The sequence below is a fragment of the Ambystoma mexicanum genome, chromosome 2q (genome assembly GCF_040938575.1).
Source record: "Ambystoma mexicanum isolate Mex_15411 chromosome 2q, UKY_AmexF1_1, whole genome shotgun sequence".
NCBI classification, from domain to species: domain Eukaryota; kingdom Metazoa; phylum Chordata; class Amphibia; order Caudata; family Ambystomatidae; genus Ambystoma; species Ambystoma mexicanum.
In genome coordinates, this window is record NC_090924.1 from 735,476,324 (window position 1) to 735,548,412 (window position 72,089).

The window sequence follows — 72,089 nt, forward strand, 5'->3', positions numbered from 1 at the left end:
AAAGAAGCCTCTCACAAGCGCCTTGCCTAGCTTACCCTGTCAGAAACAAGGAGTTCTTCCTGGAGACGGGGTTCTCTAATACGTGCTTGACGGCAGTATTATATCAAAAGCATGACAAGGTCAATAAAGTAATCTCCTATGCGAGCAAAACTTTATCCTCTGTGGAGGAAAAATTCAACGATTGTGAGAAGGCACTCCTGGCAACGGTGTGGGCATTGAAGAATTACCGCCCGTTTATCCAGGGGGAACACATCATAGTGGAGACTCCACACCAGCCTCTGCAATATCTCCAAAGTGACAGAATCCGGGCCGGAAATGTGAGTAATTCCCGAATTACTTCCTGGATTCTGTCAATGCAAGGCTTTCCTGTGGAGGTCAGATATGGCCAAAACAAGAAGAGTCCCCTCGCGCAAGGTCTGGCTGACTTGCATGATTGTGCCAGAGAAAACTGTCTCGAGGACGAAAGTCTAAAAATAAAGGACAACATGGAGGCATACCTTAATTCCCCGCACAAAGTCTTTGAAGAAGACAAGTGTGAGGGAATGCCCACTGTGTATGTGGATGGATGCTCTTACCATGTTGACAACGACGGGGAGAAAGAACTGGTGGCCGGCGTAGGGAATGCATGGGTGAATGAGTCCCCAGAACCCTCCGCTGGATACAAAATTGGTCCCCGAAGTAGTCAGGTGGCAGAATTGATGGCTGTGCATCAGGCCATCCTCACTGCTGTCCAGCATCAACTCCACGAACTGGTCATAATCACAGATTCGGATTATGTACGGAACGGGTTCGTGGAGCACCTGGTTAATTGGAAAACCAGAGGCATGTTATGTGCTAACAACAAACCCTTGAAACATGGGAAGTTGATCCAAAACATTGATGATCTGGTCACCTCGAATGGGATGACCATCTATTGGAAGAAGATCAAGGGTCATTCCAAAGTAGAGGGACCAGACAAAACTGGAAATGACTTAGCTGATCAGCTGGCCAAAACCGGGGCCATCCAAGGGGATCTAATTGAGATTGAGTCCCTGTTGGGGGAAATCCAGGTCACTGCTATCACTAGGTCCCAGACAAATGCTCACAACGACCTTTCAATTGCACAATGGAGTAAGGAGACCCCTGATGCTGATTTGATTACCGCTCAGAAGGGGGATCCAATTATTGGTAAATTTTACCAGCACCTTGAGGACCCTGAGAACTTTCCCCTGACGGATACCGATTACACTGGGAAAGAGGACCTAAGAGTGTTGATGAAATGTCCAAAAATGTTCAGAATCCAAGACGGTTTGCTGGTAAGGAAATCCAAAGCTGGCCACGATCAGTGGGTGGTTCCTACCTCATTCCGAAGCCTGATGTTAAGTCACGCCCATGATGCGGCCACGGCCGGTCACAGGGGGTTTCACACAACATTGGAAATCTTAAGAGAGGTTGCATACTGGCCACACATGGGGCAGGACCTCGACCAATACTTGAAGGGGTGTCTTGTGTGTGCACAATTTCAGCCATCATCCCTCACGCACCGGGCGCCTTTACAAAAGAGGGGAATGACACTGCCATGGTCAGATTTACAAATCGACTTTGTAGGCCCTGTGATTCGCTCGGCTAGGGGGAATAAGTACATGTTGACCGTCACATGCTTGTTTACCAAGTGGGTGGAATGTCTCCCAGCCCCAAATTGCAAGGCAGAAACTGCAGCTGCCTTGATGATTAACCACATCTTTTCCCGTTTTGGTCTACCTCAAAGGATTGAGTCAGACAGAGGTAGCCACTTCACCAGTGAAGTAATGACAAAGATGTGGGAGCTACTGGGGGTCAAGAGAAAGCTGCATATTGCTTATAGACCAGCTTCTTCTGGGGCAGTAGAGAGATATAACCGGACAATTGTGAGCATATTAAAGAAGTTTGTGGCAGATTCTGGGCCAAGTTGGGATATCCGATTACCTCTGGTCCTAATGGCTATCAGATCTACCCCTTCATCTGCAACCAAAATGTCACCATTTGAGTTGATGACTGGGCGCAAGATGGTGCTTCCGCAGCATTTGCTCTACAGGACCCAAGAGCAGACACTGATAAATGCCTCCACTACTCATGAGTATGTAGAGAATTTAAGGAAACACCTCCAACATGCTTTTGCTTATGCTCAGCGGAATCTAGAAAGATCGGCTGATAGCATGAAGACCCATTATGACCTGAAAACTTCCAGGAAGGAATATCAGGTGGGAGACCGGGTCTATTTATACAACTTCCAAAGGAACCAGGCCAAGCAGCGCAAATTTTTGCCTACATGGAAGGGACCCTTTGAGATCGTCGATAAGATCTCCCCTGTGGCCTACAAAATCCACATCCCCAGAGGCGGTTCGGCAGAGGGGGAAGACAAGTGGGTCCACATAAACCAGTTGAAATGTTGCCATCCCAGGCACACTCTGCAACAACTGGAGGAATCCTCTGGAATCCTAGCGGGTACTGTATCAGACTAATTCAGTTCCAATCATAAAACATACCACATCTAGTCTCTAAAATATTGTGATTTACATGAAACTGTCTCTAGTGATACTGTTTTTTTTTCAAAATAAGAATGTAATGTTTTGTTATGATGAAATGCATATGCTGCCCCACTATCTCAACAGTGGTGGAAAAAAATCGTCTATGAGTAGATATTGCCGCTTTTGCTTTATCATCCTAGGAGAGATGAAACCATGAAGGATGACCAAGGAGGACGATCCGGAGACCGGGAGCAGAGACGCAACGGGCTCGGGGTACCGCCCAATCTTCCCATCAGGACCGGCGAGGAGAACCCATCGATCAGTACCGGATGGAGAAGAAGATGCTGAACTGTGCCATCTACCGAAGAGGAAGAAGATTATGCGGACAGACCGGTGCATGGGTCAAAACCCTTGTGCACGCGACTCCCCATCGTCTCAAATTCAAGTACAGTCGCGTGGGGGGGACTTGTTGGGGGTCCCGACCCACGTTTAAGCTATCCTGCTACAACATTTGGTGCTGTGGGCTTAGGAAATTCAAGATGGCGGAAAACCCACATGTGCGCCGAAGTCCAGGAAAGCTGCGCAGTTTGCGCGCACATTAAAATGGTTGCCTCACTTGCCACCCACCAGTGCGAGAATGAAAGGCCGGGTTGCCATGAGGGAAATGGGTTGCCAAAGGAAAAACAGTAGCGCCGGTTAGCTTCAAAGCACTTTAAAACCACCATTGGACTACCCGCACAGTAGTCTGAAACCATTGGGAATGGCAATGCTGATTGCCAAATGCAACCTAGAAGTGTGGGGAATTCATTTCTTAAATCCCAAAAATGGGTGCAGTACCAGTACTCACCACTATCCAAAAGCCGGCGTTTTAAAACCACTCTGTGTGTTTCTGAAGGCAAGCCAAAATGCCTATTTCAAACCTTGCAACATGTGCAAAATATTCACTGAACACCAGCAGACATTTGGCAGAATGGAGTTTTGTGTGCCTACAAAATCTGGGAAATGAAGAGCCCAAAAACAATGCTTATAACAAAAATGCTATGGAGTCAGCAGCTTAAGCCTAACTGCAACTGGATTTAAAACCACCAAAATCGAAAATGTTAAATTGAATGAGTGACCTATGTTTGGTGTCACATGCCTTTGTAACTGTTGAAATGTCATAGTTTTGCACTTAGAATCAGCATTCTAGCTGCATGTGTAAAATTACAAGTTATTTTAAAAGCAACAAAAAGTTAGCTGAAGGTCTGGCTTAAGGAACTTGATTTTGCCTAGCAACGGATCCCATCAGGAGTGAAACTTGAGTCACAACTATGTTCCCAGGCCAATGTTCCTTTTGCTGCCCACAATAAGGATATGCCATCTATCTGATAATTGAATTTCCTGTGCTCTGCCAGAGAGGGAACAAAGCCCTCTCCACTCAGGCAAAGGTTTTTATTACAGACGTCGTAAAAAGTGGCTTCCTCCTGGAGAAGCTGGGAGGGGCACTGCCTGTGAGAAGCAAGCTGGCTTGGCAGAAACTGGAAAGACTGGTTTCTGTACCATGTGACCTGAAAAGACACACCCCTGCAGCAAGGATATGGTTTTATAAAAAGGGGGATAATTCATAGTGCGGACATGTGAAAATTTTATAAATGATACCATAATTCTTGTGATTTTTCTGCCCACAGTTTAAGACGTGGTAGGAACCGGTGGTATGTTCAGGGGGGTTTTAGCGGAAAAGTGGATATTACTCTAAATGTGTGCATGTTAAAAATCTGAAACTTCATCAGTTAATGTCCCTACCCCCTGCACACATGTATGTAAAGTTGGGTCCATGTCGGAAATTGAAAAAGCAGTTAAAAAGTCAATTATGTACACCCTTTGAATGCAAGCTCCGAGAATGAGCAGATTTGGACATAGACATGGCTAAATTCAGCCACACCATGTATATGTAATTTCAAACAACTGTGTAACTCTGAAGTATGGATTTTGATCATATATATATTTGGGTGCACAGATGATAAGGGAGGTTGTTTCAAGAGATCATAAAATGACATCAATCTGACTCACAGTTCAGTTTGCCAATCAAGCGGAGGAATGGAAGCCTGACCAATGACGAATGAGAGGGGCAAGTCTAGTGATGCAACACACACACCCATTCTCAAGAAACAGATAAAAGCAGAGAGTCAGGACACATAGAGACATTCAATTTCATCTGCCGCTGGAAGCCCTGCCGGAAAAATCCATACTTACCTCCATCAAACTCCAGAAAGCCAAACTAGAGACTTCAATCTATCCAGAGCAGAGACCAGACCAGAGAGAAAGCAGTGCTGTGCCTAGCAGAGACCAGACCAGAGAGAAAGCAGTGCTGTGCCTAGCAGAGACCAGACCAGAGAGAAAGCAGTGCTGTGCCTAGCAGAGACCAGACCAGAGAGAAAGCAGTGCTGTGCCTAGCCGAGACCAGACCAGGCGCTGTGAGCAGAATCCGGAAAGACCTGACCAGACTGAAGATCGTGACCAAGTCGCTTTCCTGTTCAAAATCTCTTGTGAGTACTTAGCAAAACTCAGAACACATCTCTTAGTTTAAATTCATCTAATTCAATCTATTTAACCTAAGTAGAACTGCCTCCTATCTGTCACCTGTCATTTCTAGTAAAATTTGTCATTTTGAAAAAGTGTGCGTTTAAAATTTACAAAACCAAAAACGACCTTTACTAAATTACTCATATCTCCGCAACCGTTTGGGCTAGAGACTTGCAATAACTTTCATTTGGAAGCTGAGATCCCAGGCTTTCCTAGGACCCCAAAACGGTAGAGATAGTCCTTGCGGTTCCTTTGTAATAGCGCTCGGCGCATCCGCGAATTTTGCCGCGATTTGCAATTTCTTCACATGTAAAAAAACTGCTGCTGCCTGATTTCATTTGCCAGAAATTCGTTTAACCTGCTAACTATCCCTGCATCATTGCTAGTGTGAGCCTGGACTAATATTAACTAGATACCACTCATCCTGAACCTCTAAAAGGGAATTAAGAGCGTTTCCAGCATATTTCTCATTCATTGCTAGCACCTATCAAAGCATTTGCCTGTGTTTTCAAACTTCTGTTTAAGCTTGCTGGATTGAACTGAATTACAGTTGATTGCATTTCTGAGAACTGTGTGTTTTCCTTCCATTTCCTTGCCTTGCATCAAGGGGGGGAGGGGAGTAGCCAGAGAAAAGTGATTACATTGTTTGGTTGAAATCATATTGCGTATTTTCTGTACTGCATTCATTGAATATTGCATCCACCTGAGCCTACATAAAGCATCCTCTACCACATTATACTTTTGTTCCTATTTACCAGTGTGCTACCTTATCCATTTCATGTCAACTCATTAGTGATTAAAGAAGTGTGCTAGTGCCAGATTCTCCGTGGTTAATATTTACCATATCAGATTAAGTGTGATATTCAATTATTAATTTATTAAAAAGTGTGATATATATTTTAATTTATCAAATAAACCTTTTAAACTTGCAAAACAGAATTACTTCTTGGCTCAGTGGGGTCAGGGGGATTCCAAGAGAGGGGTGTTATACAAGGGTAGTCATCCAGAACGCATGAACTGGACCTAAAGATATATCAATAAGGGTTTTCATTCAGTATTCTAGACTAGGCGTTAACTTGGCTGTCGTGCTGAATTGAATCCTCTTACAAACCATTATCACCTCCCCAGGGGACAGTGCCTACCCTCTGAGCACCTACTAGGGGTGTCACGGTATTCGTTTTATGACGGTACGATAACCTTCTTGCCAAATGACGGTATATCATGGTTATCGCGGTATAGCAGGTGGAGTTAACTGATCTTAACAAATATTTTCTAAAAGGTCATAAATTGACAGATTTATCATCACAAACAAAACCAGGCACCCAGGGCCAGAATTGGGCTTTTCAACATACTTTCCACTGAAATGCCTTGCTTCCATTAAACACAAACACACGTGTGGAGAGGAGGGGGTGGGGTGGAGGCCTGCTGCAACTGGCAAAGCAAACTGAAAAGCTTTTCTTAAGTGGTCATTTAGGCTTTTTGCTTCCCCACTGGCTACTGGTGAAGATGAAACTGTTGCCATCTTGATAACCTGCATGCCACAGATCAATGGAGGCTGATGGTAGTATACGCTTGTGCACATACACACACACACACACGCACTTTCTTTTTACGTTACAGCCTTTAGTTTACTTGCGGGCCAAAAGGTGTTCAGTAATCACTGACATGTTACCCTTTGGTATGGCAGCAGGGAATACCCACAGAGATGAGTGAATTTCGCAGTGTGACTTATTATATGTAAATTCAATGATAGAACCAGGGAAATCCCCCATTGGCATATGTTTAGAGAACATTATCCATTATAAATATATAAACCCCAAAGCCGCCACCCCAAAGTAAACCCTTTTCCTTCTTGGCACTGTATCTATTCTTCCTATTGCTAACATATTGATTTTGTGTAAGGCACATGTGGTTTATGGAATGGCATTAAAACTGCTCCAACTGAAACTATTTGGCAGACGGCACATCCAACAGTGCAAAACCAAGACTGTGCAGCAATTGCTTACTGCAGCCTTTCCAAATCAGATTGAAAAGCACACTTAACGGTATGCACGGTATAACGGTATAAACAATGTGACAGTTATTATTGTTCAATTAAGTGGTTCACGGTATCTTTAACGGTATACCGTTATACCGTTACATCCCTAGCACCTACATGATGACGCCAATACGGAACCCCACCACACCACCCCAGATAAGATACAACGCAGCCCATATTGCAACCCGGGGCATAGTGGAGCGCACATTCAGAGTGCTGAAGTCAGGTTTCCGCTCCCTTGACCGCTCTGGTGGCCAGCTGCTATCTGCACCCCCAGTAGTGTGCAGGATCATAGTGGCAGCATGTGTCCTGCACAATGTTGCAACCCGACGGGGCGTGCCGGTGGACGTGGTGGTGCCTCCACATCCCCAACCGCATGCACGGCCGCTGCACATGGGAGGGGAAAAGGCACGTGGTGAGGCAGCCCGTACCCAGCTTGTGGCAACTTTTTTCACCTAAAATCCCACCCCTCTGGGGTGCACACAGGCCTGGCACATACCAGCTGACAATTGATGATGACAAAAGGGACAGTCAACTGTCACAACCATACCACCCTGAGATTGATTTACAGGAAGTGCTACATTGTGTGCATCCCTAGCTAAACAAACCCAATGCTTTATCAGTAAAAGGCACACATTCATGCTGTATGAAGGACTAGCCCCTTGCAAAACAGAACACCCAAATAGTGGTATGTCACCCAACCCCTTCCAAACCCATCTCTGCCGCCCAAGACACCATGGCATGGCATGCAATGTCAAAGCAACCAAATGAATGCACAACACATCACACAAGTGTCACACAATGCAATTTCACAACTGGAAACAGGCCACAGACAATTCCCTCTCACCTATGAAAAAGAAACAGCACACAGGAACAAATACTTACCAGGAAGACAATACATTAATACAGGACCCAACAGTGCCAACGTATGACAGTAACCAATCACAATAGTGCAAGTGTCACAACCCGACAAAGGCAGCACATCGACCCCTTCCATCTCAAGTGTGTTGCTGGTAGGTAAATGTGGCAGGGTACTGCATACAACATGAACTGCATCTGCAATGGAGACAGGCAAGTTAAGACATGAAGAAGCTACATGCAAATATGCATAATGGCCTGTATGGAATACAATATACCAATTAAACATCCAGTGGAGAAATCATCACCAATCCCCACTAGGGGTGCATACACAGTTTGGACTACAGACTGGCCACACAACTGATGGAAGCCCAATGCCTCTGTGTAAGTTACTGTCACACGGTGACACCCTTGCAAGCCCATGGAAAGGGGAAGCAGGAGTGGCATATGTGCCCAGACCCCAACCTTGAAACACAAACACAGGACAAGCCTGCATGGACCTAGCTGGAACACACAGTGGATGCCTACCGGTGCCACACAAAGCAACACTCTGTACCATGAATGTACAATACCCAAAAAAAACATGTATCAACAAAAAAGGAAAAGAAGAAAAAAGAAATGAAAATTCTAATAAAATTAAAATGAAAAAATTAAATTAAAAAATCAAAAAAATTTAAATTAAAATAAAAAATTCAAATGGAAATTTTAAATTTAAAATTCAAATGAAAAATGAGAAGTAAATGAAAATGAAAAAATTAACTTAAAAATTCAAATGAAAAAATGAAAATGAAAAATTCAAATCCAAATTAAAAATGAAAATGGAAAATAAAATTACAAATTAAAAATAAAAATTAAAAATGCTCCCTGTTGTGCTGCAATAGCATAAATGGAGTTCTCCCACACAGTATTGCCCGGTGGCGAACAAACACCGCGTTGCTGGGCACGACACCTGTTTTCCCCAAGGTGATGTGCACCTTGCTGTGCTGGCACTGCCTGAGGCTGCAGGACTGCATTCCTCCTTTGATCTGCTGCCCCAGGAACAGGAACACATATTGGGGAGTGTGACCTTGCATCCGTAACCACCATTGGGCAGACATTCCAACACTGAATGGGCCATTGAGGGGTCTACCCCCAGTGCAGGTGCGTTGGACAGAACAGCATCCCTGCCAGGAACATTCACCTGCGATGGGACATTTGTCTCAATGTCAGATTCAGCACCTGAGCCATAGAGGTCTTCAGAGGTGTACCCAGAGACACCCGTGGACAGAATTGTCTGTAGGACTAATGGATTTTGGTGCACTACCACCCCACATCCTCCACTGGTGCCTGGTTGAGGCTCTGAGTACTCCTGAACCATCTCCTCCTCCTCCATAGCATCTAGTGCCTCATCACCTGCACAAAAAGAAAAGTAATAAAGACACGCATGAACAGCATAGCACACACACATAGGCATCACAATCTGCACATCCAATACATTAATGAGACATGTCACACATGACACAAACTCTGGCATGCATGCAGTGGCAATGAAGTGGAAGGGGACCCTGTAAGCAAACACTGAGGACTCCAAAATGGAAAATCAACACATGTGCTGCATGGTGCATAGCACCTGAATCACACATTAGCCTGTGAGTGGCATGGACAATCCACAAACATGGCATATGCCAGCACACAGATGGCACGTAGAATAGCCATGGCAGAACTGACAGGGACACCCAGATGGTAGTAAATCAGTACTGTCCCCCATCCATGTGAGACACACATCATCAAATAGAACATGCAAAAGAGTGTGACAGAAAACACATGTGTCACACGCTGCAACAACGCCAGTGTGTTCAAATACAGTCATGGGAGGCACATGGATACAGCAATGGTAGGTCACTTGGACATGGCACAAGTCAATTGGCATGTTGATCATGCAAACAGGGCTCAGAAGAAATCGGGTGCAGTGCATGTGTAGGTGCACAGCAGTCAATCAGCCTGATTGATGAAATCATTTGCATAAAAAGTAAACAAATGTGGGGCTTTGTGGGGGGAAATCCCTGTCTGAAGTATGGTGATTTTGGGCCCGAACAGCACACAAATGTGCATTTATCAAGCAAATGATTCCATCAATCAGGCAGAATGAAGAGAAAAACTGTATAAAGAATGTTGTGGCATGATGCCAGTTGAAGGGCAAGTGCAGTCATAATGTGCAAAGTGTTTTCAGCAGTCAGTAGGGATACTGTGAAACCCAAACCCAAGGGCGGGCAATGGCTTGGAGGCACCACATGGGTCACATATAGCAGTCATGACTACACAGCCTGACCTGGCACTCTATCAGAACACATCATCCAAGCAACATACACATGGTCTGGACACACATGCATGGGAACTCACCGGACATTGTCTCAAGATCTGGTAGGTCTTCCACGCCTTGAATCTGATCCTCTGCGGTGCCTCATGTTCAGTGAGTTCATCCCGGTGGAGACCCACTGCCAATCACCAGAGTAGAGGCATAATTCAAAGCAAGCTTGTTTTTTGCTCGGCGTTTGAGGTCATTCCAACGCTTTGAGCAATCATCAGCTGTGCGCTTCACAAATCCAAGGGAACTAATCTGGTCCGCGATGCACTGCCAGTGGGCCCTACACTGAGCAGTCGTAGTCTTGCACCCTGCAGTCACCAGCATGTCGCGGCCATGTGCTGACACGTAGCCCACAACTGCGTCTAGTTCCACATCATTGAAACTCTGCTTCCTTGACGTGCCGGAGGGGCGAGCCGTGTCTGGGGTCCCAGCCTGTTCCGCAAGAGCACGCTTCTTCCTCTTGAGAGGTGGTGTGGAACCTGAGTGGCTTACGTCACTCTGGTCTGTAGGGAGTGAAGCGCAGGTGGACTGGCCACTGGAAGCAGGCAATGGCACGATGACCAAAGGTCTCACTGCAGGCATTGGCTGCTGGGTGCTGTTGCCAGGACCAAGCGGCACAACTGCCTTGGTGTGATGGTCTGGGACCAACACTGTCCCGGCTGGGTGATTCAGAGCCGGGGTGGCTTGAGCTGCAGCTGCCCCTGCAGCCTCCTCACCCTGGCTACTCGGGGCAGCAGATGACATTGCTGCCCCAGATCCACGTGGCCTGGTGACAGCAAGTTTCACCGCCACACGTGGCTTTGACTTCGTTACACGGAAGTCAGCCTGTGAGTCATCCCGTGCCAGTTCCGTGACCAATCCGGGACGGGCCCTGAGCTGGGATGGTGTCAGCTGCATCTCCCTGACTCACTGGAGGGGGGGCATAGGTGTCCCTGAATGGTCCTGGACACACTGCCCTCTTGGGCCACCCTGCCCACATTGGCCACCACTGCCACCTTGGCCACCCTGGCCACATCCCCTACCATGGACACCTCTTGGAGATCAGCCAACTTTGCCTCCCTTAGCACTTGGTCGCCTCCCAACCATGGCACTGATGTTCTTGTGCGAATGGGAGGTGCAGTAAACAATTGTCCTGGGCAATTGGGGTAAAGGGCAGGGTACTAGATGGAATACGTACCCCTGTGCTCTAGCAAGGCTGCCTGTGACCCCTGGGGGAAGATAGCGGATCACGCAACGCTCACGCACCCCAACATTTTTTTAACGTGCATGCGACCCCTCAGTAGCCCATCTGCGTGGAATTAAGAACCCGCAGTACGCTGTGGCAGCCAGAAACACAAAAAAAGCATACGCGTGGTAAACACAGGTTACAATGATCTCTGAATGGATACGCGACACACAGGGGCAACCACAGTGGAAAAATACGTGTGCGACTCAACGTCTGACTGGAAAAAGAACGTGAAAAAGACACACATGGGTGCGTTGGCAACACCCCGCCAAAAGAAGAATTGAATGCTGTCTCAGTAAACAACGAGTACGCATTGCACCATTGTGAAGTAATCGCATGTGAACCGACAAGAAGTACAAGAATCACCTGCTCGCTCTCCACAAAAAGCACATACAAGAAAATGGCGTCCTACGCGGACCTTTAACCCCTGCCCACAGACGCCCATGCGTGCTACGTCCCTTATTTGCTAACACGCTAAGGGCCTTTCCTTGAATTACACGCAGTGAAACGCGGACATGCTGTTTTTTCACGTGCTGATTCACTATGCATCCGTGCCGAGGGAAACACCCACGCGCATTACGTCACTTACACGCTTACGTGCTAAGGGCCTTTCCTCAAATTACATGCTGACGTGCTGTTTTTTCACGTGACAAATCCCTCTGCATCAAGCTGGCCACGTGACAACACACGGAAGACCACGCTCCTGCCCAGAAGGCCATTTTCCTGCCCCCAGAGCCCCGATCCACCTCCCACAAGCCATCTGCTGCTGCCTGCCTGCTGGCCACATGCCCAGCTATTTGGTGCCTGCACATCAGCCATCTGCAGGGGTCCAGTTGCTGTGACAGAAGACTCCTGACTGCAGTTCCATCGCTCCACAGCCCAGCACCAGGGCCCAGTTTCCCACCCACACCTGCCTCGGGGGTTGCCATGTCTGGCCAAAATCCATTTGGGACCAGTGGCGACCCCCCGGCAGAGAGGCAGAGGGCTGCCAGCTTCACTGCAGGAGAAGTTGGCATCCTGGTGGAGCAAGTCCTTGTGTATTATGATGCCCTCTTTGGATGAACACGCACCGACAAGGATGGACAGAAGAGGCCTGGATGGACATTGTGGTTGCCATCATCTCGGAGGGTGTGGCAACCCGTGACCTACCACACGTCCATAAGCGCTGGGAGGACTTCAGGTCCAGGACCCTCAGGAAGGCCTGGCACCTCTTGGACGCAGCGGATGCAGTGGGGTGCCGGGAACGCCTAACCACCTACCAGATGAGGGTCCTGGAATGCATTCACCCAGCGCTTCACCTCCAGGTCCTTGAGAGGCAGACCCATCCGGAGTCCAGCTGTAAGTGTCCATGCGTACTCATTGGACGCAGTGCATCTTGAGGTGTGCCAGGAGTGTACAGCTTGGACATATGTCTGGAAAGGCCCATGTATGGATGTGTATGTGCAGGGACATGACCTTGCTGCATGTAAGTCCAGTCATGTGTGATGCACATCCATGGTGTATGTCTTCCAAAGCATGATGCACAACTGCATGTGGCGACATACACGTGTTAAAATTTCTGTGTATGCACTATGCCATGTTTGGTGTGTGACACATGGATGCTGGTTTCACCTTGATGTACGTGCATGGTGTACATGTGCGTGTGTGTGTGTTTGACATGTCTGCCACTGTGATACATCATGGATGCATGTGACACTGACATGTAGACACCCGATTGGCAGATGTGACATAGTTGCCGATGGTTGCACTGTGACAGGTGGTGGAGATGTACAGATGCATGTCTGTCTGGTGGCATCTGTTCATGTGTTCGGCACTCCCCATGATGCTTGTGATGTCATGCCAACCTTCGGATGTTCATGCTGTTGTGTGTGTATGTATGCTGCTGCCTGCTGCACAATTCCTGTTAATTTGTGCATGTGTGTGGGTTCAAATGATATGAGTGTTGGAGAATGTGATGTCATCTGTGAAGTTTGACACTGCCACTCATGTGCAACTGTAATGTGTATATCCGACCATTGTACAGTGCCCTGATGCCTGTGTTCTGTCTCTCCCTGTCTGCAGTGTCAACTGATGAAGAGGGCGGTGACGGTGCTGTACAGCACAGCGGCAGGGATCCCACCGCCAGCCGGAGATGCAAGGCCCAGCTCCCCTCCCAGGTAGTGATCTCTTCCTGGAGTGAGGAGTCTTGTACCGCGTCCATGGCCGCAGCTGCCGAGGGAAGGTGCAAGAGATGGAGTTTGGAGGTTGACTCCTCGGCAGCAGTAGAGGCAGCTGAGCCCCCACTCGGGCCTATGGAGGAAGATGGCACAGAGTCATCCAGGTTGGTGGGGGGTTTGTTTGAGGAGGATGCCATGGAAGCCCCACACACAGGGCCTGGAAGGGGGGATTCCACTGGTGCTAGTGGGGCAGTCCAGGGGCAGGGACAGGGACATGAGGCAGCACAGGCTGCCGCAGAGGTGCCTGTGTGTAATCCTGCCCCGGATCCTGTGACTGCATCATCCAGCACCAGCAGGGATGCCTCCGTCCAGACCCGTTTTCAGAGCGGGGATGCGCAAACAACAACTGGCCTTACTCTCCCTGTGGACGTTGCAATCCGTGACCGGATTGAGCCTGTCCTAGCTGGGGTGGTGTTGCGTCAATGTGGTATTCGGGATGACGTTAACGGTTCTCGTCTGGACACTGCACGTCATTTTGAATACCTCTTTGGCCGTGTCGACCTACTAGGACAGGTCATCTGCACTGGGTTCATCCGTGTGGTGGATCTTCTTGCGACCCCCTCCTCAACTAAACCCCCTATGCCCCAGTCGTCCACCGTGCCATCTTCCCACCCAAGTATCACCTGGGCCCCCTGTGGAGCTGCCCCTGAGCCAGCGGCCAGGCTGGTAGAGGACACATCCCTGCCACAGAAGGGAGTCAGAGGTCCAGCAGGGGGGGCCACCCCACCAACTGGACCCCAGCAAAAGGAAGATGTGCAGGCATCAGCAGGCAGGGCACGTGCACGGCAGCAGCAGGCTCAGCATTGGAGCGATCATGGCTCGGGACCATCAACATCCCAGGAGCAGGCATCGGCCGGCGGGCAGGAGGACCCAGGATTGGGAGTGTCTTCAATGTGGCAGCGGTTGGCCCAGCAAAGAGATACAGAGCGGCGGTGGGCGTAGAGGGCACGGCTCACAATGGTCAGGGCGGTGAACTCCATGCACCAGGCGTTGAGGTGGGCTAAGTGCCTCGAGGCAACTCACAGGGAGTTGGAGGAGGCCATGGCTGCATCCCTGCGAGATCTCGAGGCCAGTGAAGAGGCCCGCCTCTGGGACATTGAAGTGGAGTTCGATGATGCCCTGGTCCAGGACATCAATGAGTGAGCCGTCAGATTAGCCCGCTGCCTTTGTATATAGTTATTTAGGTTTAGGTTTCATTTGGTTTTTATTGTGATTTGGAGTCCACAGACTTTGCTCCACTTTTTGTATATAGTTGTATTTTCGATAGTGTTGTAGGTAGGTATCCTTTTGTTTTGGGATCATGGACCCTTCAGACTTTCATTGTAAATAGTTCCGGACATGTAAATACTTTCTTTTTTTTGTCATCCAATGGAGTAATGGTTTTTTATGCTTTTAATTTTTGGATTTATTTCTATGGACTTTGGCAATGGACCACTTTTCATTTTTCATATCTTGGATTTTATTTTTCCTTAGATTTTACTTTCTTTTTCAGATTGCATTCATTATTTCTTCATTTGTATGTGTGTTTTAAATTTTGTCATTTTGTTTTATTTTTAATACATTTCATTATTCTACATTATTGGTGTGGTGTCATATGATTTCTTTTGTGCATGTCTCCATGTGAATTAGCTCAGTCATGTGTTGCCACTGTGTGGCTCTGTAGGACATTTGTTGATGGGCATGATGGTTCTTTTCAGACTATCATGGAATAGGTAATTTACTAGGGAGTGGGTTCAGTGGATCATTGGGTGTTTGCACTGGGGGGTGGGATTTGGGTTGGCATTAGGGCCATGGGTCTGTATTGTTATGATGTGGTGTTTGGGGGGACATGAATCAGGGCCTGCTGGCAAGTGCCTGTTAATTGGGGCGTGGTGGGGGGTACATGTGTAGGGGCCTGCTGGCAGGTTGCCCTCACTGGGAGTGGGGTGGGGGGACATGTGTCGGGGCCTGCTGGCAGGTTGCCCTCACTGAGGGTGGGGTGGGGGCGACATGTGTCAGGGCCTGCTGGCTGGTTGCCCTCACGGGGGTTAGGTGGGGGGACATGAGTCAGGGCCTGCTGACAGGTGCCTGTTAATTGGGATGGGGTGGGGGGGACATGTGTCGGGGCCTGCTGGCAGGTTGCCCTCACTGGGGGTGTGGTGGGGGGCACATGTGTTGGGGCTACCAAGTGCATGGTGCCTTGTGGCCTGCCGGCGGTGCATGGTCTGGGGGGATGGGCTACCTGCAGGACATGGGGAGGGGTTGTAGGTGTGTCCCCTGCAGTGTGGGCTGCCTGCGGGGCATGGGGAGGGGGAGAGGGGCACTCCCGGGAGGGCCCACAGTGCCAAATCGCGTGTCAAATTCCCAGTGCACGCCCTGGAATACGCGTACCCGCACATGTACCCCACTTGCGCCAGGCCGATCACGTGTAAAACTCCCCGTGCACCACCGGAATACGCGTACCCTGCTCGCACCAGGCTGATCGCATGTAGAACTCCCCGCGCATCCCCGGAATACATGTACTCTGCTCGTGTCAGACTGATCGCGTGTAGAACTCCATGCACACCCCTGGAATATGCATACCTCACTCGCGCCAGGACGATCGCGTGTAAAACCCCCCACGCAGACCCCCAGAATATGCGTACCCCACTCGCGCCAGACCGATCATGTGTAAAACTCACCGCGCAGCCCCGGAATCCGTGTCCCCGCTCGCGCCAGGCCGATCGCGTGTAGAACTCCCTGCGCACCCCCGGAATATGCATACACCCCTTGCGCCAGGCGGATCAAGTGTGAAACTCCCCGCACACCCTTGGAATGTGCGTACACCGCTCGTGCCAGGCCAATCGCGTGTAGAATTCCCCACGCTTCCCCAGAATACATGCTAGCAGCCCATCAACCCTCCTCATGCCCCGCAGGCAGCCCATTACCCCAGACCATGCCCCGCAGGCAGCCCATCACACCTGGCCATGCCCCGCAGGAAGCCCATCACCCCAGACCATGCTCCGCAGGCAGCCCATGACCCCTGGCCATGCCCTGCAGGCAGCACATCACCCCAGACCATGCCCCGCAGGCAGTCCATCACCCCTGGTCATGCCCCGCAGGCAGTCCGTCACCCCAGACCATGACCCGCAGGCAGCCCATAACTCCTGGCCATGCCCCGCAGGCAGCCCATCACCCCAGACCATAAACCACAGGCAGCACATGACCCCTGGCCATGCCCCGCAGGCAGACCATGACCCACAGGCAGCCCATCACGCCAGACCATGACCCGCAGGCAGCCCATCACCCCAGACCATGGCCCTCATTACAACCCAGGCGTTAAGGGGTTATCGGCGCTGTAAAAGGTGGCGGCGCCGTTAAACACTTAACGCCTGATTACGAGGTCACTTTGCGGGTGGCACTTTAATGCCTGCTTTTAGCAGGCATTAAAAAACCAACCCGCAAAGGGACCTCGGTGCTAAGTATGGTGCCACAATTTGCGGCACCGTACTTAGCGCCTTCCCCATTCCCATTGAGCCCTATGGGGCAAAAATGGGAATGGGGAAGGGTCATGGCGTCATGGGGAATTAACGCCCCGCCAACCTCGGAATTGGGTGGTGATTCCCCATTCCACCATGGCGGAGTTGGTAAATTACCGACATGGACCATGGTGCTTTTAGCACCATGGTCCAACGCCTGGGTCGTAATGAGGGCCCATGACCCACAGGCAGCCCATCATGCCAGACCATGACCTGCAGGCAGCCCATCACCCCAGACCATGACCCGCAGGCAGCCCATGACCCCTGGCCATGATCCACAGCTAGCCCATCACCCCTGACCATGACCCACAGGCAGCCCACACCACAGTGGGGACACTTTCCACGCAAATTGGCGCAGGCAGAGTACACATATAGAAGGGGGTGCGCGAGTTGATTTCCACACATTTTGGCTGCCACGAGCACGGTACGCGCATTCAAGGGGATGCGCGAGCACATTTTCACGCATTTTGGCTGCTGCAAGAGGGTAAGCGTATCCAAGGGGGTGCGCAAGTACATTTTCATACGTTTTTGTCTGCCGCTAGCGGGGTACACATACTTTTTCACGCGATTACAGTATAGCGGCCCTGTGAGCTGGTCCGGGATTAGCACAGCCCTTTGCGCCGTAATGGGGATTTCGATGATTTTTCCTTGCGCAAGGGGCGTTCTTGGGGGCGTAACTGGCGCTGCGGGATGTGCGCTGCGCCACGGCTCCAAATGGCTTGGGAAATCCATGAATCAGCTGTGCGCCAGAATGAAGTTTAGTGCACACGGCTGGCGCACGCTGGCGCATGCTCCCTCTCTGCGCTGTCTGTGTGCGCTGCTTCTGCGCTGAATTCTCTGAATTACCCCCCTTGTCTTTGAGATGTTAATAACTTTGGTGTCTTACGCAAAACATATGCATCCAACATATGTTTGTTAGGTTGCAAAACGATTGCATTCAAATTCCCAACAGCAATTTTCCCATCTGGAATTTTCACTGTCACCTACAGCAGAAATTGTTGGATGGATTTACATGAAACTTCCAGGAGAGGTTGGCATCTTGACCCATTTACATGCCTTGCATAGTTTGGGGGAAAGAATCAGTCAAAAACTCCATTCCAAGTAAGCAGTGCAGGGGGGATCATCAGCGTGTTCAGCTTTGCATAGCAACAAACTTATCTCACAGTTTTCAACCAGTAGGATGCCCACACATTGATATTAGTTGTCCCCGTGGAGCAGGGCTCACCACCTGAAAAATGCAGTACCACAGGCTGGAACTAGAACTTCTTTTGACCAGAGGGCAGTGGTATGTTTTAAAGAATATATATTTCAAACAGGAGAGAGTGACTTGTGTTGAAAAAAACAAACCTCTCCTATCCAAACAGTAGAAACATGGTTGTAAGTGTTATTTCTACTATGCCCACAGCACATTTATAGAAGAAAAAAGGCGGGTCTTTCCTTCATGTAATCATAACATAAAAAGACTACCTTTTAATAATGACATGCTATAATTCAATACATATATTAGTCAGTAGTCCTTCGACTGTGTTCATTATGGAAGTTAAAGCTTGCACTATGAACAGCACATCAAGTCTGATGTGTGATATTATCAAGGGCACAAGTCTTTGAACAATAGTTTCACGATACAGGAGCCTAAAGCATTCAATCTTTCACTTGCATGACCCAAAATAGTCTCCATGCTGAAGAAATGTATGTTCCAACTGCTCATTTTTAGCAATTGATCACGTGTAAACCCCATCTTATGTTATATTTGTTCAAACAGAATTGCTTTCTTTTGACCTTTTGAAAGGGATGTCTAGCTTCCATGTGCGTAAGATGGCCTTGATTGAAGAAAGATTTAAATATTGCAACCTGAGAGATGAGGAGGTTCTTGGAATCCTCCTTTCATACCAATCCAAACTCAGATCCCGCCTTTCAGTTTATTAGATATGTTCACTCTTCAAAACTGAACACCTGGTTCAGGCCTTTGCCCGAGATATTTCATAGAAGGCCAGACTACCTGGGTGTTATTGGGACCAATCCATTGAAGAAACAAGCTATCAATATAGTTTTGATGTCCAGTTCATAAAGATGTGCAAGTCCCAGCGCTAGTTCCTGAGCAGCATACTGCATGTCCCTCCCTATGACTTTGTCCACATGTGCCATCAGAAGCAGGATTGCAGTAAATCCTTGATGTCTTTCAATAAATGAGAAGAAGTTCCATAGATAAATGGGACATGCGTGGATTATTTGAGAAACCTGCCTCTCCTATAATTGACTCTGAATATCACAATGCCACTCTGCTTCTGAGTTCTCTGTTAAATTTAATAATCTTGCTTCTCAGAACCCGTGCTCCTCTGAGTTATCTGATGCTTGAACAATTTACCTTCTTATGATAGCTGTTTGTTCTGAAGAAACACTGATACTATTGTGAAGCTTCTTTTTTCAGACCCCATATTTCATGGTTTGTGCTAGCCCTGCAATTGGATCACTGAGCTGGCAGACCCTGCATTTCACAGCATGCCCCTCTCAATCCTTGTTGGGGTATTTTGCACCTTCTTCATCTGAGTGTTACATTAATCGCCCACTAATCCATATCGTTCCTGCAAAATGTCACTCTTTAATTCAAAACCATCAATTGCCAATTCCTTCATTGTTTCCCCATTAGCATTTTATCAGACCTACCCTTTGCAGCTGAAAGATGGCCTTGATTGCAAATGCCTTCTATGATTTTAGAAATGTGCATACACATGAAAGTTCTGTCTTCTGTGCTTCGATCACTACTCCTGTCCATTTCCCCGTTTCCTCTTGCCATACTATTGAGGTAATCCTGACTTTCCCTTATTGTGCGATAGGTCATGATAAGAAAAGTCTACAAGTCTACACTGATGTCCTCTTGACCAAGCAAGCTTCTTTGTTGAACGTAATGCCTGTCATCCCATTTGGGCAGTCAAAACAAAGGTGCCAGGGCAGCATACCTAAAGTATATCCATAGACACACAACCCGAAACAGGAAAGCTATCTTTGTGTGCTGAACAAGAAGATCTAGGACAAGGGTGTACTGCTTTGGAGACTGAAAGGTAACACACAAAAAGAAACGCCATGACTTATAAATAAGATATATAGATGTTGCAATAGTTGTGAGCACCTGTATCAGATGCCTAGAGACTGTGAACAATTGAGCGTTAACATGCCAGAAGATGTTGCACATAGCGCCTCTGTAGTCATGTCAACATCAGTCATTCATAGATCAGACAGAATAAATGTAACAAATTGAAAAAAAACTGACAATTCTTGAAAACAATGCTATTTGAACATTGGCCAGGATAACCTAAATAACTAACATGTATGTGTTCTGCATCAAATACATCACTGTGGACTTGGATACAGCACAGAAGAAACAAGTAGGAGCAGGTAGATCTTATGAATTATTTGGGCTGGGAATTATTGGATTGCTCAGGGGTAACTTGCTCACCTTGGAAGCAAGACCACACAGAGCAACACAGGTTCAATCCAGGGACCTGCTCTTAGAACCCCTGTGTTTTAAGCACTTTATAAATTACCAATTATAATAATTTAGGATATGCTCAGAAGGTAGGTTACATTAAATTGCACTCAAAAGTCTCTATCCTGTTGGCAGACAGTGCCTGTTTTTACTTTGAAGGGGATGTGATATTCTACCACCTTCCTGTCTGCCAATTAAGTATAAAACAAATAAATGCTGTGGATAGAGAATGGGCGGAAACCTGTACGGATTCTGTAGGTTCTCATTAACAGTAGCCTATGTTTTATATATGAGCCTAGTGAATAAAGATAGAATGACGGATGAAGGGGGATGCTAGGGGGAGATTGCATGGCGCCTGGCAGAGATGGCAGCAATGAGAGTTGAAAGGACGGGAACAGTACTTGTTCTTAGGAAAGAAGAGGGTGGCATGGAAAGAAAATGCCGTATATGTAACTGAATCAGAGTCCTTCAGAAGGGATGGCGTTTCAGCTTGCATCCTTTATGTATGCATGGAGGAAAAGGGAAAAATAAGTTGATCTTTTGGGCAAACAATATGCACATTTTTGGAACTTTTCAAAAACAGCATGGCAAGTTCTCTTGAGATGTAGGGAGTGTTGAATTCCCGTACTTGGGAGCTGCACAAACATGTCTTATTTCAGGATATCCTTCATTAATATCCAGAAGATACAGTTGCATACATTTGGACCTCCTGCATGAAACATTATCTCAAAAAACTGATTAGGGATACCATGGAAACTCAATATGTTTCCATTCCTCAAAACATGGCTTTTGATGACCAAGAAATAAAATGCATTTGCGGTATAAGCAGAAGGATGAAAATAATAAAAATCCTCGTACAATGAACTTACTGGGGGCAAATGCCAGCAGATGAGCTGATGACATGCTTTCATTGTTACTCTAATCTCGCCAGTGTCAGATGAATTGAAAGTCTCTGATTCTTTTTAACATATTTGCCCTGTTATCAACCTTTCCTTCACCCTCTCCCTCCCTTATCCACAACCTCTCTACTCATCCTGAGCCCACTGCTAATATCCTGTATGAGTCTACTGCTAATATTCTGTAGGAGCCATGTCTACCTGAACCTACTGCTGATATTCTGTATGAGCCCTGTCTACCTGAGCCTGCTGCTAATATCCTGTATGAGCCTACTGCTGATATTCTGTAGGATCCGTGTCTACCTGTGCCTACTGCTGATATTCTGTAGGAGCCCTGTCTACCTGAGCCCACTGCTAATATTCTGCCTGAGCATACTACCAATATCCTGTATGAGCCAACTGCTGATATTCTGTATGAGCCCTGTCTGCCTGAGCTTACTGCTGATATTCTGTAGGAGCCCTGTCTACCTGAACCTACTGCTGATATTCTTTATGAGCCCTGTCTACCTGAGCTTGCTGCTAATATCCTGTATACACCTACTGCTGATATTATGTATGAGCCCTGTCTACCTGAGCCTACTGCTAATATCCTGTATGAGCCTACTGCTGATATTCTGTATGAGCCCTGTCTACATGAGCCTGCTGCTAATATCCTGTATGAGCCTACTGCTGATATTCTGTAGGAGCACTGTCTACCTGAGCCTACTGCTAATATTCTGAACGAGCCCTGTCTACCTGAGCCCACTGCTAATATTCTGCCTGAGCATACTACTAATATTCTGTATGAGCCAACTGCTGATATTCTGTATGAGCCCTGTCTGCCTGAGCCTATGCTGATATTCTGTATGAGCCCTGTCTACCTGAGCCCACTGCTAATATTCTTCCTGGGCATACTACTAATACCATGTATGAGCCAACTGCTGATATTCTGTATGAGCCCTGTCTATCTCAGCCTACTGCTGATATTCTGTTCAGACGTGTCTACTTGAGCCTATTGCTGATATGCTGTATGAGCCTAATGCTAATATTCTGTGTGAGCCCTATCTAATTGAGCCTACTGCTGATACCCTTTATGAGCCATGTCCACCTGAGCCTATTGCTGATATGCTGTGTGAGACTATTGCTGTTATGCTGCATGAGCCATGCCTACATGAGCCTGCCACCATTACTCATATTACCTTTGTACCACAGACCTTGCCACTACTACAATTGCCCCTATATCGAAGCCTGATGTCACAAGCTCTCTATAGCTAGATCCCTCCACCGAGCCTAACCCCCTAGCCTCAGCCCACAACTGATTCTCCCTTGGGCCTATGAACTGAACAACCACCACCGCAACCAATAATTGCCCCATATCAGCAAACATCCAAGGAGCACTTATCAACGCTAGATCCCTTCGAGCTCATGCCCTCGACATCTTGGATCTCATCACCACTAACAAATTGGACCTACTAGCTATCATAGAAACATGGCTGCACGTAGCCGCTGGCCCGTCTCTCTCCCTAGCCATCCCTGATGGCTATACCATCGTCAGAAAAGAGAGACCTCTCGCCAAAGGAGAAGGTTTGGCCCTTATCGCCAAAGTGCACCTGACCGTAAGAAAATTGCCCAGCCAAACATTCCACTCAGGAGAACTGCTCTCAATCAAACTCCGATACTGCCTCATTAACCATCCACATCATCTACAGACCACCAGGCCCATTACTAGCCTTTGATGAAGACATTGCCCTTCTCCTCGCTAACAATGGCAAACCCTCTTCCAGAATTATCCTTATGGGAGACATCGATCTAGGCCTCAATGATCCCACAGATGCTAACGCCCTGACCATAACCAACACGACTGAATCACTAGGATTCACGCAAAGATCGCACATTAGACTGGTTGGAAAATATGAACAACAGGACCAACATCATCTACAACAATCCTTGCTCCTGGTCTGATCACATTGTCATCACCTTTTCTATCCCAAAATATACTACATCCAAAGCTCTATCGCAACTGGCCCCAGCCTCGCGGTCAAGAAATACCTTGCAATATCAATCCAGAGAAATTTGCACCCGCTGCTACACCCTATCACAGAGCATCAACACTCAGCCTGGGATCCCAACCATATGGTAAAACTTTACAATCAAACTCTCCTTCTAGCCACATACAAAGTGGCTCCACAGAGCACACGTAAACCTAAACCAATAGCTCACCTGAATTCCTGGTACACACCCAACCTCAAAACTCTATTGTCCACCAAGTGAGCTGCAGAGGCCACCTTGAAAATGATGCCCAAAGGCTAATAAAGACCAAGTCATCACAGCAGCAAAAACCTATAAACAAGCCATTTTCCAAGTGAAGAGTCTTACCTACAATGAACGAATAACTGAAGCTAAAACGGGCGCAAAAGTGCTATTTGCCATCACACAGGAATTTGAATCCCCAGTCACTCCCCCAGATAGCTGCATCAAGGACACCACATGGTGCACGAATAGCCAACTCCAAAAGAAAATTGTCTCCTAAAGAAATTAACTGCTCTTATCAGATACTCCGGCTGCCATTAACCTACCGCCCAAACCTAAGAAACTATTAGAATTCAGACCATTCTCGATACTAGAAGTCACTAAAGTCATCAAAGGCCGTATGCCATTGATATGCCAAGGAGACATCTGCCCCACCCCCTTATTAAAGACTGTGTGGTAGAACTCAACCCCTTCATCACATCGCTCATTAACAACTCCTTTACACAAGGTATCATCCCTAACAATCTGAAAGATGCCTGGGTCCTCCCACTCCTAAAAAACCCACAATAGGCCCTAATATCCCCACCAATTACCGTCCCACCAGCACCTTCCCCCTCTCCTAAAAATCATAGACAGAGCAAAAACATCTCAAATCCAGCAACCTCCTCGGCCTATGCCAATACGGTTTCCGCCAAGGCCACGGTGCTGAGTCAGCACTCCTGGATTTAAAAATCCAAATGGACATGATCATAGATAATGGGAACCTTGCCATCCTACTCCTGCTTGACCTCAGTGCTGCGTTCAATCTAGTGAACCACAAAATCCTATGCCAACATCTCTCTTTCGCAGCTCACTTCTCCACCTGGATTGAGTCCTTCCTATCTGTCCGCACGATGAGGGTCTTCTCCAAATTAGAAGCTGCCACTCCAGCCCCAGTCCTTTGTGGCGTGAATCAAGGCTCATGCGAATCACAGACACTTCATAACATTTTTACAAATCACCTGTTCAACCTCTTGGACTAACAAGGCGTCACCTACACCAATTATGCAGACAATACGCAGATCGTCTTGCCTAACTCGGGGAACTGTAACAAGGTTACCAATATCCTCAACAAAATATATCAAATCATCCAAGCATGGATGGCGCAACACAAACTCTGCCTAAACGACGATAAAACAGAACTCCTCTTATTAGGGACCCAATCTCGGAATAATAAACTGGATGGCGACTACAAATGTTTCACCATAGATGGGAACCCCATCACCGCCTTGAAGGAAGTAAAAACCATAGGGGTCTATCTGGACTCCTTCCTCTCGCTAACCAGACAAGTTAATGCAACGGCCTCTGCAGCAGCCTATACAGCTAAACTCATTAATACCTGCAGACCTTTCTTAATGCCAGAAAGTTGCATAACACTAGCTAGAGCCCTTATACTGTCCAGACTAGATTACTGCAACGCCCTCTTGCAAGCTCCTCCACAGGCAATATCAAAAAACGACAAGTCATCCAAAATATTGCCCTAAGAGCAGCATTCAACATCCCAACAAAAGAGCACATTTCGCCAGCCAGAGGTAATGCCCACTGTTGCCTGTCCAAGACAGCATCCGGTTAAAACCTCTCTCCATCACTCACAAGTGCTTAGCAAACACTGCCCCGAAATATCTCTACAACGAATTTGCCAAACCTCATTCCAACAGACCCACCCAGGCCACGACCTCGCACCTCCTCATCACTCTCAAATTCAAACGAGCAAAGGCAGGGGGCCGCAGCTTCCCAGTCGTGGCTGGCAAACAGTGGAATATGCTCCCCCTGTCCCTTAGATCAGACCCCTCCCTCTGGTCCTTCTGCAAAAGACTCAAAATTTGGCTCTTCACGCAACACTTATAAATCACACTGCCCTGCATTATGCCTAGCCTTGCCACATTTGCTAACTCTCCCACTAGTGAATTCTCTACTTCATGTATGTAGTGTAACCACATTTGCTAACTATGCCACTAGTGTATTCTCTACTTCATGTATGTACTGCAACCAGCTCCCAGATGTCCTCGGGTTCGGCGCGCTCTACAAATGCCAATTAAATAAATAAATCTATATAACGGTATCAAAATAGTTTGCCCTGATATCACTCTCTCCCCTCACAAATAATACGTTCTAACTCGTCCTGTACAAGCATGTAGTTCCCGTTTCCTGAATTTTGAGGACACAAGAGATATTCTTTTTAATTTTTACTCAAAACATTTTCCAAGTAACTTTTATTGTGGTTCTGAATTGTGGGAACATTACGAGGAAACAGAGAAGTGGGATTCGGTTAGTATGTCTCCACAAACCACCTCAAAGTGGCAAAGAAGAAAAATGTCAGATCTAGAAAGTTACAAAAAAGTACTACTTTCCCACAAAAGAGTGGGGAGATTTAAAAGCGGTAAATATAACATATTTCATGATTAATGTTAAAGGGACTGGTTACCAGGGTAACCCTAATTTAGCACCCCTCCAAAAACGATTGTATAGTTTTTGACTGGTACATGGTTCCAGGGCATATGGGGAATTGAAAAAAGATGCGTGAGCATGCGCTTTATTTTCCCCATGACAAATCACTTATCTCATCTGGACTAGTCTTCCTACCCCTTCAGTGAGATAATTGGTTGGCAAGAGATTGCTGGACAGTTCAGTAAGTGGCTAGATCTGTTTGCGGAGAAGCCTGTTTTGGTGATTCTGTGACTATTTCATATTGAAACACATTTATATTACATGTCAAGCCTATTACCTCACAGATACTGTCCTGTGACTGTCCGTATCTATTTATTTCATAGAAGGATTTGTTTCCTTAAAATAAGTCTGCACGCATTAAAATAGCAATGGACAAATATTAAATCTGGAAAGGACTTTTCTTTTGAAGACTGAGGGCCGATTGGCCACAGAGAACCTGCAAAGCCCATGCAGCGAGAACGACACTGCGCGAGCCTGCTTGCAGAGGTTTTTCTGCATGCTGCGTGTATTCATGGAACTGTTCGCGCAAATAAAGCATATACTCAAGTTGCGGCCGGAACGCACCGGACACGCCACCCACGCAAAGCAAAAACAGCCAGAAATGGCTACCTTTGCATGCTCCATGGGTGAGAATACATGCACCCTTAAAACAGTGTGTTGGGTCCCCCGTAAGCAGGCCTGCACCTAGAGAACCCTGCGCGGGGTCCCCCACAACTGTTACCGGCACCCCGACAACATGCGCACAATTTTCTGTAACTCAGGTAAAACTCAGTAAACCTGAATATGAACCCCCGTAACCCGTTCCTGCAACCCACTACACTATGTACACACACCTGTAACTCAGATCGGAAGCCCGGCTGCATGCCCGGCTAAATCCAACACCTGATCATAGCCTTCAGGTGGCAGATCAAATGAGGGCTTTGCATGGCCATTTCCCTGCCGAGAGGTTGCGCGATTGATCTATGAATACGCGTCATTCCATCCCTCGTAATGCACACATTTTCCCTTGTTCTTCCTCATTTTTCGAGTTCTGTCCCCTTTCTTGCTCTCTGCACAAGCCACGCCCCCACTCTGCGTGGTGACTCGTGGAAGGTACTCGGCCGCTCGCAGAGATGTGCTAAGCCCGCTCGAAGTCCCCGCAACATACTCAAAAGTGCTGCGCAGTCGATTCCATAAATAGACAAACAGGATTTTGCATGCAGTTTGGCGCGCATAGTCCCTATTTACCCACAAATAATTCCATGAATTAGACCTTGAATTTATTTTTGTTTGCTGTTAGACCAATTGGTTTGTCCCAAAAGAAAATAAACATTGCAGCCCAATCATTCACGTCCAGCACATCTGTTTTTCAGACTTTTATTAAAAGTTTGTGACATAATCAGAATGAAATTGATCCTTTTTTGGGTATGAAATATCTTTCATTCCCAATAAATTGGAGTAAAAACCTTTAACCATGTATTAAAGACAAAGCCAATCGTTTTGGTTTTCGAAGAGGCACTATATAAGTATTTTTTAGGTTTTATCATCTAATGCTCAGCTATTCACACCTCTCGGCAGATATTGCCCGCATACGTCCAAGCACTTCCATCATCACCAGGCAAATGTAAGTATGTGTGTAGTGTGTTCAGCAAATATGTGTGTGGGTAACATGTGTGGGAGAACGGTGTGGATGGGGAATGTAGTGGGGCAGTTGTTATGTGTGGGAGTGCAATGTGTGCTGGGGGATAATAGTGTTTTTGTGTGGGAATGCATCTGTGAGGGGACAGTGTGCCTCATGTTTGGAGGGCATGTGTGTGTGTGTGTGCAGGAGGCACTCATTGTAAGTGGGCAGTGTGTTCTGGAGCATTGTGTGTGTATGTAGTGTGTTAAAAGTAGTTGTGGGCAGTGTGGGAGAATGTGTGGGTACTGGGTGTGAGGGGAGAGTGGCTATGAGGACAGTGTCTGTGTGTGTGTGGACACGGTGCACCTGGATGGGAGGCAGTGTGTTTGTGTATGTGTGAATGTGTGAGAATACATGTATATGTCAGGCTAGTGTGCATGTGGGGACAGTATGCATGTGAGGGGCAGTGTGTGTTTGGAGAAAGTGTGTTGGGGAAATGGGCATGTGAGGGCAGTGTGTGCATTTCGGGCAGTGTGTGCAGTTGTGAAGAGGCACTGCATGTGGGGAGGCATTGTTAGTTTGTAGTGGCAATCTGGGTGGGGGCAATGTCAATGTGTGTGGGGGCAGTGTGTTTGGGCATTGTTTGTGTGTATGTGTGTAGTGCTGCCCAATGTACATGGGGGAAATGTGTGTTGGGCAGTGTGTGTGGTGAGGCAGTGTCAGGGCTGTGTGTAGAGGGCTCTTTGTGGGGGCACGTGTAGTGTGTGTGGGCAGTGAATGTACAAAGAGGGTGTTTGGGGCAGAGGTATTGTGAAAGGTGTGTGGGGCAGCGTGTGGGGTTTGTGGGTGTGTGTGTGTGTGTGAGTGAGGGGAGTGAGAGCACAGATGTGAGGTCAGTGTGTGGGAGTGTCAGTGTGTATGTGTGGGTGGCTGTGTGTGGTGGGGAAAGGCATTTGTGGTTGAAGTGTGTGAGGGTAATAGAAGCATGTGTGGGAGAGTGGCAGTGTTTGTGGTGAAGGGGCAGTGTGTGTGGGGGAGAGGAGAGTGTGTACAGGGGACAGATAGTGTGTGTGGGTGTGGATGTATGTGTGTGGAGGCACTGTGTGCGTTAGTGAAAATGTGTGAAGAGCAGTGTGATGGGGCACTGTGTGTGGGTGTGTCTGTATGTTTGGGGGTTGTATGTGCAGAGGCATTGTGTGTGTATGTGTAAATCTTTTTTGGGGCAGTATGTGCTTGGGGTAGTTTGCAGATGGCATGTGTGGGCAATGTGTGTGTGGCAGTGTGAAGCAGTCTGTTTCTGTGGGCGGCAGTGTGAGTGTGGTCATGGTGTCTGATGCAATTGTGTGTAGGAGGCATTGTGGGTAGGCAGTGTGTAGCGGCTGTTCCTCTGTGGCACAACATTGGATGGGACAGTGTGTGGGAGTATGGAGCAGTGGGTGGGGCAATGTGTGCTTGTGTGCAAAGGGTCAGTATTTGGAGGGCAGTGCATGTGTTGTGGGTGTGTTGGTGAGGATCACTGTGCATGTGGGTGTCAGTTTGTGTGTGAGTGGGCACTCTGGGGTAATGTCAGTGTGGGTGGGCATTGTGTGTGTTAAAAGCATGTGTGGGGATTGAGGGCAGCATGTGCGTGGGGTGGTCAGTGCGTGTGTGGGGGCTTTGTGTGGGTGTGGTGGGGCAGTGCATGTGTGGGAGCTGTGTGTAAATAGTGTCAGTGTGTGGGGAGCAGTGTATATGTGGGTATTGTTAATTCTGGAAATGTGTGCTAGTGTTTGGGGGCCGTGTGTCCGGGGGGCCGTGTGTGTGTGTGTATGAGTAGTGTTGGGGCAGTCAGTGTGTGAGGAGGCAATACGTGTGGGGGCAGTATATGTGTGGAGGAGCTGTGTGTGTGGGAGAAGTGTGTGTATGCATGTGATAGAAGTCCAATCAGCATCACAGTTCCCTGTATCTCCTTGATCTTCCACGCAGTCCCCAGACATAATAAACCTGAACGATCAGGGATTCACCTACCAGTGCAGGCTTTCAGGGATGGCTGGTAATCTGCACGAATCTCACAGAGGGTGGTCAATGATGGACCCCACTGTGTGGCCATGCATCAGTTTCCTGTTACCACTGATGCAATATACTGCACATCACAGACTTGCTGATGCGCCTGTGAGACATACAGCTGATTGGCAACTTAGCAAAATAGTCTGAAATGCGTGTGCTTTGGGCAGAAAGGGACAGGGATATGAAGGGGAGTCACATAGGCTTTATCATGACCATAGGCATGTTTACGCGGAAGACAAATTACCAAACAACATCTGTGGGCTGTGTGTCTTTCCTCACATGCTATCATCCCTATAACGTCTATACTCATGTCAATAGTGCTGGCATTATAGGTAGCTAGCACTATCTAATAGCCAATGCCTAAAAATAGAGAATGGAGGGTGGAGTCACATGTGAATGATTGTGCAGGTTGTTACTACGGATTTACCTAACTCCATTTGGAATAATTGTAACCCAGCTAGCTTTTCCAATGTGTTTGTTGGTAATGGAGTAAAAACCTTTGATTAAAAAAAAAAGAAAATAGAATGGAAAGTTGTCACATGCGAATGATTGTCACGTAGGTCTGCATCTCCTCTTTTGATTCAGGCCAAACCTTTCCAGCTAAAGGTAAATTGCATACCTCTTAAACGTGTTCTTGGGCTGATCAGGCAAGCACTGCTGCAGTAAACACACGCTGAGAATTGAGCACCTTTTTTCAAAAAAGTATTTTTTCCAGAGTTAAACCAACAGCGAAGCACAGTTCATAAAGAGGGGGGTTCAGCCTCTCTATATGAAATCAATGATTGGCTTGTTGGATCCTGCTGCAGCTTGATCCCCAAGACACTAACAGGCCGATTCATGGAATTAATGTGCGCTGAAAATTTCCGCGCAAGCGTGCAAAAGCGTGCGAATCGCAGCGCAAGTGCTACGATGAATATACCGTTCCTCACAGCAGTAGTCGTGGGATACCGCAGGAGGAGGATAGTGAGGGCCAGAATTTTTACACCTACAACCAGCCTTTTTGGGATGCCTGATGACCAGGTGTATGGGAGGTACAGGTTTCCACCTGTAATACTCGACCTGGTGAGTGAGTGGGATGATGACCTCACATCACCCACCCTGTGCTCCCAAGCACTGAGCCCCTTGCAAAAGATGCTCAATGTACTGCACTTCTTGGCTGCTGGTTAATTTCAGCGGACAAGTGCCATAGTGGGGGGGGTGTCACAGGCCACGCAGTCACGCTGTCTACACCAGGTCTTGGCCATCATGACTGCACGGCCATCAGTCCGCAGGCACATATACCTGCCCAGAACACCTGCAGAAAGGCAGGCTGTTGTCCAGGATTTTTACGGGGTGGCACACTTCCCCAAAGTGCTAGGTGCCATTGATTGCACCCATGTGGCTCTACGTCCTCCCAGGGCATCAAAGCACAGCTATAGAAACCGCAAGCACTGGCATTCCATCAACATACAGGTAGTATGTGATGCCGAGGGAATCGTCACTACAGTATATGCCAACTATCCAGGGTCCACCCATGACAGTTTCATATACAGAATGTCAACCCTAAACCGGGACCTAGAAGCTGGGCGGCATGGCGATACATGGCTGCTTGGTGAGTATAAATGCCACGGCACATGCATGCATGTCAGCTACTGAGTAATGTCACAACCCCACTAATGATACCCATCATCACCTCCCCATGGGACAGTTCCTACCCTCTGAGCACCCACATGATGATGCCAATTCGGAACCCCACATAGTGGAGCGCACATTCGGAGTGCTCAACTCACGCTTTCGCTCCCTTGACCGTTCTGGTGGGCAGCTGCTATACGCTCCCCCAGTAGTGTGCAGGATCAAAGTGGCAGCATGTGTCCTGCACAATGTTGCAACACGCCGGGGCCTGCGGGTGGACATGGTGGTGCCCCCACATCCCCAACCACATGCACAGCCGCTGCGCATGGGAGGGGAAAGGGCACGTGGTGAGGCAGCCCGTACGCAGCTGGTGGCTAATTACTTCACCTAAAATCATACCCCTGTGGAGTGCACACAGCCCTGGCACATACCAGCTGACAATCAATGATGATGACATAAGGGACAGTCAACTATCACAACCATACCAGCCTGAGATTGGTCACCTGGAAGTGTTACATTGTGTGCATCTCTACCTACCGAAAGACAACCAATGCTGTGTCATTAAAAGACATACATTCATGCTGCATGAATGACTACCCACTTGCAAAATACAACATGAAAATAGCACCATGTCACCCAACCCCTCCCCATCTCTGCCACCCAACACACCATGGCATGTCATGCAATGTGAAAGCAAACAAAGCAATGCACAAGACCTGACACAAGTGTCACAAAGTGCACTGTCCCAAATGGAAACAGCCCACAGACAATATGCTCCCAGTAATCAATAACAAACAGCACACATGACCAAATACTTACCACCAACACAATACAGCAACACAGTATGAAACATTGCAAAAACATGACAGTACAAAGTTAAAGTAGTGGTAGTCTTACAACCTGAATAAGCCAGCACATCGACCCCTTCCAACTGCAGAGTGTTGCTGCCACGCAAATATGTCAGTGTACTGCATACAACATGAACTCCATCTGCAAAGGAGATGGCCTTGTGAAGACATGAAGAAGGTACCTGCGAATTTTGAGGAAGACATGGATGCACAAGCACATATCACTACACCATGTAGTGTTCAATACAACAATACCCAATAGGGATTTCCATACAGTATTGACTACAGACTGCCCACACAGCTCATGGGAGCCCAATGTCACTGTGTAAGTCACTGTCACTTGGTCACATCTCTCTGAGCACAGTGAGCAGGGAGTCCACGTCTGGTTGCCCCCAGGTAACTCGGGGTGACCAACCCCAAGTTCCTTGCAAATATTTCAAAAAAGGTAGCAGGCGCTCCTCTCCAGAAAGAACATGGCATGATAACCTGTTCTGAGATGAGAGTTTGCAGCACACGCTTTTTGCTCACTGTACCTTTCACAGATGGGAAATATCCATTTGCATATCAGTCTATGTCTCGCCCACATGGGCAGTCCAGCACCGAAATGCTATGGCAATTCCTCTCTGAACAAGAGTACCAAAAGCAACCCCATACACGTGTTTCAGCCTTGTTGGGCCTCATCAGTGAGGTGAAGCTTTGCTTCTCTGAGCACAGTGAGCAGGGAGTCCACCTCTGGTTGCCCCCAGGTAACTCAGGGTGACCAACCCCAAGTTCCTTGCAAATATTTCAAAAAAGATAGCAGGCGCTCCTCTCCAGAAAGAACATGGCATGATAACCTGTTCTGAGATGAGAGTTTGCAGCACACACTTTTTGCTCACTGTACCTTTCACAGATGGGAAATATCCATTTGCATATCAGTCTTTGTCCCGCCCACATGGGCAGTCCAGCACCGAAATGCTATGGCAATTCCTCTCTGAACAAGAGTACCAAAAGCAACCCCATACACGTGTTTCAGCCTTGTTGGGCCTCATCAGTGAGGTGAAGCTTTGTCTCTCTGAGCACAGCGAGCAGGGAGTCCACGTCTGGTTGCCCCCAGGTAACTCAGGGTAACTCAGGGTGACCAACCCCAAGTTCCTTACAAATATTTCAAAAAAGGTAGCAGGCGCTCCTCTCCAGAAAGAACATGGCACGATAACCTGTTCTGAGATGAGAGTTTGCAGCACACGCTTTTTGCTCACTGTACCTTTCACAGATGGGAAATATCACACCTGGTATGGTCCTCCATGGCAGCAAGCATGCGGGTCTGGAAGGTCTGATTCTGGAGGATGATAGTGCGGAGATCCCCATGCAGCACCTCACGGGTTGCCTGCATTTCTGCACGCATGGCCTCCCGTGATGCCCGGATTTCCTCACGGGTTGCCTGCAGCTCAGCTGAGAGTGAACGTGTGAGCTGCTCCAGCTGCTGTTCTGCCCTAAAATTTCAGGAAGCCTCAAGTTCAAGCAGAGTCTCCCTGACGTTATGGAGTTCTACCCTCAGTGCTTCCCTGTGGCCCTGTGACTCTATTGATATGGCTTCGCGCAGAGTCTCCAGTGCCGCCCGTCGGTCCCTGTTGGACGCCAACATGTCTTCCCTGTGTGATTGGCAAATGGAGTCTGTTGCCTGCTCTTGTTGCTTCATCTGCCTTTCAGGGGGATAATGGAAGTGGCCACCCTCTCCATTGCCTGAGCCATCATTTCAACTGATGCTGCCTGTTGGGTTTCCATAACGTGCATGAAGTTCTCACCATACAGTATTGCCTGGTGGCGCACGGCCACCGCGTCGGCGGGCACCACACCTGTTTGGGGCAAGGCGATCTGCACCTTGCTGTGCTGGCACTGCATGAGGCTGCAGGACTGCATTCCTCCTCTGATCTGCTGGCCCAGGAACAGGATCAGATGTTGTGGAGTGTGACCCTGCATCCGTAACCGCCAACACTGACATCCCCATACAGGGTTCTACCCCTGGTGCCGGTGGGATGGACAGAACAGAATCCCTGCCAGAAGCACTCACCTGTGACAGCACATAAGTCTCATCATCCGATTCAGCACCTGAATAGAGGTCTGGGGAGGTGCACCCAGAGAAACCCCTGGACAGTATGGTCTGCAGTAACAAAGGGTTTTCACCCACCACCACACCACGTCCTCCACTGGTGCCCTGTTGTGGCTGAGATCCCTCCTGGGTCTGCACCATCTCCTCAACCTCACCAGCATCAAGTGCGTCATCACCTGCAAAAACATGAACTACAACAAATGGAAACAGGCATGAGCACCATAGCACACACATAGGCCTGACAAGACAGAGATCCTGTACATGATTTACACATGTCCCACATGACTATAACCCTGGCATGCATGCACTGTCAATGAGTTGGAAGGGGAGTCAAAACGTAGACACCGAGGACACCAAGATGGAAAAGCAACACACTTGCTGCATGGTGGGTAGCACTGGCATCACACATTAGCCTGTGAGTGGCATGTCCAATACACATACATGACACATGCCAGCACACAGATGGCATGTACCATAGCCATGGTACATTCCACAAGTACATCCATATGTCAGTGAATGAATACTGTCAGCCATCCATGTGAGATGGACATGATGAGATGAAAAATGCTAAATAGTGAGGCAAAATATGCATGTGCCACACACTGCAACACATCCAGTGTACAATAATACAGTGATTGTAGGCAGATGTACACATCAATGGTTGGTCATTTTAACATGACAGGAAACAACTATCATATTCCACATGCAAACAGGCCCTAAAAATAAATGTGAGCAGGCCAATACTCTATCGGCTTGAATGGTCTAATCATTCACATAACCAGGTAACAAATGTGGCCCAATTTGTGGTGTAATCAATGACAGAAGCATGTCACATATGTAGCATTAGGGCTGAAAAATGCGTTGCGAAAATGGGAGAATTGAAACAATCAGCCTGAATGGTGGGGCATGGGTGTCCCTGATTTGTCCTCCACACATGGGGGTCTAGAGGCACCCTGCAAATCCTGGCCACGTCCCCTACCGCGCCCACCACGCCCACCTTTTGAAGGTCGGCCACCTTTGCCTCCCTTATCGCTTGGTCGCCTCCCAACCATGGCACTGATGTTGTTGTGCGTATGGGAGTAGCAGTAAACTATTGTCCTGGGCAACTGGGGGTTAAAGGGGTAGGGTACTAGATGAAATTCGTACCCTAGTGCTCTAGCAAGGCTGTCTGTGAAGATGACAGGTCACGCAACGCACAGGCACCCCGAAAACAAAAATGAACGTGCACGCAACCCCTCATAGACCACGTGCGTGGAAAAATGAACCTGCACTATGCTGTGGCACCCAGATACACACAAATAAGCGTACGCATAATACACGCAGCCTACAATGACCTCTGAAGGGGCATGCGACACACGGGGCAAGCACAGTTGGTAAATACATGCACGACTCACCGTATGCCTGCAAAAAGAGCGTGAAAAAGACGCACGTGTGCACGTTGGCAACACCCCGGCCAAAAGAAGAATTGTACGCTGTCTGAGGAAACAGGACAAAAGTAGAAGTGAACGCTGTTTGAGGAAACAGGCCCAACAAAAAAATTTAACACTGTCAGAGGTAACAGGGAGTACGAACTTGAAACGCTGTGAAGTAATCGCGTGTGAACTGACAAGAAGCACAAAATTCACCCACTCGCTCCCCACGAAAAGCATGTACAAGAAAATGGCGTCCTACACATACCTTTTAAACCGGCCCACATGTACAACGTCACTTGCGCTAAGGCCCTTTCCTCCAATTACACGAGCTGACACTCGGACGTGCAGTTTTTGCACGTGTACGATGAATATGCACCCGTGTTGAGGGAAACACCCTTGCGTGTCACGTCACAGACACGCTTACGCGCTAAAGAGCCTTTGGTCCAATGAATTCGCGTATGTGCGGTGTATTCACATGCTGATTCACTATGCACCCGTCACGAGGGAAACACCCGCGCGCGTAACGTCACAGACACGCTTATGCGCTAAGGGCCTTTCCTCGAATTACACGCTGACGTGCAATTTTTTGACAACACATGGAAGACCACACTCCTGCCCAGAAGGCCGAATTACTGCCCCCAAGAGCCCCGAGTATGCTCCCACCTGCCATCTGCTGCTGCCTGCCTGCCTGCTGCCCATGTGCCCTGCTATTTGCTGCCTGCACGTCAGCCAGGGGTGAAGTTGCTGTGACCACCCCTGCTGGAACTGAAGACTCCCGACTGGGATACCATCGCTCCACAGCCCAGCCCCAGGACCCAGTTGCCCACCCACACCTGCCTCTGGGGTGGCCATGTCGGGCACAACACCATCTGGCACCACTGGCAACCCCCAGCCAGAGAGGCAGAGGGCCACCAGCTTCAGTGCCAGGGAAGTTGGTGTCCTGGTGGAGCAAGTCCTAGGGCAGTATGATGCCCTCTTTGGAAGTTTGCGTGCCGACTATGAAGGACGGACCAGGATCTGGATGGACATCGTGACTGCCATCAATGAGAAGGGAGTAGCAGTCCACGACATCAAAAATGTCAAGACGCGCTGGGAGGACTTCAGGTCCAGGACCCTCGACAAGGCCCGGCGCCTCTTGAAGGCAGCGGATGCCAAGGGGCGCCGGGGCCACCTGTCTGACCACCAAATGAGGGTCCTGGAGCGAATAAACCCAGCGCTCCACGTCCAGGTCCTTGAGAGGCAGACCCATCTGGAGTCGAGCGGTAAGTGTACATGCATACTGGTTGGACGCTGTGTGTGTCGTGGTGTGCCAGTCGTGTGCAGGTTGCACATGTGTTTCTGTAGGGCCATGTATGGATGTGTATGTACAGGGGCGTGAGGCTGACACATGCGAGTCCTCTCATGTGTGAGACACATGGATGGTGTATGTGTGGGTAAGCATGCAGGCCAAATGCAGATGTGGGAGCACACATGTTTGAATTACTGTGTATGTACGTTGGCATGGTTGTGGTGTCACACATGGATGTTGGTTCCAGCTGCATGTATCTGCACTGTGTACATGTGCATTTGTGTGTATTTGACAAGTGTGCAACTGTGATGCAACATGGATGTAGGTGGCACTGACATGTAGAAGGCTGAATGCCAGATGTGACATGGATGGCGATCTCATCACTCTGACAGTTGGTGGACATGTACACATGCATGTAAGTGTGTTGGTGTGTGTGCATGTGTTGTGTACTCCCCGTGTTTCATGTGACGTCAGGCTCACCTTCGGATGCTGATGCTGTTGTATGTGTATGAATGGTGCTGCCTGGTGCAATATTGCTGTGGAATTGCTCATGTGTGTGAGTAGAAATGACATGTGTGTTAGGGAGTGTGATGCCATGTCTGAAGTTTGACACTGCCACTCATGTACAACTGTCATTTGTGTATCAGTCCATTGTACAGTGCCCTGATGCCTGTGTTCTATCTCTCCCTGTCTGCAGCGTCAACTGATGAAGAGGGCGGAGAGGGTGCTGTGGAGCAAAGCCGCAGGGATCGCACCACCAGCCGGAGACGCAAGGCCCGGCACCCCTCCCAGATTGTCATCTCTTCGGGGAGTGAGGAGTCTAGTGCCGCGTCCCAGGCCGTAGCTGCCGAGGTTAGGTCCAAGAGGCAGAGGTTGGAGATGGACTCCTCGGCAGCAGAAGGGGCAGCTGAGACCCCACATGGTCCGACGGAGGAAGATGGCATGGAGTCATCCAGGTTGGTGGGGGGTCTGGAGGTAGGGATTCCACTGGTGCAAGTGGTGCAGTGCAGGGGCAGGGACAGGAGGCAGCACAGGCCGCCGCATAGGTGCCTGTGTTTAATCCTGTCCCTGATCCTGTGACTGCATCATCCAGCACCAGCAGGGATGCCTATGTCCAGACCCGTTTTCAGGGAGGGGATGGGCGCACAACAACTGGCCTTCCTCTCCCTGCGGACGTGGCTATCCGGGACCGGGTTGAGCCGGTCCTGGCTGGGATAGTGTTGCGTCAACGGGGCATGCAAGGTGACATGCAGTGTTTTCTTGAAGACACTTCACGTCATCTCGGATGCCTCTTTGACCACGTTGAACTACTGGGACGGGTCACCAGTGCTGGATTCCTCCGTGTGCTGGAGCTTCTTGCGACCCCCTCCTCACCTGAACCCCCTACGCGCCAGTCATCCTCCATGCCATCTTCCCACCCATGTATCACCTGGGTACCCTGTGGAGCTGCCTCTGACCCAGCGGCCAGGCTGGTGGAGGACACATCCCTGCCACAGTCGGGAGTCAGACATCCAGCAGGGGTGGCCACCACGACAACTGCACCCCAGCTGGAGGAGGAAGTGCAGGCAGCAAGAGCCAGGGCGCAGGCACAGCAGCAGCAGCAACATGGTGGGAGCAATGATGGCACAGGGCCTTCAACATCGGAGGGGCAGGCATCGGCCAGAGGGCAGGAGGACCCAGGATTGCAAGTGTCTTCCGTGTGGCAGCGGCTGGCCCACGCCATAGATGTGGAGCGGCAGCGGGCGGAAGAGGCACGGCTCACAATGGTCAGGGCGGAGAACTCTGCGGAGGGCACTGAGGCGGGCCGAATGCCTCGAGGCAATTCGCAGGGAGTTGGAGGTCAACATGTCATCGTCCCTGCGAAACCTCGGGGCCATGGAAGAGGACCGCCTCCAGGACATTGAGTGGGAGTTCGATGATGCCCTGGCCCGGGACATCAAAAAGAGAGCCGTCGGACTAGCCCGCTGCCATTGTAAATAGTTAGTAAGTTAGTTAGTGTTAGGTTTCATTTTGGTTTTCATTTTTTTTTGGGGCGCTTGGACAATACCCCACATTTTTGTATGTAATTCTTCATTAGATAGTGTATTTTTGTAGGTTTCATTTGGACAGTTGGGCTCACGGACCCAGGATTTCATCCTTGTAAATAGTTGGAGTGTGGATTTGTCAGCATTTTCTTTTTTGATTTTTCCATGGAGCAATGGATTTTACTTTTTCATTTCTGTTTGGATTTGCTTTGTTGGAAGGAGACTTTGGAGACATTTTTGATTTCATATATTTTGGATTCTGATTTCCTTTTTTTATCATTATGTGACATTCTGCATTGTTTTCCTTATGTCCATTGTTTGGTCTTTGAATTTCTTTCACCACATTTTTTGTTCAATTCATTTTTTCCCGTACTTCAATGTGTGGTATTCTCTCATTGGTTTCATGCATGTCACGATGTGGGTTTTCACATTCACTGGCACCCATTGTGTGTGTGTGACAGACATGTGTTTATGTACATACATGCCATTTGGGTTGTTTAATGTAATGGGCATTTTAATGTGGGGTGTATGTTATGCTTGGTTGGTTATTTGGGCAGGGGTGGGGTGCCGTGGGATTTTGGTGGCCATGAGGGCCATGATTGTGGGTCATGTTGACATGTTGGGGGGGACATGAGTGGGGGCCTGCTGGCAGGTGCTCCTCACTGCTGGGGGGTGGATGTGCAGGGGGACATGAGTGGGGGCCTGCTGGCAGGTGCCCCTCACTGCTGGGGGGTGGGGGTGCTGGGGGACATGAGTGGGACATGAGTGGGGGCATGCTGGCAGGTGCCCCTCACTGCTGGGGGGTGGGGGTGCTGGGAGACATGAGTGGGACATGAGTGGGGGCCTGCTGGCAGGTGCCCCTCTCTGCTGGGGGTTGGGGGTGCAGGGGACATGAGTGGGACATGAGTGGGGGCCTGCTGGCAGGTGCCCCTCACTGCTGGGGGGTGGAGGTGCAGGGGGACATGAGTGGGGGCCTGCTGGCAGGTGCCCCTCATTGCTGGGGGGTGGGGATGCAGGGGTCATGAGTGGGGGCCTGCTGGCAGGTGCCTCTCACTGCTGTGGGGTGGGGGTGCTGGGGGACATGAGTGGGACATGAGTGGGGGCCTGCTGGCAGGTGCCCCTCACTGCTGGGGGGTGGGGGTGCAGGGGGACATGAGTGGGGGCCTGCTGGCAGGTGCCCCTCACTGCTCGGGGTTGGGGGTGTTGGGGGACATGAATGGGACATGAGTGGGGGCCTGCTGGGAGGTGCTCCTCACTGCTGGGGGGTGGGGATGCAGGGGGACATGAGTGGGACATGAGTGGGGGCCTGCTGGCAGGTGCCCCTCACTGCTGGAGGGTGGGGGTGCAGGGGGACATGAGTGGGACATGAGTGGAGGCCTGCTGGCAGGTGCCCCTCACTGCTGGGGGGTGGGGGCGCAGGGGGACATGAATGGGGGCCTTCTGGCAGGTGCCCCTCATTGCTGGGGGGTGGGGGTGCAGGAGGACATGAGTGGGGGCCTGCTGGCAGGTGCCCCTCACTGCTGTGGGGTGGGGGTGCTGGGGGACATGAGTGGGACATGAGTGGGGGCCTGCTGGCAGGTGCCCCTCACTGCTGGGGGGTGGGGGTGCAGGGGGACATGAGTGGGGGCCTGCTGGCAGGTGCTCCTCACTGCTGGGGGTTGGGGGTGTTGGGGGACATGAGTGGGACATGAGTGGGGGCCTGCTGGCAGGTGCTCCTCACTGCTGGGGGGTGGGGATGCAGGGGGACATGAGTGGGACATGAGTGGGGGCCTGCTGGCAGGTGCCCCTCACTGCTGGGGGGTGGGGGTGCAGGGGGACATGAGAGGGACATGAGTGGAGGCCTGCTGGCAGGTGCCCTTCACTGCTGGGGGGTGTGGGTTCTAGGGGACATGAGTTGGTGATCATATTGCAAGGTGACATGTGGCTTGGCTGGGTGGCATGCCCATGGTGGATGGGCTGCGTGCGGGACATGACATGGGGTGCAGGGTAGTCCCCTGTGGTGTGGGCTGCCTGCAGAGGCCATGGAGGGGGTAGAGGGGACACCTGGGAGGACCCACACTGCCAATTCACGTGTGGGACTCCCCACGCACCCCACTGGATACACGTACCCCGCTCTGACAGCAAATTTGCGTGTGAAACTTCACGCGCACCCCCGAAATACACGTACCCTGCTCTGACAGCGAAATCGGATGTGAAACTTCACACGCTGCCCCGAAATACACATACCCCGCTCTGACAGCAAAATCGCGTGTGAAACGTCCCACGAACCCCAGTAATACACGTACACCGCTCGCATAGGGCCAATCGAGTGTGAAACTTCCCGCGCACCCCCGAAATACACGTACCACCCTCGCACAGGGCCAATCGCGTGTGAAACTCCCTGCGAACCCCAGTAATACACGTACCCCGCTCGCACAGGGCCAATCACGTGTGAAACTCCCCCCCCCCCCGAAATACACGTACCCCGCTCGCACAGGGCCAATGGGCCAATTGCGTGTGAAACTTCCCGCGCACCCCCGAAATACACATACCATGCTCGCACAGGGCCAATCACGTATGAAACTCCCTGTGAACCCCAGTAATACACGTACACCGCTCGCACAGGGCCAATCGCGTGTGTAACTCGCCGCACACCCCAGTAAGACACGTACCCCGCTCGCACAGGGCCAATCGCGTGTGAAACTCCCCACGCCGGGGTGTACATGTATTCGGAGGCGTGCGCGGGGAGTTTTACAGGCGTTTTCGTGGTTGGGGGGCTGTATGCTGGTCCAATGGCCTGTGCGCCATGTACGGGATTTGTGCACTGTGCAAGACGCACAGGGAGGGGTTGGGGCCGTAACTGGTGCTGCTGCAGCGTCGCTTCGCCACTCTGCGCCACGGCTGGTTTTGGATGTTGAACTCCATGCGGAAATGGATTTTAGCGCACGCGACTGGCGCAGACTGTCACACGCGCACACTGTGCGCCAGCCGCGTGTGCCACTTGTGCGCTGGATTCTATGAATTACCCCGTAAAGTTTTGTGGAGAGACCGTCAAACCTTGGGGGCCAGCCTGTTCAACCCTGCTGTTAATCTCCTCCCACTATTCTTTGTTGTGCTTTCAAAGCACTAACTTTAGACACAAAGGTCCCAATTCATGCAACTTTTAGCGCAGTGCAAAGTGACTTTGCACTGCCAACAAGCATCCTGTTTCACAGAGCAGTGCAAAGTGTATTTGACCACTTTTGCATCATTGCAAAGTCAGTTTGCACTGCAAAAATACACGTTGCAGCGCTCTGTGAATCAGAGAGTTTCTTGGCAGTGCAAAGTGGCGCTGCACCCGCGCTAAAGATTCCATGAATGGGACCCAAAATGACAAATATATTTGTATTTTATTGTGGTGTCGATATATGTCTCTTTCACCTACACTGCAGCACTGTTTTATAGAAGCTTTCGCCTGGCTCATGGCACTGCCTCGCAGAGATCTCTTTGAGTGTTTGACACTGCTCTGATCCTAACACTCATGGTGTCTATTTGTGGCCAACTACTCTCTGTCTGCCATGCCACTGGTCACAAATAACTAATTGTAAAACTGTTGTGATTACTGCCCAACAAAGCGGCAAGAAGTGCCAGTAGTAAATAGCCCCCAGGAGGTTCAGGTTAGTTGAGAGCCACAATGCCAATTTGGGTTTTAGTCTCAAGGTGTCGAGGAGCGGTAAAGGCTCAAAAGATAATTAGATCTTGGAAAGTTAGAGTTGTTGGGTTCATGGGAATGTCCACTAGGTCAATGTTGTGGTGAGAGGTGCATTAGTCAAGTGTGGTCATATTGGTGATTAAATTGGAATTTCACACATCTGACAGGTACCTCTTTGGTCTGTTGTTCCAACCCATTACAAGACGAGCCTTATTTTTTCCTTAAATGTGATTGTGTTGGTACATTGTCTTCTTTCACATTTGGTTAAAGTTTCGGTTCCAAAAGTTGATGTTAAACCCACAACCCACCCTAACCTTTTACCCACGCTAATTGGAAAACTCGGGGGCTATTCCAGCACACGTCTCTTCCTTATTACTGATGCATGAACCCTCTTTTATGGAGACGTGAAATCTGATGGTGCGTGCCTGGGAAGGCACCCGTATTTTCCCATGTTAGCTTTGCAAATCCGCACCAGTGAAGATCCCTCCTTTTATGAGGTTTATATCATCTCTCCTATAAATGTCCAGTGGCATTCCTGGGCTGCTCCCTTTTTTTCGTAGAAGAGATATGGTTGTAAATCTATACATTAATAAATTCAAGAAGCTTGTGAAAAGTGAAAACGTGTAACATAAGTAGGCTTTTTATGTCAGGGGTTCTCATGTTAATAGATAGCCCTATATGATGGATCCAGGAGAGAGAATGAATTGACATACCTTGGAACTTCAACTTTCTGTATTTTGCTTGATTTTTTCCTCTCGCTTCCTTTTTTTTTTGTTGTGCACTTAAGTTACATAACTGTACCTTTCAGCTTTGAGACGTGTAAGGTCATTGGGAGGCTAGCCTTATAACTCGCTGACGGTGACTGAATTCAGAAGGAAGTGTGCCTTTTCCGCCACTACTTCTCCCATTAGCGATTGGTTCTGCAGGTAAAATATAAAAGCAGGTTTATAAAAGTATACAATTCAGTTCTTTTTTTTGGCAGACCTTCTGTGCTTTTAATCCATCAGGGAACACTGTGCAAGTAGTTCTGAATCTTAAATTAAAGGTGTGTGTGGCCGGGTTTCATGCTTGTTAGCTTTTTATGTAAAAAAAAAAAACAACAAAGCGAAAAGCAACTTTCTCTGCTATAGTCTTGCTTTCCTAGTTCAAAACAGGTATTCAAAGTACAGAGTCTATGTTTCAGAGTTGTTCTCTGAAGCTTCATAGTGACAATGAAAAGGATCAACAGGACCGTGCAGTCTGCCATTTTCCCTGCCTCCTGCAACACTGCAGACTTTATCAACAATCTGATTCAAAGTCAGGTGTTTTGCAGAAAGTGCCTGTAATTGTAATTGCTCCACTCGTTTACCAATTGAAAGTTGAACACAAAGGGCCTGATTTACAAAACGTGTGTGCTGCGCAAAATGACTTTGTGCCAAAAAAGTGCACTTTGGCGCAAAAAGTCAGAATACAATTCACAAAATGCCCTTTCCGCTCAATGTTTCCAAGCACATTGAGCTCCACAGCATTAGTACCAAAGGGCCTGATTCACAGAGCATTTTCCAATGGGATTGCGCCATTATAAAATGCTTCTGTGAATCAGGTCCACAATAGTGCAAAGGAAGAGCTAGCGGAAAGACAGAGAGGGCGGAATATGAAAGATGGCTAAGAATTTCGCAAAAAAGCAGCGTGACATGGCATGGGCAGGGAGGCACGGGACAAGCCCTGAAACGTACTGCTAACCTGAGCAAGCATAAACTATAAAAGTGCCACATAATCATAGTAAAAGCCAGCGAGAATGGCCTACCATGCATTGTGTATACCCACCACAGGACCCATACACCACAGGTCCACGCTTAGAAAACTCTGGGTATTAAGCACGTTATAAATAACCAATCATATCATACCAAACAATTTGTACCATTTACCCATTTGCAGGGGACAGTGGCTACCCGCTATCACCACTGAAACCCATCAGCAATCCTGCAAATCCAAATGAGGCATAGTGGAGTGCACATTCAGAGTGCTCAAGTCATGGTTCTACTCCCTTGACCTCTCGCGTGGCGTATTGCAAAATACACCACCAGTGCTATGTAAAAACACACTGGCATGTTTTGCTCTCTATAAAAGCGCTACACACTGTGGCATAACTGTGGAGGGGCAGCAGGGCTTGCTAACCAATCCACAGGCCCCACTCACAGGTACGTAATTTAGGGTTCGCCAGGAGTCTCCCTTGCTACCCCTAAAAAACAAGTTTTCTTTTTGTTTTTACAAATTGAAGCTCCTGGGTCCTGGGCTGTGGCCAATGCCATGTGGCTCTTTGTTTCTAGAGTGGCTTGGTTTCTTGTTCAGTCTTCTTAAAAAATTTTTTAAAAAAACAGGGGGTTCCACGAGTGTAACACTTTGAGCAGTGACCCTAAATAAGAAAGAATAGGAATAACAAATAATTTGTCTTTCTGGAATTCTATACAATAATTTCTAGAATCATTAAAGGTTTATTTCAGGTACACTTCTGGGTGTGAGTCACTGATTTAGTATGTTCTCAAACACCTCAAATTCACAGTGCAGACAAAATAGGACCAAGTCATCCGCATACAACATGCCCACCACTGGCAGATCACCTATCTTCGGGGGAAAATTTGCTTTGCAAACAGGCCGGGGAGAAGATCGGATATTTATAGATTGTACAACATTGGGGCAGCCACGCACCCTTGTTTAACATCCATATTTATAGGTATGGAATCAGAGACCCCCCCCCCCATTGTCCAATCTTACTCTAGCATAGTTGTTACTGTAAAGAAGAACAAGCATGTGTACAAGCCAGGCCGGGCACTTCAAGTCTCTTATCTTTGTCCACAGTGTATCCCTGTTGACTGGGTCAAAGGCACTTCTAAAGTCAACAAAGGCGATGTACATTGTAACATCCCTTCCACTGCGCATAGTCTTGGATAAGCTGATCCAAGACTCTGATGTTATGAGAAGTGCCTGAGCGAGGCCGGAAGCCAGTTTGTGCGAGGTTGAGAATATTCTTATTGGCTGCCCAGGTTTGTAGTTCCCTTAATTCTAGCGAGGTAAAGATCTTTCCAGTGACATCTAACATGGACAGCAGGCGGTAGTTGCTAGTATTAGTCCGGTCCCCCTTTTTATGCACCGGAATAAGCACTGACTGCTGGTATGAAGACCAGATAGTACTCTGACTTCAAACTCGGGAAAAAAGATTCAACAAAACCTGGGACCAGTTGGTCGGGTCCTTCTTCAACACTGTGTTTGCTAGGCCATTCTGACCTGGCGCATTAGAGGACTTCAAATTCAATATAGCATCAATCAAAATCCTACGGCTCAAAGGTAGAGGCCACGGTTCGTGAGAATGGTTTGTCATGGGCGATATCTTGTCAGTATAGAATTTTGCAGTTACATGTGCAACTCATTCAGTACCTGACATAAGGTTCAAGATCCTGGTTAGCTTTTCACCCCTGGCTTTCGCGAGAACTTTCCATATTTTGCAGCTATCTCGGCTAATCATTACCGGAACAAAACGCTGCCAAGCAGTCCGTTGTTCAGATAGCCGATAATGTTTTAGCAAGGAGCAATATTTTCCCCTTACAGATCTAATTACCCAGTGCGCCTGAGGGACTGTGCCCTGGCGCTGACCATGGGCCCTAATAGCTCTGATCTCCCTGCGCATTCTACGCTTTTGATCGCGGATATTTATATCAAAGGGTTTATCTCCCCCACTTTTTCACATTAGACTGGGTTTTCCATTGCTCTTGCCAATTAAATGGGTTAACCAATGTATCCATGTTTCAATAGCCTCCGGATATTTACCCCTGAGACTGTTCTCCACAACAGACCCTGGGAGGAAAGCCATAGCACACATCCTGTCAATTCTTTCCTGGCCCCAACGGATTCTGTTCCCTGCATTATTATGAATTACATCTCCACACAGGCAAGTCCCCTCCCCATCAACAGATGACATAACAGCCAGCGAGAGACTTGCATGATCACTATAATCACTGAGGCACACTTTAGGCTTGCTACTTGTGTATAGGCGTGTTATAAATGCCATATCATATCATATCATATCATATCATATCACTAAACAATCATTCCCAGTTATATAGTCCAGTGTCACCTCTTTTGATCCCACAGACCAGGTTACACGGCCTGGTTGATCCCCAGTAGTATGACCGTTTAATATGGTCAAATCCATTCTTTTAAGAAATCCAGCCACTGTCTTCCCTTGTCGTTAGATTTATAGATCGACATAACACAATGTTTGGATACATTTCCATATACCCCACACCCATCTTTATCTACACATTTGGCATTCCATCTCCACAGAGAACCACTGGTTTACCATTTCATGTATCACACCAGGAAGACAATATCAAATCCAAATCATCAAATATGGCATCTGATGTAAAAATACCAGGTGGGTCATAAATATGAACTACCAACAAATTCTATCGTATCCCCCAAACCTCCCTCCCCTGGGGACAGACACTTCCACAGCCAATATGTTTCCTCCTGGCTGGCCCTGATAGATGATTCTTGGGTTTAAACTACTTTGAACTCGAATCAAAAGGGCACCGGGTGGTTGCCCACAATCACCCTTTTTGGCTGGCATCTGGAATATTACACACCCATCTAACTCAATATTGAAGGTAGCCCAAGTCTCCTGCAATACAAAAAATTCACCGGCTGTAAGGAGATCCCGGGCCCCACCCTGTTAAAGCCAATGATTGAAACCACTGGTGTTACAACTAAGAATTGTATTATTTCACTCCGTCGGCCTCTTATAAGGTATTTGTCCCTTCAACCCAAGGGGGAGCCTCAGCCTTTGAGGCTAGGGAGGTGAGCCTGTTCCGCAGAATCTGCCCCAGGAGTGTGGGCAAGTGGGACCTCACTTAAAAGACTAATGTAACATATACCGATTTGGTTGAAGGTAATGCTTGAACCTATCAACATGAAGAAAGAAATGAGAATATCTCTTTAAGAGATCCTGCATGCTTAACTGGATTGAGTGGAGGAAGATTTAGAAGTAGAGAGTATCCTATGCAAGGGAAACTCCCTCATGCGAGCATGCGACTTTTAAAGAGCAGCTGAATGCCTGAGTGAGACTCTGAAGATCCGGCATATGCAACAGCGGGAGAAACATTGTACTGCAGGAAAGCAGAGTCCTGTTGCAGGGGGTGGTGAAACCACATTTCTACCATAGTGGGCAAGGCACCCAACTGAACACGTCAAGACCATCGAGAAGGCAACAGGAAGGGTGAGCAGCTTCCAAGAGGTAAATCCTGTGTACGGCAAAAGGGAAGCCGAGAACCGGAGATCAACAAGCATGGAGCATGAAAGAATGTGAGCAGTGTCCCAGTTGCCCTCAAGACAAGACACTGCAACGTTCACCGGCCTGCAAAGAGGTAACGGTGAGGATGGGAGAAGTCGGAGATCACCAGGACAACGGGAGACGAGAAGAGGAACACATCCCATTACACACAAAGAGTTACTAAATATAAACTTGAGATATTGGAACTGTATAAAGCTGAGAGGCTTGTAATTGAATAAACCTGGATGGGAAGTCTATGAAGGTTCCAAACCAGATCCTAATAACAAAGGAAATGCACTATATGAGCATCAAGCTGCAACAAGTTTGTCAAGTACAGAAAGTGGCAATAAAAGAGAATTGATAAGTGGGGAAATATCAAGTGAGCAGAAACCATAGCCAAGCTGAGAGACTGTGGCAGGTCTACAATCTCCAACCAACAAGTGAGAAAGTATGATGCTGAAGGCTGACCTACATACTTTGTTAAAGAGAATATCAAGGCCAAGAATGTTGTAAAGGAATTACAAGTGTTAATTAGAAAAATAAGGAGAGACTATTTCTGAAGATTCTACTAAATAAATAACAACTAGAATAAAGACAATGATGTAAAGAAGCAGTTGGAAATGATTGGTATATCAGGAGAATCAAAGTAATTTCCTGGAACTGTTTAAGTTTAGTTTCTTAGTGGTAGGGTGAGGGTAGAACTATATTTGGAGGCAGGACTTTACTTTATTTGGGCCTTCCTGATGGAAAATGAGCACCTTTAGTTCCTTTAGATAGGTTGGGAATCCCCTTTAGAATAGGGAGAGCTAGGGTGTTCTCTTCTCATTTAAATAAAAGTAATTTGGAAATGTCCTTTAAGTGTCCGACTTCTTCTTCCTACCCATCAAAGCACCTATTAGCAGTGCCAGGCAAATGCCTATTACCTATACACAAGCCAAAACTCTTCGCTTTGCCAGTGCATGTTTTTAACAGGACTTAATTGTACGAGGGCTTACACATTGAGTGTTTGAATGCAGACATGGTAAGCCATTTGTATTACATCAGTAGTGGGTTTACAACTCAAATTAAGTCATTAACTCTCAAAAGACTTCTTTGAAAAAAACAATGGCAGTCGCTTTGAGTGCAAAGTTTGATGGAAAGGCTTCACTAAAGAGAGCTCCAAGAGTTTCTGTGAGGATGTGTTTTGAGCCGGGAGAGACAAGAACTGGCTGGGAATGGCCATAGGGATCAACATGCTATGGAAAGTCAATGGGTTGGTGCATAACCAAACCACATCTGCAGGCTGTATATCCCTCCTCATATGCCATTTCTCCCTATCTGTACTGTAATGCAATACTTTCTGCTTATCGGTGTAGCAGGCGACACTTAGTAGCCCAAACTAAAAAAATCAGTGTCTTTGGACTGTTCACTCTGTCCCCCTACCTCTGTAAAAATCCACTTTCTGTGACTGTAGGAGTACTCCTCTTCTCCTTCTTGAAGCCACTGCACCCCTTAGGCCAAGATGCTGCACTTTTCCAGACTCCACTCTCCAACTTCTGACTTCACTGCGCTTTGTTTTATTGTGAATAAACACCTTTAGGGTAGCATCATCACTCGGATACCGAAATCCTGGTGCCTCCTCTAAAACCGCTGAGTTCTGGCTGTTTTGGGCAGAGGGAATATCAATTTGGCTTGGGTAATAGGGTTTTAGGGCTTTTGGGAGACAGCAAGCTAGACCCTGAGCAGGAAAGAACAGCAATTACAGGCCATTCCGTCACTGCCTGATGAAAGCCTGACAAATGTCTTCTTGCCATGCTCAAGCTGAGCCCTGCCCTTGGTGGGCAGTATTGCAAGAAGGACACTCAGCACAACACCTGAGCATGCTATAATGTGGTTTGGGGTGTCCCTGAGCCTGCCAACCAGCTTACTATGAAAAGAAAAATGGGTGACGGTGGGTCCAACTTTCAAGAAGCCCTGTGCCAGAAACAAAGACTCAGATCATCTTTAGCATGAAGCTTATGGTATTTGGATGGGGTTTCCAGATTGCCCACTTCCCCACATCTGCCAACTTGCAAATGTCTGTTTTGTTACACATTGGACACAATGTATTGATTTGAGAGGAGGAAAGCGAGAGAGGGATACACAGTGGCAATGTGAGCGACAGAAACAAAGGAACCTGTCTGCAAGAAGCCAGTGATGGGAATGTGGAGTTGCAGGTTGTATTGTCTTGTAAGGCCTACTCCCCTGTTCCCAAAACGAAACAACTATCCTCATCGATCTACCCCCCTACACACACAGCTTCCACAGGCCTAGAGCTTAGCACATTAATGCTACCAGAACCATGACTAAACTCACCTCTTTAGCCTTATCAATCAGGCCCACATAAGTAGCTAACAAGACCCAAACCTGTACTTCTGACCTGCACCCATAAACACCACAGGTATTGCGACTGTCTCTCCTGCTGTCCCACTAATGACCCCCCTTTTTTTCTTATAGAGCAAGGTGCAGGAAGGGTAATAATTGTGGAAGGAGGTGGCTCTACAAAACCTCTTACAATACTCCACATGCTCATGTGGCATGCTGTGGGGGCAGTGTTGCCAATACACATTAAAGTTTGCTGCAAAAGCTCTGCTCAGTCAAGGAATGAGATCTGCTCAACTTCGTTTGCATGAGATCGTCTATTATTCACTGTGCCTATATGCTGCATGTACCACTCTGGCCCATAGCATACAGCTGAAACCACTCCAAGAGTCACATAGTTTCTACCTTCTTTAATGTACTCCTTGCCTCTTCGTCATCCTCTCTTTGGTTTCAAACGTCACCAACCTACACTTTTCTGCATTCCGGATCATGCATAAACTCCAAATTCTGCGGCATGTGTTGTGCTGCTCCTTTGACGCCATTACATATGGAAGGACACAGCATACAAATTAAACATTACATTACTTAAAATGTTTCCAAATCACCAACTATACCACCACCATGCAGCCCAGAACACACAGCCCTTGAACATGAAAATAAATACATATAACCACACTTAACACACTGGCAATACACTTTATTAATTAGTGTGGGAGTCCATAACCCAGGCAGATGCAGCAAAAGAAAAACATCTACATCCTTATGAGTGGCAGAGCAACCCACTCTCATTATGTAAGCCAATGCAGAAGAGTAAATGTATCCAGGAGAGTAAACATCCCCAGTTACGGGAAACCACCATCCAGTAGTGCATGGTAGACTGGGGCACCACTGAAGCACCATATTATCAAAGCCTGATCCTCTGTAGCGACAGAAACGCATGACAGGGACGCATGCACCAATTCCCAATGGCAACCATGTCCTAAAGCATGCAGTAAATAAATGCCAACATGTTCATGTGCATGCTGTTCCTCAATGTCACCATGTCCTGGCATATTTATTCCCAAAATAAATGCATATCCTGGTGAAGATCCCCAATGCCTGCAACCACTGTATTGCCCATCTGGATAATATTCTGAGCCAAATCGTGAAGAACATATGCATGTCTGTTGCTTGCATGGAGCAACTCCTCTGCTCACCAGATTGGCTGGCAGACAAGCAGCCACAATGAGTGCCTCTGCCTATCCAGGCATGATGAAAATGGTTTGACCTGTTGTAATGACCCAACAGTCAGTGGCTGACGTCCTGTACCTGTTGTACAGGCCCCACCCAGAACTGAAGACTCCACTGATGTTTTTGACAATGGTGCAGACACAGATGCAGGCACTGGATCTGTGGATACACAAGAAGAAGGCACATTTGACACTACACTCACATGTGGCCCACTGTCGCTGCTACTGCTCTCAGATGATGGCTGTTGTGCCATTGTCAGACAAGACCACCCCAACATGCCCTGGCTGTTTTCCCCTGACTCAGCCTCTGACATGAACCTCATTATGGCTTGTGAATTCAGGCCCATGCATGAGATCTCGAAATATGTTATACACATCAGTAGGCACACAATCTGGGGAGGACGATTCCTCAACCTGCTTTGCCTGCAAGCACGTAGCCTTTCACCACACGCAGCTAGCTGTCCTGTCTAGGTCGATGGCCCAGCCTGATCTTCCTCTGGGGAATCCTCAACTGCAAAAGAAAAGACAACTATGATACACCTCAACATTCACGCACATAGGATATAATGGCCCTCATTACAACACCGGCGCTAAACCATGGCGTTATTAGCACCATGGTTGGTGCTGGTGTTGTAACGGGTCCGCCATGGTTCAATGGGGAATTACCACCCCATTCCAAGGTTGGCGGGGCGGTAATTCCCCATTGAACCATGGCCCTTCCCCATTCCCATTTTCGCCCCATAGGGCTCTATGGGAATGGAGAAGGCGCTAAGTACGGTACCGCAAATTGCGGTACCGTACTTAGCACCAAGGTCCCTTTGCGGGTCCCTACTTTAACGGCTGGTATAGACCAGCCGTTAAGGTCGGGTCCCGCAATGGGACCTCGTAGTAAGATGCTAAGTGTTTAACTGCGCTGCAGCCTTTTACGGCGCCGTTAAACACTTAGCGCCAGGGTCGTAATGAGGCCCAACGACTCAGCATCACATGCATTCTAACAGCCAAACGGCCCTTTACAACAATCCCATATGATCTGCTTACAAAGCAGAGCACATGAAAATAATCTGTCAGTAGTAACGTTATTCAGCCATCAGCCATAAAAGTACAAGTTCAGTACAACCTCAAACATAAAGTCACACTGTATACATTAACATATTAGACCATTATAGTTAGTACATAATGAAACGTAGCAAATTAATGAAAAATGCTACATGCAATATTCCCTCGATGCCAATGTCCTGCACACCATTACATCTTTGTTTTGGCCTTCTGCTGGTGCACGGTGACCCATTTAACCATCTATTCCCCCTGACCACCTCATTTGCCTCATCTGAACAACTACACCTCCTTTGTACCATTGCAGCTCCTCTGTCAAGGAACTCCCAGGACCCACTGTCACCCCTACCGGCCCCACCTCTGCAGTGGCTGAGTCATTAATACACACAACCAATGTGATGAGGCTGAGGACTGTCAACCACTTGGCCAATTAAATTGATATACTTAGTGAAAAGATCCTGATAATTTATGAGCGCCTCTTCAGTGCTGAAAAGCAGCTTGGCGCCTAGGCCCGTTGAAAGGAACTGGTATGACTTCACAGCTGCCATCAACATGAGGGAAGTCTATACTGATGAGAACATGAATAAGCTCTGGGATGACATGAGCATCCAAATCCAGAAGAAGGTGAGTGCGGTCATTGAGGCAGGACAGTCTGGATGTGCGTTCTCATGGTTGCCATCATGGAACATCGCTTTAAGTTTGCATCCTGGAAAAGATGAATCCAGCACTTCATGCCAAGGTCCTTGACCGTTCAGGCCTGGATCCAAGCTGCAGGTAGGTACACACAGGGAACAGGATCCTGAATTGTTACTATGTCATGGATGATTTGGCATTAAGGGGGCGAGAGAGTATGTATAAAACTAACTAGGTGTTATGTGCGTGGTGACTCATTGGCACATTGCAACAATGGTAAGGGACACATAGGCCTAATGTAAGTAGTGGAAGCAAGGTTTAGCTACTGTTGAAAGCATGTGTACATGTAATTTTCAGAACACCTGTATGCATGCAATGTTCTTCAATTATATTCACGAGGTGGTGTGATCCTCACACAACTGTAATTTTGAAGGACATGTCCTCTCATCTTCTTCTCACAGTACAGCCATGTGGTGCTGCAGTGTTTGCATGCGAGGGATATTGGTATTGGGGTGCTGTGAGAAGTGAATGTGACAGGTGGCGTTATGTTGGGCCACAAGTGGATAAAATGCATTAATGGACCTTATGTTTTAAATTTCCATGTCCAGTAGAAATTTCAATCTCCATTGCGGTGGCCATGCTATTGCACACAAACAGAAGTTGCAATAAACTTTAGCAGATAGTAAAAAAATGCTGACCTCTAATGTATGCTCTCAAGTCTGCCCTCTGGTGCAGACCCTTGTCAAATACATGAATGTTGTATTCAGTTCTCCAAGACTATCTCGGATTCTCATAGCAAGCTGGTGTCATGATTCCTGCCCCTCATGTCCCCAGCCCTCCAAGATGTCAGGCTGGAGCCAGGCCACAATCACCTACATGGCCCTCAAGGGCCTCTCCATCCCTCCAAAGACCTACTTGGAGTCAGACTTGGTGCTTGTGGCACCCGACTCACTCACTCCCATAGGATAACATTGGGTATTGGACTTGTAGTGAATTGATGGGGACAAGATGGATGCCCCCACATATTTCGGTTCCCAGAACTGCATGTGCGGTCTAGTCTTTTGGGTATGGTTCAGCCCAAAGACACCTGGGATATCCAGAGACTATTTAAGCCACACGCAGGCTGAAAAACATGCTTTGCGTTTTCTGCACCTGCAGCGTGACACTCACCGTGTTCGGATCAGTCTCCAGTAGGCCTGCATCTTTCTTCTGCGCTCAGCTCCTGCAAGAACAAGAACACTGTTAGGAACAGCTGTACCTTGTGGTGCTTCTGCCCATCATTCATCGCTCCTTCTGTTCTTCGGGCATCTTCGGCGGTGTCATTCCCATCCCTACACGCCGCTTCCTAAGGAAAAGGGAAAAGAACAGAAAAAGGCATTAGTAAGCATTCTGCAAATCTTCGCTTATTTTTAAATACTGTACGAGCTTCAAACGCTTAACTGAATCCCAGCTGCTCTGGGGGAACTCTGTCTCCGGAACTTCTCATCCATCTGCAAGAGGGAAAAGACACTCCAGGTTAGCGGGGAAACATCTAGAGGCGCTGCATACCGCGCTTACCCACCGTATTTGTTCTTCATAACCGGCATCCACGCTGAAAACGTCACGTCACCTAAAAGACACAGAAAAAGAACTCAGTTAAATGCAAATACGAAAGGGGTGCATCGCGCATCGCGGTCTCACTCACCTTCAGCGCTACTCATCTCAGCAGCATGCCGCCATCCCGGACGCCGGCCATCATCTAAGGAAGGAAAGGAACAAAGTTAGAGAACTGTTCAAAAGACTCATTATACTTACCTGTCGGACTCTTGCCAGTGAAGTAACTAGGCAGCAACGAGCCCACATCAATCAACGCACCCCTGCGCTGAAAGCAGGACTGAGAGTACACTATCCAAGAAAACAAGGTGAGCTGTGGAACAAAGGGAAGGGTTGGACCCTGGGGAAGAAGGGGTTCAAGCACACAGAGACAATAGGGAGCTAAACTCTACGAATCCTGTGTTTCAGGCCCAGTCTCCAGTTGAATAGCCTCCAGGGAAGGGTTTGAGGTCGTAAGAGGTCAGAACCGGCTGAGTGTCGTCCCCGTGGATACCAGGTGAGCGTTACAGCTCGACAGACATCACGCTGTACATTTTATGTCAAGTGTCATTGGCCTTTTCCATTGAGAAATGCATATTTGCAGGGTAATTGTCAGACATGTTGGTTTAATAGCTGCATTTCCATATACAAAGGTTTCATGTAGACATGTTTAGGAGTTATGTTGGGAACATTTCACTAGCAATTGCCTAGTGATAATTGACTCTTACCGAGTAGGCAATACTGTGCCCTGTGTATGCATGGAATTGAGATGGCAAGTGCCTTGCTATGACAGGCATGTAGCTTGCAACATGATATTTGTACCCCTGGAAATGTATATGCCGATTCTTATGTTGATGTTTTTCTCTTGTCCTTCTTTTCCAGTGTCTCAAGCATCTGAAGAGGGACCTGCACCTGGGGAGGGGCTGCATGCCAGGTACAAGGCATTCAGATGGCACCATAGACTCCAAGCACACCTCATGCCATCAAGCTCCTCAGAAGAACATGTGCCTGGGGGGTGGTGTCCTCCGATGACACTGCTGCTGAGTAATGAGGTAATTGTGGAGAATGCCTCAGTAGCAGAGGGAGATGGAAGTGTTTTAAAGGAGCAAATGGTGCCACATAGCCTGGAGACCTTAGTTGGGGTGTCAGGATTGGGTGTGGAGGGCGACAAGGAGCAAATTGAGGGACTGCCATTGGTGTCATTAAAACGAAAGAGCTCGTAACCTCACTCGACAAAACTAAACCAGCCATGACTAAAGAAGATAAGGCCTCTCTTGCAAAAACAAAAAGTAAAACATTATGTACAAAGAAAAGCAAACCTACTAACAAACTTAATCCTCTATCTACCAGTGTCAACGTAGTCACGGTAAAGCAATCCAAAAAAATTATGTTACAGAAAATGTGTAATGTACACCAACAATACTTTAAATCTTTATGACAATTCCTCAATCACTATGTGAAACTAAAAGATAAAAGTAAAATGAAAACTTTACAAACCATAGATTTCTGTCCAGTGCATAGACACACTGGTGTGCGAGGACATTAATTAGCCTGCATTTTAGGAACTGCTTGCAAAAGCACTTTCCACCATATCAAAATGTTAGCAACACACCATTCTACTATACAGAATCTTGTGCATCGACTATACTATGCAAAAGGTCCTGCTCTAGAACTGCAAAATGTAAATAACATTCTCCTACATGGAACAGCCAAAGAACTGCTTCAAGAAATAGAACACATCCAACGTAAATACTTTGGAACTGAAGGTGAAAACCTCATGAACACCAATGTCCTAATAAAGTCATACAAAAAAGAAATGGCTAAGTTTCAAAACAAATCTGCTGAAATACCAGGCCAAAAATGTGCCTGTAGCCACAGAAAGCTTTATAAAAAAAGAGAGCAAAAATAGTAGCTCTGGCCTAAAAAATAGAAGACAATGAAGAATCCCAATGGTTACAATTAGCTTTATATCTAAGAGCAGAAGCTAAATACAAAATAACTAACCCCTCAAGAGTGTGCATGTACGGCAACACAAAGCTTGACAATAACCAAATGCTATCACATGCTATCACTAATAATAATAATTTATTAATGTGATGCAGTTTTATACATAAGTAAAAAAACTTTACGCATATCCACAAAGAATAAAATAAGATCAGTAAAAAAAAAAAACATATGCTAGGTCATGAATTGAACAAAACTTTACCTACAGCATATTAGAGTTCTTCACAATCTTATAAAAACATCTGAAAAGTCACAATCTACCCTTAAGAACGACCGCAGGAGACTAATCCTGCAAGCTCTAATTGACGCTTTTCTTCTAAAGAGAACGTTGTTTATATTGATTTTAAACAGAATGAAACCACTAACTAAATTAATGAATACATTACAAAAAGTACTGTCAACATTGTCAACATAGAGACCTTCTCAAACTTTTGTGATGGTGAATGGATTCACACAAGCAGCACAGTACCATACTTCAATGAAGAAGCTTATAAACAAGAAAAACAAAAAACAACTGCCATAGAAAATAAAGGTTGAGTGTATGAAATGGTGGAACAAACCATTATGGCAAAAGAAACCCTTATAGAAAAAAGTCTCCAACAAACTTAGAACCAAATGCTTCTTTGACAAACCATCCTGTGTACAAATGGACATGTAGCTCAATGTGTAATGTACACCAACAATACTTTAAATCTTTATGACAATTCCTCAATCACTACGTGAAACTAAAAGATAAAAGTAAAATGAAAACTTTACAAACCATAGATTTCTGTCCAGTGCACAGACACACTGGTGTGCGAGGACATTAATTAGCCTGCATTTTAGGAACTGCTTGCAAAAGCACTTTCCACCATATCAAAATGTTAGCAACACACCATTGTACTATACGGAATCTTGTGCATCGACTATACTATGCAAAAGGTCCTGCTCTAGAACTGCAAAATGTAAATAACATTCTCCTACATGGAACAGCCAAAGAACTGCTTCAAGAAATAGAACACATCCAACGTAAATACTTTGGAACTGAAGGTGAAAACCTCATGAACACCAATGTCCTAATTAAGTCATACAAAAAAGAAATGGCTAAGTTTCAAAACACATCTGCTGAAATACCAGGCCAAAAATGTGCCTGTAGCCACAGAAAGCTTTATAAAAAGAGCACAAAAATAGTAGCTGTGGCCTAAAAAATAGAAGACAATGAAGAATCCCAATGGTTACAATTAGCTTTATATCTAAGAGCAGAAGCTAAATACAAAATAACTAACCCCTCAAGAGTGTCCATGTACAGCAGCACAAAGCTTGACAATAACCAAATGCCATCACATGCTATCACTAATAATAATAATGTATTAATGTGATACAGTTTTATACATACGTAAAACACTTTACACATATCCACATAGAATAAAACAAGATCAGTAAAAAAAAAACAATATATGCTAGGTCATGAATTGAACCAAACTTTACCTACAGCATATTATAAAATAAAAACTAATAATAATGTGACAACAGCAGCAATTACCTCATCATGTCAGACATAAGAACTCATACAGACTTTTTAGTATGCAATCATGTGTATACAAATTTATACCACTTTTAGTAGAGTCTGCGTGTTTACCTCTAACTTTCACAATCGCCTACTAAAGGAGGCGGCTAGATGCAGGGCCTGCCCTAGTGCAACTATTCATACGAGTAGCGGCCTCACGCCACACCTGAAAAAGTGCTACATGTATATTGGGATTTAGTGTGTTAACACACTGATACCAAAATTCTATCTACTCTAGATATTCTGGGTTATAGACAAAGTTCCCAAGGTTTTTGACTCGACTTGTACTCATCTCTCGACATTGGGTTAGAACATGACGAGCGGTTTCGGACTCAGAAGGCAATGCACATATTCTGCAATACCTTTTTGACTCCACTAGTCCCATTTCAGGTCCTCTAGTAGCCAATGTAGGAAGATGGTTAGTACGCAGAAGCTGAATAAAATGCCTTAACAGGTCAGAAAGCCAGAGATTTAAATAGGGCTGAGTCTTTTTAAAGGTAAACAACATATGCGTGATGAATGTGTAGCTTTTCAGGCTTTCCAGGTGCGCAAAATTACTCTGCCAATCCCACAAGTTTAAGCGTTTCTGCATATTAAGAAACAGGCACTCATTATCCTGTCCCCACTCAGGTGACCAACTGATTTCTTCAAACAGGGTATTTATTTGGGCTTCAAATTCAAGCTGTCTGCCAACCTGTGCATCCTCTTTAATAGCCATGAGAAGCCTATTAGTAGGCTTATTGTTGAATCTGATGTAGAATTCCGTTCTCTTTCTCAGAACAATGACTTTAAGAGAGGTGATTCCTAACTCAAGCCTAATCATAGCCATAGGAATGCACTGAGGGAGACCAAGAATTATCCCCCAAAACTTGCACTCTACCAGCTGTAACCGCTCCAGATTCATATTGATAAGAGAATCTAGGCCGTAAAGTACTAAACACTGAATATACAGTTGACGTGCTGCCCAAATCGAGAAGCCACTCTGATCGCATGTGAATTTATGTATTAACGCTGTGAGTTGTGCAGCCTTGGTTTTACGCGCCTGGATGCACGAGATGTAGTTTCCCCTGTGGTCAAACTCAACACCAAAGTATTTGTACATATAGGTGTAATTAATTTCAATAGTACCGACCAACATCCGCAGCCTAGCCACCATTCCTGCTGTATATAATAGCAGGTTCATTTTGCTGTGATTAATGACAAGTTTGTTGGCCTCGGAATATCGCCAATCCCACTAAATGTCTGGTCTAAGATCACAAGGTCGTCTGCGTAGGCCAATATTGCACAGTGACTGGAGCCGACCTTTGGAGGGCAGTTGTTGATCCTCTGCAAGCAATCAAGAGCGTCAGAGACAAATAGGTTGTATAAAGTAGGGGCCGTAACACAGCCCTGCTTTACACATTTCAGCTGCGGCATAGGGTTGGTCATAGTGCCAATGTTTGTCGAGTCTCAGTTGTACCGATGTGTTTGTAAGTAAAAGCTCAAGATAGTATAAGAGAGACTCAGGGCAAGCCAGACTCCTCAGTTTCCTCCACAATAGGGATCTGTTAACCAAGTCGAAGGCCACCCTGAAATCTACATACAGAGCGTACAGAGCGTACAACGGGGGACTAGAGTGTGCCAGCGCCTTACTTCTAAGTGAGTTCATAATGAACAGGTTGTGGGATGTGGAGTAGCCAGTTCTAAAACCACTTTGGAAGCGGTCAAGTATTCCCGCACCCTCCGCCCACTTCTGTAATTCTTTTAGGATTAGCGCCGCAAACATCTTTCCCATGCAATCCAACATAGACAGTAACCGATAGTTCCTAGGTTCGGTTCTGTTCCCTTTTTTAAAAACCGAGAATAGCTGCCTGCCAAGTAGCTGGGATATGTACCTCCGCTAGGATTTTTTCAAATAAGATTTTCAAGAGGCCAGCCCAGAATGGAGGGTTGTTTCTCATAACAACATTGGATAAGCCATTAGGCCCTGGAGCACGGGAAGAATTCAGCTCTCCAGTTCTGAGTTGGAGCTCCTCAGTAGAGACCACAAAGGGAGGGTTCACAGGTTTGATGATATTGGGGCTACTAGTCTTTCTGCATACCATACCGTTACGGTTTTCCAAATAGGTAGACCACTCCGCAATACCTATAGCGTTAATCGTATGGGAGGTCTTGCTCCCTTTGGCCTCCCCCAACACAGACCATGGGCCTCATTACGACCCAGGCGGTAAGTTACCGCCTGGGTCGTACCTTTACCACCATGGCGTAAACTATGTTTACGCCATGGTGGTTGGCGGACTTACCGCCCCATTCCGAGGTTGGCGGGGCGGTAAGTCCCCAATCCCCATTTACCCTTCCCCATTCCCATTTTTGCCCCATAGGGCATAATGGGAGTGGGGAAGGCGTTAATTACGCCACCGTAAATTACGGTGGCGTAATTAACATCAAGGTCCCTTAGCGCCATGGATTTTAACACCTGCTAAAAGCAGGTGTTAAAACCTCCATGGCGCTAAGGGACCTCGGAATCAGGCGGTAAGGGTCGGCGCTGTTTACGCCGCCGTAAACCCCTTACCGCCTGAGTCGTAATGAGGCCCCATATGTTTTGTGTTTTTCTACTGCACAGTGTTTTGACAGTATGCTGCCATCTTTCCAATTTCCTGTGCTTATTATGTAGTTTCAACCAGGATCTATAGCCAATTTTCAATTTCCTAATGTTATTAAAGGTGACCACACTAGAGAGGATCCCCAATCTAACCAGTCGGATATCTTTCCTGAGCTTACGTTTCCTGTCTCTTATAGCACGGTCATAAGTAGCATCCTTTGGTGATTTCCCCACCATTGACCGTGCTTTACAAGAGGCGTGTAGACCAGAGAAAGCACATATCCAACTCTCAATTTACTCGGCAGACATATGGTTAAATGTATGAGCCTGATTTGAGTCCCAGTCACTGGTAGCCTTTGTTGCCTTTAACACGTTCTTCTCTGACCAAGAGATACGATTTAAAGTGTGCTTGGCTACTAGCTCTCCCAGGTTAGTTCATCCCACCTGCGGGGGGAGAATCCCCAGTCTCATGACCAGGGGATCATGATCACTCCAGTCGGTTTCCCGAACCCCCATGTCTTCTGCAATGGACGTGACCTTCGCGTTGGTGAAAATATAGTCAAGGTGCTCCCCCTGCCCATTTCTCCAGGTGATCTTGCCTGGTCTGTTGCCCATGGTGCGACCGTTGATGATCTCAAGGTCCCAGCACTCAAAGAATCCAGACCAATAGTACCCTTCAGCATCTGGGAGCATGTGATTCCAGATGGTGGAGTTACTCAAAAGCGGATTGTTGCCCGTACCACCCCCACCGTTGATACGGCAATTTAGATCCCCTGCAAGAATCACAAGGTATTTCTCATTGACCAGCCTCCATTTACCCAATAGCCCATGCAAGGAATCCTGAATATGTTCTCTGTGCTTTGCCCCCGGCGGATTGTATATGTTAACTAGTAACATTCTTTCCCAAGATGTTTCTATCAGAAGGGACACTTCAACAGCGCAGATGTTGTTATCATCACCAGTGGAGATCTTTTTACTAGAAATCTTGATGGTGATCCCAATAATGAGACCCCCAAACGGTCGCCCACGCGCTCCCTTCTGGGCAGGGGTGTGATGTAGAGTGAAACCATCAATAGCCATAGGGAGCTGTAACCACGTTTCTTGGAGAAAAAAGAAGGAATGTTTGCTAATGAGCGAAAGGGAACCCTTAGCCATCAGGAAATGTTGATGGCCATGCGTGTTCCAACTAAGTAGGGAACAATCTTGTGGCTGTTGCAATACCGTAGGTAATGAGTCTGCAAACCATTTCAGGGTATTCTGAATGTCGCTCAGCTGCACCTTCTTTGCCGATGGTTGGGCAGGTCTGCCGCCCTTGCTTTTAGGTACTGGGTAGTCCTCACTCGGAAAGGAGAGGTCTTCCTTCTCCTTACTCGCATCAACCTCTAAGCCAACCTGCATGAGACTTTTCTTGTGAGACCGAATCAGTTGAGCATATGCCAAAACTCTACAATTGATGACTGAGACGTTGGGATTGCATACCCTAAGTGGTTCCACAAACGAAAAGTCCTCAGAGCGTATGACATGCAGTTGGGGAATGAGGTGAAGTTTAGTCACAACCTCCGTTCTTGACAACCACCTATCCCTTTTCTTCTGATTCAGATTTTTAATGATGCACATTTTGCTTTCTTTGGGGTCTTCTGCCTCTTCGACCATTGGCTGTTCTTGGTGCTCCTCCTCCCTAGGTTTATCTCTCCTGCGGGGTGTTGTGAACTATGTTGAGTCGCCAATTGTACAGACCGAGAGGTCAGATTCCGAATCTTCTGTGTCTACACTTTCTGAATCACAGTTTTTGTTAGGGATGACCCAGCTTGTCAGAGCCCCAGCCCCTTTGCTTGCACGCTTCTTTGATTTTCAGCCCCTTTCCTTTGCTTTTTTGGATTTAACTACTGGGGTATTGGTGGCAGGTAGAGAGGGGGCAATTTCCACCACCGCGTTTTTTATAGCCACCCGGTTTAACAAACGTCGCTGCTTTTTTGTCAAAGAAGGGGCCAGGCTGTCCGCCACAGGTGCAACAGGGTTTCCATTATCCGTAGGTGCCACAGGTCCATGGCCCCCCATTCTAGACTCCTGGTCCAACCCAGCCTTAGGATTCGGCAACCCCAGTTGTATGACAGTGTTTGTGTGTATCCTCCCACATAGTTTTAGCAAGATTTGTAGTGCAAATTGCACTGAGGCCACGGACGCCTGCAGCTCAATTATGGCTGTATTGTTTAGAAGTTCTGCCGCCCCACTCCCGTCGCCGTCGGCATGTTCCAGGTCTTCCGTGTCAATGTACAGATCCGGGGAAGCCAACAGGAGTCCCATGGTTGGTACCACAGGTGAAATGGGTGTGGGGTGTATAGAATGATTTCCTGACAAATTAGACATGGAGTTTCCAGACTGTTTAGGACTTGGGATCTCATTAGCTGCTTGGGAATCATTATGAGCAGCGTTCAAGACCTACGCCTCCACCACAATAGTGCTTTTTTTCATTGGCGTGGTGGGTCTGTTGTTTGCTGCCATGGACTTTTGGATTGAGAGACACAGATCAAGGAGTGAATTATTGTCAATATCATTATAGTTCGTAATGTCCATAGCCGCACTGCTATTATGTGAGGGAGAAGAAGCCCCTCCTTCTAGTACACTTTTATCTGCCGGGGCAGTCACCTTGGGAGTGACTTTAGAAAACATGGCAGGGATAGTCACTTTGTCCAGATCACCACCCACCACATTATTAACATTCTTCTTGGGCTTAGAAGGCTGTTTTGCTGTTTTCTCAGTGTTCCCTCTGCAGAGGTTATATCTGGATTCCCGGATTTTGCTTTAGTCATTTTGTTTTATGGGGTCAGACTTAGTTGCCGTGACCAGTACGGTGATAGAGTCGTGGGGAATCGGCTGCTTTAACTCACCCCAGCTGTGAGAAGGGGGCGGCGAGTGCACCGTATAACACAGTCAGCGGAGAGGGGGGTGGGGTAATAACTCAAAAAGAAAAGAAACACGACCCCTCACAGGCCGTGTTACACTCCAAGATAAGCGCAACAAGCAGCCAGGATCAAAGAGGGAACACGGCCCTCCACAGTCTCCCGTCGGAATAAAACAGACTCAGTGACTTGTAAGTGCCTTTTCCTACCGTTCCATACGGGTAAGCGCCGAGTTAGTAGCCACCTGTTGGTTTGTACGGCACGTTGCGTCAGGCACAGTGAAGAAGGGCTCCTACCCACTGCAGCCCACAAGTGACCACAAAGGACCACTTGTCCTCCCACTTCTCCACGCGCGCTCCGCGCACCAAATGGGATTTTGTAGAGAATGCAGTTCAATCCACCGGTATGGCTCCGCCTCCGAACAATGTCCACTGAAAAAACACTATCAAAGCACCACAAAGGACCACTTGTCCTCCCACTTCTCCGCGCACCCTCCGCGCACCGAATCGGATTTTGTAGAGAATGCAGCTCAATCCACCTGTATGGCTCCGCCTCCAAACAATGTCCACTGAAAAAACACTATCAAAGCACCACAAGGGACCACTTGTCCTCCCACTTCTCCGCTATCACTAATAACTTAGAAATATTCCCACTTCTGAAAGCTCTCCAACAGCTTAATTTGTACAAGATCATTATAATACAAACAGTAAACCCATTTCAAGCTACAATACGCCTTCAACCAAAATCAGCCAAATTAGGTCCATCAGAGTTAATAAAGGGCATCCGTGGCAAAGTAGTATATTTACCATTAGATCTTAAAGAAAATGTACAAACTCTAGGTGTACAATGGCCAATTGATCAATCCTTGATTGTACTAGTTAATGGTGACATCACTGATTTACAGTTTATTGAAATGTACATTACCTGCGACATCCCTTCAAAAACCACAGATAGTGACCTACATACACAAATGTTATACTTTCAAAAACATAATTGTGGAAAATATTACCAACGTATATGTAAAAAGCAAATGTTGCTGCGTCTTCCCTAGAACAGTTTGCAAAAAATAGCTTGATGTCTTCTGTTAGACACAGTGTAAAAGGCAAATCCCCTAAAAATGTGCACAGCATTAAAAGGGACGAAGCATCTAAGTACATAAATGATTACAATCCAATGATTGCCCTCTTGTGGAATGCAAACATAGACATATTATACATTTCAGACAATTCCACTGCAGTTGCAAGATATGTCACAGCCTATCTCACCAAAGCTGAGAAAACAGAGCTAAAGAATCTCTGGGATGACATATCATCTGACAAACACTATCACAGAAATTGTACAGCTTCGGTATACAAATGCTCTCCCACAGAGAATGTGGGTGCTACGAAGCTGCAGAATGTTTAACAGGTACAGCCTTATATGGCAAATCTGAGCACATTGTCCGCCTGTACCTTGGACCAGCTTGGACCAGCTTCATCCTGAAAAAGAGTAAGAAAATCCTACCAAGAGATAGAAAGCATACCCACAAATAGTCCCAACAGCCAAGGCATTTTTTAAAACAATTTAATTGACTGATACTACCCAAACAAAAGTACTGCTTTGGAAAAATATGTGTCTGTACAACGTTGCCTAAACTACACCTACAAAAACAATGTCACAGCAAATGACACAACTGGCAAATATTCAGTCTCAACTTGTGAAGGAAGCCTAGTGAAACTCACCATACCGAGTCTAATTAATCATATAAGTTATCATTTAAATCTCCACAACATAGAGAACTGTATTGCATGGCCCTATTCCAACTTTTTAAACCTTAGATTCTAAAACGTTACCTTGATGTACAACAAGGTTTAGTCAATGGAGCAATTGGTACAGTTGGTGGCATCCAAACATATCCACATGATAACAACATTCAGTTTGTCAACATCCGTTTTGACAAACTTGCAGAAGACAATAACATGTTTCCTTCTTTTAAAGAAATGTATGCATGCAGAGAGCAATTTTCTCTATCTCTTGCATATGGTGTCACTATTCACAAATCACAATGTCTAACTAGAGATCAAGCATTGATTGACATTGGCAGCACAGTCTTTAAAGAAGGTATGAGTTACATAGCACTTTCACGGCTGCGTACACTGAATGGTCTATTTCTAGTTAACCTTGATGCAAACAAAGTCGATGCTGACATTCCTTGCATCCTGGAATACAACAGGCTATGGGCAGTGTACACCCCCCGTCTAGATATGTACCATGTACCTCAAGAAAATAAACCTTTTAAAAGACAAATAATAGTAACAGAAGCTGTAGTGGATTTCCCAACAATACCACTATAAAACAACAACCAACACCTTCTGCATCAAACAATACAACCAAAAAACTGTACAGTACACAATCAACTGCACAGCCATCAAAAAAGAAACACACAAATCTATCTTCTGGAGAAACATCTGCAGGTCCATCAAACAATCCACAAACAAAACTCTCTGGTCCATTTACATTCAGAAACACAACTGGAGTATATTGTTATGCTAATGTGACAATGGATCTTCTCTTTCAATTGCCACAAATTGTTCACAAAATTTACTTAAATGGCTTGGCCCAGTTGTGTTTACAAATGCTCATCCTTCATAGAAATGTCACAAATAATCCTGATAACACTTGCAAGTGTCTCAGGTATTAGGCAAGAATGTGCAGGAATGGTAGAATTTACCATAAATACACAGGACAATCCAAAAGAATTCCTAATATACTATCTACTAGTACTGGAAACCAAAAACATCCCTATGAATTAAATCTTCCAGATTTCATGCACGTGGAAACATACATGCACTCTCTGCAACCATGTTTCACAAGACCACATCCCTAATGAACGATTTGTATATGTATCCAGGCCAAAGTCTAAATCCATTCCATTTCACCAGCTTCTGCAGAATGCAAATCATGGCATGGTATGCCCTTTTTGCAATTCAAACAATTGTTCCACCATACAAAAAAACACACATAACCAATATGTCATACTAATGCTACTAAGATACAAGGCAGACGGTAGAAAAAATAACTGCAAGCTTACAGGCTTCATACACGGCCAAGTATCTCTTGGAAAGAAAACCTTCACAACAGTAGTTAAAGTATAGCACACTTGTGCCACACCCACATTAGGGCACTATACTGCATATGTCAATAAAAAAGCTTTGATTGTAACAATACTTCTGTTACTCCAAAACATAGGTTAACAGCAAATTTAATAAATGCCTACTTAATATTCCCGCAACCCAAATGTAGTCACTAAACTATAGCACAATTAACAATTAGAATACGCCAGCAGGTATCTAACTGCATCCATAATACTACAATAGTACTTTTCAACTTCAATCTAGTTAGAATACGCCAACTTGAAAAACAGCCTTCATTGCAAAGCACTTTAAATACGCCATCTCAATTCTTGTACGACAAACCATCTTCTAACCACTATTGCAGTTAGCATACGCCAAAAGGTATCTAACTACTTCAAGCATTCTCTTAATCACACCATACTTCAAACAAACATACTATCACCCTAACACTCACGTAACTATGTAACTGTAATTGTTGTTTTTTAATCAAATACAGATTTTTTTTCATAATGACCCAATGATTATTTAATGTCAATACAACAGCAGTGTTCCATACACTAGTGGTATACCAAACATAGTACTTAGAATGTACTGTTAATCAGAGTCTAAAAAAGAAAATGTATATTTAAAATTGTATACAACTACAGCTTTTGAACTATTCTGCTTAACCAATTGTACTGTTCGTTTCCACAGAAAATAAATCAGGAATTGCAGCTTCATATCGCTACAACACTAAGAAATCACAGCAATTATAATCAAATACATATTCTCTGAGCAGTATCCTCAATTGTACTACAATAATAAGTACTAGTTACAGTTCAATTACATACTCTAAAACTTGAGGAGAACCATCTCCCATTCCGGAAGCACCTCAAGACCGTCCTCTTTTCTTCTGCCTTCACTCCCCCTCTCCCCTGCTGATATGTTCTCTCTTGGCACTCTGCACCTGGCCACCCTCTGTCTTTTGGGCCCAGGTACCTGCTCATCCTGCCACCCTCCTGCACTGCCTCTGGGCCACCCCTTGCACTGGGGTCTGTATCTGTACCCACACAGCCCCCCCTTTTTCTTCCTGCACTTTTCGGACCTACCCTGTCTGCTGCCTTAAACCTAGCACTTGCAAATTGCTGGCTGCATTACCACTGTTTGTTGCCTTTATTATTTATTTATTGTTATTTATCTGTTTCTCCTCTGCTTCGCACTTTCCACCTCTCCCCCCTTCCTTGCACTTTTCCCCTCCCCCTCTTCCATGCACTTGCGCGTTCTCAATGTCACTGGGCCTAGTAAGATCGCTGTTTTGTTCTCCCCTGTTGCCATCCCTTGCCTTGTTACGCTCTGAAACACTTGTGTACGAGCGCGAAAGAAATAAAATAAATATCAATCAATCAATAATTCCTCCATATTACAAACACTTTGTACACCCACTATATTACCTCCAATTACTACACACATATTGCTACTATGGTCATTCTGGACATACTCCTACTAGATTACATATAATTACTATACACATATTATTGCTGTGGTGGTTTTGCCCAGCGCAAATATATTTTTGGGGCAATAGCGAGCGGCCATACCCAACAGAATCTGGCCACTAGCCTCAACCACCACAATACAATTAACTCTATAAGAAGTATGTACCATACACCGTCAACTAATAAAACTCACCGTGACCTCCCTGCAATGGAAATTATGTCCACGGACACCGAAATTGACTGTGGACTCGGCAGCATTACCAAAGCCTTTTTCACCTATAAAAACAGCTCCACATTACCTTCATTCCACTTCCTTACCATTTATTTCTATGCCCTCTTCCAGCTATCAAATAACCCCAAATGTCTTTCCCAAGCTGCCCATTCACGGCGCTGTCTGCAAACGACTGCGTTATCCGCGATCAGCTACGACACATGCCCAGCCTTTTTCAACCTACAAAAATAGCCCCAGGTCATCTTTTTCCACTCCCCCACCCTTCCCAGCCCCTCTTCCCACCACCAGATGACCCAAAATGTTTTTCCAGACTGTTTCTCCAGCACCTTGTCTGCGGACACCCGTGACTGTCCGCAGATCCAACATGCTGGGTGTTTCCAAAAATAGGACGCACCTCACGCATTTCACCATCCAATCAGTGGGTGTGCTTGATCCTCGCAGACCTCACGTCGGCCCCTGGACCAATCGGAAGCCCGTCCACAGAGCGAACAGGGAAGCAAGTCCGTGGACCAAACCGAGATATCACTATTCTTTTTTTTACCTACTTTTTGGTCGTTTTGAAAATAACTACGGGATGGATTTACACCACATTTACGCATGCACATTTTCAGGACCAAGCCCCTGCCACAAATTTGGTGAAAATCCGTCCAGTGGTTTGGACTGTAGGTGTGAGCAAATTTATTTTCCATTGCGTCTAGGGGAAAATTCACAAATTTTGTGGACCCACCTATAAATTTGCCCCCTCTTCACCATACCTCAGCAAACTTCGCAGGATCAATCTGACAGGGCCATATACTTTTTTGCAATGTTTTGTGAGGATTCGTTCGGGGGGGCGAAGTTATAAACCGCCCAAAAAATGAGCTTCCGATGGGTTGAGTAACTTAACCATAACTACAGGGCCTCTACCGCAGACCCGGTAATACATACATATGTTACAATCATCTAACATACGTATATCAATAATTCACTGCATATAAAACAATATAATGATCAACATACAAAATCATTCTCAAATGTATGGTGGTTACATGACAGTTATATGTAATCTTACCTAATTTCAACCAGATTCTAAAAAAGTGAGTCTTGCAATAGCATTTGATGCATTGTTCATATTCTTTACTCCCATTGATCATTGACAATATTCTTTTATCTGTGTGTCATCATTAATCGTTGTTATACTCTTTGTCTTGTCGCCTACTAGTCTCAGCTAGTTTTGACAAATATCTATTCTTAATTGTTATAGAGGTCATCTTGTAAAACTTTAAATGCATATATTTCATTCATCAGTTTATTTCCCCCCTGTGTATATTGCATGCATTATTTTAACTACATAACAACTTAAAAAGTAAAATATCTTATCTATGTTCTTTGTAAACAACCAACAATGTAAATTCCACAGATAAAATTGTTCCCAATGGGCTAAGCCTGTAGGAAGCAACAATAACACAATCAACCTAAAATTTTCCAAACCTTAAATAATAGTAATTGAAAGATAAGTACTCCAAAACCTATCTCACAATTGCCTTTGAAATCCCATTGTAATTCTGAACCCTCACTAGAACCAGAACTTTTCTGTATTCCACATTTAACTATACCACTTTCTGTTTGTGTACTTGCTAACTGCATTTCACTCACGATAGAGATAGGAACTCATGCACGGATTGTGTCCACAGGCCCCTGCCCTTGACCATGAGGCATGAATAAATAACGTCTGTGGTTGCGGTTATCCAAAAAGAAAATCTTGATTGCTTGCAATTGAAGGCTTTGAATTGAACAATGGGTGTGGCGCAGGGTTCTGACTCTTGAAATACTACGACCCTGGCGGAGGTCCATGGTGCAATTTGCACCATGGACCATGGCGCAGAGCTGCCAACACCGCCATGGGGGTTGGCGGACTTACCGCCCCATTCCGAGGTTGGCGGGGCGGTAAGTCCCCAATCCCCATTTACCCTTCCCCATTCCCATTTTTGCCCCATAGGGTATAATGGGAGTGGGGAAGGCGTTAATTACGCCACCGTAAATTACGGTGGCGTAATTAACAACAAGTCCCGTAGCGCCATGGATTTTTCCGCCTGCAAAAAGCAGGCGTAAAAATCTCCATGGCGCTACGGAATGTCGTAGTCTGGCGGAGAGGTACGCCATGCATTACGCTGGCGTAAACCCCTCTCCGCCAGGGTCGTAATGAGGGCCAATGTGTTATTTCTTTGAATTGCTTTTCTCTACAGCCTTACATTTCAATAGCCATTGCTGTAAAAAATCAATACTTCCCAAAATGTTCCTTACGATTTTCTTCTGAGGTAAATCAACGGTTTGTAGCCAAGTTGTTCATCCATGGTAAAAATGCATCCACTTGTTCTGCCTCTGTTCTCCATACTATTTGTCATCTACATAGCAACCATTGATACGTAATAAAGTCGAGTAGATGTTGGCTTCATTGTGGATGAATTTATCTTGAAGGTGTGATAAGTATTGGTTCGATGAACTCACGGCAAAGGCTGAACCCCTAGAGGTAACTATTATTTGTTGGAAACATTGTCCTTTAAACACCATCATGTCATTCTTATTCAGTGCTAATAATACCAATTCCATCAACACTTCTGCGGGCATCTTTTGTGAAATGATAAGCCTATTCAAACTTTGATTCCCTGGCCCCCATGCGTGATGTCGCCTGGGAACCGGTTCTTCAGCATCAGTACAGACATAACAACGCCACGATTACACAAGGGTATTGACTCTTGGGATCCCTTTGAGGACTGCAGGCATGGGAAGAGGGTAGAGTTTGAGTAGCCAGAAAGGAGAGTCAGGCCAGCGGAAGGGTCCCACCATTTTGATTTCTGTTTGGGCTCTATTCCTGTTGATGTCCCTTCTATTTCCTGCAGGCAAGATATGCTGGGTGTGATGCAATAAGACAAAGGGCACTTGTTACAACAACCTGGATTAGACCCCTTACAAAAGGCTTGCTTTGGGCCAATCCCCTTTGACATGTTGTTTTTAATATGAAGGGACACACCCTCATTCTTTGATTCATCTCTAGACTTCCACAAGGACAAGAACAATCTATCTGGGTCTGTGGGTCTCATTATGATTTTGGTGGTAAATCGACTGTAAATCTGTGGAGTAAATGCCAAAATTGTTACCACTACTCAGTCCATGGGCTTTCCATGGGATTAGGAGTGGTGGTATGATGGCGTAAATAACC